Source organism: Hirsutella rhossiliensis, assembly GCF_020360975.1.
Source record: "Hirsutella rhossiliensis strain HR02 chromosome Unknown scaffold00010, whole genome shotgun sequence".
Lineage (NCBI taxonomy): Eukaryota > Fungi > Ascomycota > Sordariomycetes > Hypocreales > Ophiocordycipitaceae > Hirsutella > Hirsutella rhossiliensis.
The window spans coordinates 601866-652819 of record NW_025408676.1 but is presented as its reverse complement, the minus strand read 5'-3'; the positions used below and the strand labels follow the sequence as shown (position 1 = coordinate 652819).

General features: G+C 48.6%; 7 protein-coding genes across 7 annotated transcripts; 2 read left to right on the top strand and 5 right to left on the bottom strand.

Moving 5' to 3' along the window:
- Positions 1–9147: 9147 nt before the first annotated feature.
- On the top strand, positions 9148–9979 carry HRG_08357 (protein-L-isoaspartate(D-aspartate) o-methyltransferase (PCMT) domain-containing protein; the record flags this gene model as incomplete). Its single annotated transcript, XM_044866828.1, has 2 exons — positions 9148–9731; positions 9835–9979. The coding sequence occupies 2 exons, from the start codon at positions 9148–9150 to the stop codon at positions 9977–9979; spliced, it is 729 nt and encodes a 242-aa protein (XP_044717715.1).
- Positions 9980–10404: 425 nt separating this feature from the next.
- HRG_08356 (uncharacterized protein) lies at positions 10405–11049 on the bottom strand (the record flags this gene model as incomplete). Its single annotated transcript, XM_044866827.1, has 1 exon — positions 10405–11049. One exon carries the CDS (start codon positions 11047–11049, stop codon positions 10405–10407), a length of 645 nt encoding a protein of 214 aa, XP_044717714.1.
- A 3344-nt stretch (positions 11050–14393) lies between these two features.
- On the top strand, positions 14394–14753 carry HRG_08355 (uncharacterized protein; the record flags this gene model as incomplete). The annotated part of the gene is made up of 1 exon (XM_044866826.1): positions 14394–14753. The coding sequence occupies one exon, from the start codon at positions 14394–14396 to the stop codon at positions 14751–14753; it is 360 nt and encodes a 119-aa protein (XP_044717713.1).
- A 1234-nt stretch (positions 14754–15987) lies between these two features.
- HRG_08354 (condensation domain-containing protein) lies at positions 15988–22896 on the bottom strand (the record flags this gene model as incomplete). The annotated part of the gene is made up of 1 exon (XM_044866825.1): positions 15988–22896. One exon carries the CDS (start codon positions 22894–22896, stop codon positions 15988–15990), a length of 6909 nt encoding a protein of 2302 aa, XP_044717712.1.
- Positions 22897–25605: 2709 nt separating this feature from the next.
- HRG_08353 (cupin domain-containing protein) lies at positions 25606–26262 on the bottom strand (the record flags this gene model as incomplete). Its single annotated transcript, XM_044866824.1, has 2 exons — positions 25606–25972; positions 26222–26262. 2 exons carry the CDS (start codon positions 26260–26262, stop codon positions 25606–25608), a joined length of 408 nt encoding a protein of 135 aa, XP_044717711.1.
- A 1009-nt stretch (positions 26263–27271) lies between these two features.
- On the bottom strand, positions 27272–28986 carry HRG_08352 (C6 zinc finger domain-containing protein; the record flags this gene model as incomplete). Its single annotated transcript, XM_044866823.1, has 4 exons — positions 27272–27848; positions 27912–28195; positions 28249–28406; positions 28500–28986. 4 exons carry the CDS (start codon positions 28984–28986, stop codon positions 27272–27274), a joined length of 1506 nt encoding a protein of 501 aa, XP_044717710.1.
- A 1436-nt stretch (positions 28987–30422) lies between these two features.
- On the bottom strand, positions 30423–30977 carry HRG_08351 (uncharacterized protein; the record flags this gene model as incomplete). Its single annotated transcript, XM_044866822.1, has 1 exon — positions 30423–30977. One exon carries the CDS (start codon positions 30975–30977, stop codon positions 30423–30425), a length of 555 nt encoding a protein of 184 aa, XP_044717709.1.
- Between the last annotated feature and the right edge of the window lie 19977 nt (positions 30978–50954).

The window sequence follows — 50954 nt, the reverse complement described above, 5'->3', positions numbered from 1 at the left end:
AGAATGGCAACGTGCTTGGATCCTGATATCTGGCCGACTGGTCAACCGCCCCGATGCCACTTATTTACTTGGGCAGCACTAGTGCCGGCAATTGCTTGTCGATCCAGCCCTGACCTGAGGCTCATTCGCCGCCTTAGAGGGCCGGCTGCGTGCCTGATGCCCCTTCAGCCCGTTGGCGGTAAGATGTTACAGGCCAGTGGGTACAAGGGGGGAAAGACTATATCGCATCGAGAAGATCCGTTGGAGACGCGGAGGCAGGCTTTTATGGGCAGGGTGTGTCGGGAGGAGAACTTAGCTCAATCATCATCCTTTGGGACTGTGGCACCCAGTGTCTTGTGTGACTGAAGATCCAGCCTGTCGTTCATCGAAAGGAGGGACTAGTGATGACATTACCTAGTAGGGGAAGTTCATCTATTTAAGAGTTGGGATTAGGCCACATGTGCTTTACATAATTCATGGTAAAGCTTAACTAAATAAGAGGATAACCGGATATCCAATTTCTTGCGTAGCCACTTGCCGTGAGCAGACGACGTGTTTCGAAAGGGACCATGGTCTTTTTGGTGCGTCACCGGTCAGCTTCCTCCTCTAATTTAGACCATGATTTGAGGTTGACCAGAGAGGCGCCTGGCCTCAACAGATTACACCGTTACAGGACCCTCGCTGGCATCAGAAAGACCGGAATCCTCATTTGTGTCTCCATGATAACCTGCGATACCCATTACCACTAGGCGTGTCCAGAGACGATTGGCCCATGAACATGCAGTTAGTTCATGCGTTTGTCTACCTGCACTTGAAGCCATGGACTGTTATGGATGCGAGGCGGGAGCACAATGTAGCCCCTAGGACAGCTTTGATCCAATGGGATGTCTTCTTCGACAGGTGGTTCAATTGGTGGCCTCCGGCATTCAGGCTACCATGCAAGTGTGTCATGATTGCGTGACACTCCAGGTGTTCCCAACCAATCAGATAGGCAACGGCGACTACATCCTTCGGAGAAATGATAGCCATGGAATTGCTTCATCCAGTTATGGCTCAAGGGAACCCTTGATCGCTGCCATATGTGCCGCTGGCTGGGCAGCCATGCAGCCCAATCTTTGCGCCAGCCGAGTCCGCTTCGGTTATTTGTACGACCGTTGACAGATACTTAAGAACGGGCAAAGGTAGGCTGAAGGAGAACTTAAAGCTGTAACTTCCCAGCACGGGTCAGAAATGAAAAGAACCTGTATAAGCAAGCTCCGATCTCGAACCGAATGAATGGACAACTCAACGAATAACTGGGTGACCGAGTGCATTGCATCCCAATCCTTCGGCGATTACCTCACTCCTTCGGACACGGATACAGACAACTCCAGCCTCCCATCTCATCGTCGGTGGGCTTGGTACTGCAAGCAACCCGAGTGCCCCGGGTACTACTCCGCCTGGAGTCTCAAGACAAACTTCTTGCTTCATCTATACGAGACACCGATTCATCGCCAAGATGAAAGTACAAAGACGCGAGAGGGGCGACGTCGCTTGGCAAGGGCTTGGAGGGAAGAAACGGCATATGATTTGAGTGAGCCGAAGAAGAAACCGCCGCCTAATGCGAATAAGAATGGTACGCCACATACGTGATGTTTACAGGTTATGGGACGGGCGGTATACTGCATCATCTGTGGTTGCTATTTTCTTTTCCAGCCCCGCCTGTTTCATCGGCAAGTTCTTTTGTTGCCTGGTTCAATATTCTTTAGCAAATAGCTTCCTCCCGCTCTCAGACGTTTGCGCTACCTCGGCATGCGCCTTTGGAGATCCCTGACCATGCCTCGGGTCTTGTCGTTGGCATCGGCCGCCAAGAACTTGTTTGGCTCAACGGCCTTTGTGCTGTCGAACACCATCCTTTTGTCAGTAACAGAAGCGAGACGCCATGCACACGTGCCAGTGCTCTTCGTTTTACGTGATCGGGATCGTCAAGAGTTGGCAGGGACTTGATGTGCTGGGTTGATCAAAGCCCTTGTTTTCCCTTGCAAACCAACTTCCTCACACACACTACCATGTAAAGAAGCCGGATTACCTCGGTGCTGTGGATGTGTTTACACTGCCGCCGGCCAATACCGTCGAGCAATATTAGTCGCACACCAAAACGGCGATTTCAATCAACAAATGCCTCTATAAGCCGTCTCTGCAAGCCATGCCCATAATATTTGCAGTGGCCTTTGCGGCGCCTCCCCGTAGTGGCCTCGGCAGTAGACATTATGGTGGCCTCCTGCTATATTTGTAGTGGACTTTGCCGTTGTTATGTTCTAATGAAATCGTGATTTGGTCAACCCCCAGTTTGGGAATTGCGGACATTGGCTAATGTGCAACTGTAGTAGGGCGCGAGCTGACACGCGGTTCTGAAGCAGCCCCTCGAGCCCACCGCGAGCCGACCGGAGCCGTTGACAAAGCCTGGGGGGAGATGTATCGCGAAATCAAGGACAACGAAGGACATGGCAACATTGAAACCATGAAGGGCTTGGCGTGGCTCTCGCCTTCACTAGAGAGCACAATGCAAAGGAGATCACACGTGGTTGGACTGCGACGAGCATTTTGAGATACTCGCCAAATGGCTTGGCCACTCGCGACATTTTACGTGTATTACTCCATCTGGGTTGTTTGACCTTCCACGCCCAGACGCCGGGAGACTCGAAGCCAGTTGATGGCTGGTTGGGACTCATGCGGCGTAGAGTTTCTCTTTGCTCGACGGGATAAATCATCCCCTCCCCTAACCACCATTCTGCGGCCTGTCAAGTAGACAACAGGCGCCTTTGCTATATAAACCTCCCATTCTCTTACAAATAGCCAGCTTTATGACCCGATACCAGAGCTGGTCTTCAGCAATGGCCGTCTTTCGCCTTCCCACCAGCGACTGGGCACACAAGGCGATTAAACCGAGCATGCCAGTGCTCTCAGTCGCACCGATACTCCGCTACCTCGGCGTGCTATACTTCCTGCTCCCTTCGTTCCTCCAGCGAGGGTTCCGGCACGCTCAATCGCCTCCGCGTCACGTGTATTCGACGTCGTGGCTTGATGGTTTACGCGGTGTCGCTGCCTATAGCGTCTTTATCACTCACCATACCTCTAGAGGCCTATTTCGCCACCTTCAGATCGGCATACGGACCCGATGGAGCCGACCTCATCCAGCTGCCCTTCCTTCGCGCCATCTACTCCGGTACATCCATGGTACATGTCTTCTTCGTCATCTCGGGCCTCGTCCTCCCCTTAAAACCACTCAAGTGTATACGGAGCCAGGACTACGACGGCCTTCTTCGCACCCTGGCAAGCTCCATCTTCCGGCGCGGACTTCGACTTTTTCTTCCCGCAATGGGCCCGATGCTTGGCGTGGCGGTACTTGCTCAGGTCGGTTGGGCCGAAACAGCGGAACCCCATGCAACCATGTCGGAGGGGCTTCGCAGGGCTACAGCCCTGGCAAATCGATGCCCGTGGAGGTGCGCCGTATAACTACGTCTTGTGGACCCTTCCGGTCGAATATGCCTGCTCCATGCTACCCTTTGTCACCTTGGTTGGACTGATGAGTTGCTCAAAGGCGCATGTGCGCGTTACCTTGCTCTTAGCTCTTGTGGCATATTGTTACAGGGCCGGCCATTGGGGGATGGTTGAGGTCCTCGCCGGCATGGGCCTGGCCGAGATCCAACTTAACCGGACTCGGCCAATAATTCAACAGACTTGCCTCTGAGCAAGGAAAGCTCGGCCTCACCATCCGTCTACCAGTTCTTAGCAAGACGGATCGTTCAGGGACTTTCCCTCGGAACCCTCGTCTTGAGCCTTTTCATTGCCAGATGGCCCAACGGCTCCCACGAAAACGTGCCGGGGTATTCAATATTCTGCTTGCGAACCCCTGAGCCCTACTGGAGGTTGGGCGAGTTGCGAGCTGGCATACCCAGCCTCTATAAAGGTTTTGTTGCCCCTGGTCGTCGGGGCCTTGTCGATCCATTCGTGCGGTGAGACAGAACACATTGGTCCTCGATGCAACAAGTAAGGTCGAACGCTCTCTGAATCCACCGCCCGCCAAAACCAGTCGCCTATCCAAACGACGGTGATGGTCAAGACAGCGCTGGATAGAAGCCAGGCAACCAAGCGTGCTGGGCCGCCGGCGTCACACCCGCCAACCAAGTCCCGTATATACGGCATGCACATAGGGCTTAGTGTATGGATGACGGGTACGTGAACGAGATAAACTGAAAAGCTAACGTCGCCGAGATATCGCGCGAGCGGCGTGACAAGGAGCCCCTGAAGCGCTGCGAGTTGCTGCACCGAAGCCACGATCAGCGTCGCAGCAATGCTAAGCCATGCGGCAAAAATATATTCCTCACCATAGCTTTGCACACAGACGTTTTCGCCGCCAGTGATGTTGCTGCCGGGCCAATCTCTCATTGCATAGAATATAGATCAAAAGAGTTTATTAGAGCAGCTCGTAGCTCGTAGCTCGTAGCGCTGTGAGCGACCCATCTAACTGCCACGGGCAGCGACTCCCTTTCGTCTCCGCCTTCCCCGCCTTCATCCTGGCCTCCATCCTGTCCTGTTCTCGTCTTCTCACCCATACCGAGGCCCGTCACCGACGTCAACTGATGCGCCCCCGCCTTTCAAGCTCTCCCTATTTATGGGGATGGGTTGACCTAGTGTTACGCTTGGGCTTTGCCCGAATACCCCGTTTTTGGTTCGATTTAGTCTTGGTCTTGTCCTTGCCCACTGACTTGGAGCCTCGCGCTCGTATAGACTTGAGCGCTGCCTCCAGACTGTCGTCCCTCCTCGAAACGGGGCCGGAATTTTCATTGACGATACCGCCAGCTCCTAGGGCGGCGGCAGAATTGCCCCGAGGCTGATGCAATGCTCCTCCCTCAGTGGCACCTTGTGCAGCAGGCCGTTTGTTAGCTGATGCATCGATTGTAGGGCAATGGGCGGCGCGTCTTTACCTGAACCTAGCGAAGACGCGAGAGCAAGACTGATGAAAGCCGCGAAGACAAGGGAATACTTCATGGTGGCTAATATGGTGACGAGAAGAAGGAGATGGATATGTTGAACGTGCTGGACTCGGGTGTCCGACTTGTTGAACTCACGGGGCGGTAGCCGATGGGAAAAAGCAGACTCGGAGCGAATGTTGATGGATAAAAAGACTGACAAAGGCTCGTTACTTATGTCTGGCCGTAGACGATGCGAATATACTTCGCATAGCATGAATAGTTCTAGTTTCAGTTGCCCCCCCCCCTTCCATGAGAATTACACGCTTCATATGCGGGCGCATGAAAAGCTTAACTTACATGTAGGTATACGCCCCCGTTAACCGCCTGTAGCGCCCGCGGTTCCCTAAAGGAGAATGGCCAGCGACGAATTGAGTGAGGCGGACTTTGGGCACCAGGAGGATACAAACGGCACACAGGAGGATGAAAGGGGTCTGACAGAATGCTCAACACTGCCGAGGATCGAAGAATAAAGAGCTGGGAAATGCAACAGGCGCAAGGTGCAATCTTCGAGCTCGGCCAGTAGCAGCGGCTTTTGGCTGACTCGAGGGCAGATGAGAGAGCAGAGGGCTGTATCGCGCATGAGTCGGCCTGGAAGTGAGCGGAATCTCTGCGTCGAGCCTTCCCCCCCCCGTCACGTAACTTGGAGAGTTGGCGAGCTGGGAAAATACCGCCACAGCAGGCAAAATAGGGGCACCCCCGTGTGGGGTGTTATTGACCTGACAAGAGCATGCAATGACGTTGACTCGCTTTATAGTTTATAGCCGTGCGGCGGGTCTGCTTCTGGAAGTCGAGGGTCCACCCAGGAGGAGAAAGCAGAGAACCGGGGGGTTCGCCGCCGATGTGATGTGCGCCAAAGGACTGACTGAGGCTTGGACAGGACGTCCGGACCGTGTCATGCATGCGCCAACGAAGAAGTCGGGGCGTACAAGAAGGAGCACGCCTAATACTAATTACCCGTTGATCTTGGTGTGGGGCCACAGCAGCCCAACTAAGTGTCTTCGCCACTTAGTTGGCCCAAAAAATCCGGCACAGCCCAAAAAATCCGGCACAGCAGCCCACCTCCAAAACGTCAACCCTATGCATCTCAACCGCGTTTTCTCGCGCAACTTGACTTTATTTACGTATCTTTTTTGCCGGAATACATTATGACAGATAACATGGCTACCCTGGAGGCAGCAAAAGCCGTTCTGGCGTCTCGTCGCGACCCCAGAGCCGATGTTCGTCGCTCAACAACACCAAAAAGAACGCCTCTTTCCGTGCGAGATGCGGCCATCCGTTACAATGTGAAGAGCTCATCCGTACAGAGAGCCATTAATTTCATAAGAAACCCCTTTTCCCGTGCTCCAGGGCGTCCATTGGCGCTGACGGAGGACGAAGACGACGCCCTGGTTGCGTATGTACAGTGGATGGAACGCACCGGCATGCCCGCCACGAGAGAGCAACTTGAAGCTGTTGCAAATGCAATAAGAATGCGTCGAGATCCCAATGCCCGCCCGGTCTCGTCAAGTTGGCTTGACAATTGGCGTGGAAGTCATCCTGCGATCGCGAAGACGTATCTCAAAGCAGTTGAACGAGCCCGGAAGTCCTTTGAAGCCCACGGGGTAGAAGAAGTCGAATTTTTCTACTCAAAGCTTCGAGAAATCATCACCAGCTACCGTATTGGCAGTTCAGAGATCTGGAATGAAGACGAGGCCGGAATACGCATTGGGTGCCTGCGAGAACGCATCCAAGTTCTCATCACGCGCACCACTAGAGTCAAGAGCACCCGGCCCCGAGTTTTAGACCCAGCAAACCGAGAATCCTGCACGGTAATTGCCTCAGTTAACGCAGTGGGGGACTCTCTTCCACCCTGGCTTGTTTTCCAACATTACCCTACCACCAACTGGGCCGGCATCGACATCATGACAGGCGTACGGTTTGCCCAGTCGCCAACTGGCTTTTCCAACGCAGAGATACACCTTGAGTGGGCAAGGCATTTCAACTGCTGGTCTTGGGCATCGTCAGCGCAAGCAAAACAGTCAGGAAATTCGCTGGAAGAGTGGTTCGGCTGTGACGAGCATCTTCGGCGCCCCAACATGGGGATGAGTCGCGTGGAGGCGCCGCCAAACCAACGGCCTGACGACGAGAAGATCTACCGATTGCTTGTTGTGGATGGCTTTACAGGGCATACCACCCTTGACTTTGCTGAGTATTGTATCAAGTTTGATATCATCATTGCTATTTTCCTCCACATTCCACCCACCTCATGCAGCCGCTTGATGTTGGGGTATTCCAGCCACTAAAGTCAGCACATCAGAAAGCGCTTGGAAGTCGCTCGCAGAAGGCAACATATCATTTTCGCGGGTCAACTTCCTCACAGCTTTTCAGGACGTATATGAGGCTGGCTTCACGCGGCATAACATTATGGCGGCATTTGAAAAACAGGCCTCTTTCCTGTCGACCCAGCGCCGGTGATCACCAAGATCCTCCACGAGCAGCTACGACAACAGCAGCCGATCAATCCTGCATACGCCTCGCTCCTACCCTCGGAGACGCGTTTCCAAGTCGCCGCGGATGCCCTCAATGATATCCGGCAACGGTATGGGCCCCTCATGAGCTCGCCATCACGAGAAAACTTGCGGGTTCTTGCGAAAGTGAACACCGAGTCTATCGCGATGGCGTCACATTCCCAGGGCATAGTCAGCGATAAGAATAGCCGAACCCAGGCGTATGCGAATCGAATGAAGAGAGGCAAGATTGTCAGGCCGCGCGGAGAGTTTATCACGAGCTCCAGCATGGCCGACATCACCCGGGAGTATGAGGAGCTCCAGGCAAAGCAAACCCGGCTTCAAACGCGCCAGGAGATAAGGATGCATCTTAAACGAGTTCGTGGAGAGATGCAGAAGATCCGAGAAGACTATAAAGTCGGGAAGAAGCAGTTAGTCAATGGCAGAGTCAAGACATTGAACTTTAAGCCCTGGCTAGAGTTTACGGGACGAGACGTTGAGTTCTACACTCTGGAGCAAAGTTGCGATACCCTCATGCGGGAGCTCAAAGAGCCATCCAAGGAATCCTTTTCTATGATACCACGAAGAGAAATAACTCCGCCAGAGATGTCAGGCGCGCGCAGCGACCCGACCTCGCCCACTTACAGATATGTCGTCGTTGCCCGGCAGTGACGATACCGTCTATTTCACAGGCCTCGATCTTGACAAACATAGTGAGGATGGCGCCGACGATGAAGACGAGGACAATTTACTCGACACGCAAGAGAATATACCCTCATCGCCGCCGTTAGCAGCGGTTGAAGCGGTAGTCGATACACCATGCCCTCGACCGCGCACCCGATCGTCCAACAAGATACAGCAGACGCTCCAGGAACACAGGTATGGATAAAATAGCTCTCAGAGACGCACAACAGGCGAAATTACTACATAATACGTCTATTTGGACTCACAAACGCGGTCTTCCTATCTCTTCGACTGGAAGGCGGCAGCTCCTAAATAGGCCCAAAGACGTGATTTTTTCACTTTTCGTTGTTACTTGCGTCTTTAGGTGATCCGCAGCTATTGATCACATGTATATTTTAGCTATTTGAAGTCGCATTGACGGCACCATGAAGCGAAGCGTAGAATTTCCCTTGATTTTGCACCCCAAATTGAGGACCCTGCTGTGCCGGATTTTTTGGGCTGTGCCGGATTTTTTGGGCCAACTAAGTGGCGAAGACACTTAGTTGGGCTGCTGTGGCCCCACACCAAGATCAACGGGTACGCCCGAACAGTAATTACAGTGCCTGGACGACGACATGGTCTCCCCCTCCGCCCTTTCTGCCCCCCGGCCGTGACTCGTCACCGCCGTCGCCCTGACGTCTTGCTACCGTCGCGACAACAACCGTCACGACACCTTTGGGCCCGACCGACCTTGCTGCTGCTCCGCATGCCGTCCGTCGGCTTGAGGGCTGACCGACCACCTCGTAGCTGCCGGTTGGCTGGCGTCGACACCGTCTCCTCGCCCTCTGCTCTGCTGCTCGCCGAGCCCATCGGCTGCCCCGAAGGCTGCTGCCCTGGCGTCCCTCACCACACTTCCCGGGGCCGCGTTCGCTCGTCGTCTCTCCCGCCGCTGCTCGCCTCTCTGTCCGCCGCTCCCTCTCGTCGTGCGACGACCCGCCTCCAGCATGGCCTGGCGCTGCTCGGGCGCCTCCAACGCCGCCCTCGTCGACAACATGTGGCGCCACGGCCTCATCACTGACCCGTCGGTCAAGGAGGCCTTCTTGCGCGTCGACCGCGCCCACTACGCACCCGCCTGCCCCTACGAGGACTCGCCCCAGCCCATCGGCCACGCCGCCACCATCTCGGCCCCGCACATGCACGCCTCGGCCGTCGAGCACCTGCTGCCGCGCCTGCTGCCCGCCTCGCCCGCCTCGCCCGCCCCGCGCGTCCTCGATGTCGGCTCCGGCTCCGGCTACCTGACGCACCTGCTGGCCGAGCTGGTCGGCGAGCGCGGCCTCGTCGTCGGCCTCGAGCACATCCCCGAGCTGCGCGACCTCGGCGCCGCCAACATGCGCAAGAGCCCCGAGGGCGCCCGCCTGCTGGACAGCGGCAGGGTGCGCTTCAGGCTGGGCGACGGTCGCCTCGGCCTTTGCGAGGACGCGAGGCAGGGCGAGGAGGCCTACGGCACTGGCTGGGATGTGATACATGTGGGAGCGTCGGCCAGCGAGGTGCACCCGCAGTTGCTTGACCAGCTCAAGTCCCCGGGCTGGTATGTCAGCTCGCTCCCCCTGCCCCCCCTTTTCTCGCTCGACAAGAGACAGGGTCTCGAATCTGTTTCGGAGCATTGACGGACGCTATTGTCTGTGCCGCAGCATATTCATCCCCGTAGACGATGACCGGGACGGCTACTCGCAGCACATATGGCGCATTGCCAAGGACGATTCGGGCAACGTCTCCAAGGAGCGACTGTTCGGCGTGCGATACGTGCCCCTGACGGACGCCCCGAGCATAGCATGAGCGAAGAGACGGCAGACGAGATGAAGAGAGACGAAGATGCTGCTCTCAGTCGACTCAGGCAGGTATCGGACACTTGATCCTAAAACGAACGGAAATTGGGACGATGCGTTTGGACTCGTTGACAATAACACTACCAGACTGCTACTAATAAAGAAAGCTAACATTACGTGATTTGTTGCCGCCATGCCTTGCCAGAGGACTTCGTACAGGCTCATACTCATCAGACCGTTTCACTAATGCTGCTGCTCGGCCTCGCGGATTCGTTGACGCGAGCCGAGTCCACGTCATGTTGCTCCCTTCCTGCCATGCCTCCGCCCAGGCTTCTCATGTCGTTGACAATCTAATTACGTGGCACGAGTCCTTGATGCCGGATCTCGACCTTTTCTCGCACCCCAAGTCTCACCCATCCCCGGTGTGTGTTCCGCTCACGAAAGACCGATGGCAAGGGCCACGGCGCCGAGGCCGAGCAATACCGTAACGCGGCCGACGGGGCGGGCGAGCCCCTCGCTGATAAGGACTGGCGTGTCCGTGTTCCGGGCGCCAGTGCCTCCCGTGGGGGCCGCGACACCAGGAGGGTTGCCAGTTTGCCCGGAGAAGCCGTCCTCAGGGAAGCCGGTCTGATCAGCGCCAGAGCCATCGTCGGGAAAGCCCGTCTCGATGGGCGAGTTGTTGCCTGACAGGCCGGTCTTGGTAGGCGCGCTGTCATCGGCGAAGCTAGTCTGGCCGGCGTCGTCGTCATCCGCAAAAGACTGGCCATCACCGCCTCGGGCCAAGCCAGTCTGCGCGGACTGGGCCTGCCGGGCACCAGTCTGCTCGGCCTGCACCTGCCGACCACCAGTCTCATTGGGCCGGCCCTGGGGAATACCAGTCTCCTGGAAATCGGCGTCTTCCCCGTCTCCCTCGGAAGAGGTCGATTCCGATTCGGGTGCGTTAGTGGCGACGACTGCAGCGATTGCGGCCCCCCCGGCGGCCGTCCTGCGGACCATGTAAGAGCCGGCGGCAGGGTTGCCGAGCTGGAGGCCGGAGGCGACGGCGGCCACGAGAGCGGTGAGGACAATGGTTCGGACCATGTTGGCGGGCGTAGTGGGAGAGAAAGGGGATGTGGTGGGAGGCGGGTGCTGATGCGGTGCTGTTGCGAGAGCACACCCTCGTTCAAGTCGTCTCGTCTAGCGCAGCTAAAGTATCGGCCACTGAGCGCTGTTCGAGGAGAAAGAGATTGTCACAAGGACCGGCGCAGCGTCCAGGGATAAAGAGTTGTTGACGAGCGCGTTGTTTGGAGCAGCCTCGATGTCTTGTGTCGATGCTGGTGTGCGAGCTGAGTGTGATGGTCCCTCAATCCTTGGACGGCGATCAAGAGACAATTATATAGCTTCCGTGGCCAGCCCCATCACCCGGCCGCCGCCAAAAGCCACCGTGCCTGCCAGCCGCCGCTATCGAATAAGCCAAGCCAAGGCACGGAGACAGCGTCAGAGACCCAAGACGTTGCCGTGGAGCGTGGCAGGTCGCATCGCAAGACATGGGCAGTATAGCGCCTCGGCGTCCATGTCTTGGTCGGCGAGTTTCTTCAAGACGCCCCCTACCCTTCCCTTGTCCCTGCTCGTCGACGAGTTGCCAGATGTGGCGGGGCGGCGTCTCCGGTTGTCCGGGTGGTGAAGAAAGGGGGTCGAGGGGGGGGTGTGGGCGTTGAACGATGAGACGGCCGGCAAGAAGGGCGAAGGCGAAAAGGGCGCTGCGGTATGCGGCTGCGAACGCGATCCAGACGGAACAATGGGATGGCGGGCGAGTGACTTTTTGTCAATCGACGAGACACGAGGTTTTGTTCTGCGCATAACTCGCCAGACCCGCCAAGGGGGACTTAAAGGGAGGCCAGAGGACGACGACGAGGCGCAGTCGACGATGTTGTCTCAGACAATCAAGGTTGGACCTCGACGATCGCTGGCGCCAACAAGGATCGATTTTCCCTGGTTGCCGTCCCGGCTTGGATTTCTCGCCTGGAATGCGCCTACGAGCGTGACGGGCATGGCGGTTGCGCGTCCCCAGCCTCGGTGCATTCCGGACTGTCCGTCCGTCGTCCAGGCTTCCGAGCTTGCATGGCTGGCCGCGCGGACTGGTTGGTCGGCCACTTTTGAGAGAGGGCGATCGCTGTTTCGCACTGAAGATGCTGCCGATGGACGGCAACTCGGAGCGTCCAAAAATAGCCCAGAGCCAGGCCAAAGGCGGCACTGGCGATGAAGTCAAAAGCCGCAGGGTGCGAGGGGCGTTTTCCATTCTACGCTTTCTGAATCCAGCAAACCACCCTTCTGGTCCGCTCTTGGGATTGTTTCTAAGCGGCAGCAAGAGGTGTTGAGCTGTCTGGTGTCCGGGTAATAGCTCGAGAGGCTGAATCGGTCGGTCTCTGGGCGGCTTGTTGGCCGTTCGTTCTCCGCTGCTCCGGTACGCTCCTGTCTGCAGTGCATCCTGGGAATGGGAAAATCTGGAAGCTGGTTTACATCCAATCGTTTTGCTCCCTGTCCTGTGTTATCTGTGAAGAGCCTCAACTTCAGTTGTCCGGCTCCTGCGTGTAGGAAGCGGAAGGACGGCACGAATAGAGCCATGTGAGCTCAATTCCGGCTTCTCTTTATCCCTCCATGGTCTCGGTTGTACCTGTGAGGAAATTCAAATTGCACTGCTGCTCCTCTAGTTCACTCCTAATCTAAGCCTCGAGAGTTCACAGATAGTGTCGTCATAGAGAGCAACGCACATCGGACCATTAGCAAGCGCGCTCTTCGGCCGCGGTGTCTTCCCAGTTTCCCAGCTTCCCTAACCTCGGCAACACGAATAATCAGAGTCATAACACCCCAAAAGTCCTGCAGCCAGTGAAGAGAAAGCCAAGACAGCGGCGCTGGCAAAGTGTCTCCCCCCGCCACATATGCACGCGAGCTGGCCAGCTCACCGTTGGAGCTTGAGCTTATCTCCGATTTGTGGGCTGTATTAATAAGTAGTGCCAGAGACAAGAGGCGAGAGGAGTGAGCGATTATGGGGAGGAGTAGCGGAGAAACACAGATGCACAGATAAAAATAGCATCCTGATGGGGGGCCAGGCAAGACAGCCACTCCAATTGTGCTGTAGCGGAGGCAAGACAGGGGCACCAAGGCACCTTAAACTCCTTGTAGATGGGGCAGTATAGTTTTCATGCCGCCTGAAGGAGGGTGGGCGGTATTCAGCAGCGCCCCGTCTCGCCGGCGCAGGGGCGAGGCCGAGTGATCTGCAACGTGGGCGAGTCTCCTGTTTAGCTTCGGGAGCTTGGCTCTTTTTCGGGGCCTTGGAGGGGCTGTCTCTTTGCCACACTAACAAATAAAGGACCTGGGCTCTGCCGGCTGGGTGGAACCTCAGCATCTTGCCCTGTTAGCTGTGCTGGAAAGACACAGGAGAGTTTGGAAGTCGTTTTCAGATGCCCTGCCTTGCTATGCAGAGGCTGAGAACGAGGCTTGACAAGCAACTTGGCCAAGTGTCTTACGCCGAACTGTCCTCTTTTGCTACTATGCGTGGACGACATTGTCTGGGTGGGGGAAGCCATCGTGACGTTCGGAGCTCGAGCCTTGCACGACCCTTTGAGCGAGCTGTGCCTTTTCCTTTGCACAGCCATCTCGCCAGACTGCTCTTACATATTTCAATGTTGCATATCTCGGGATGGATCAGAAAGGCTTAAGCCTCTTAAAAATGAGGTCTGCACGGGTAGCACCCTTCAAAGCATCGCCAAAGGAGTGTCCACCGTTTGACCGCACGATGGGCGACCCATTCACCACGGATGAAACTTGTAATGAAGCTTGGGACACGCTGCGTGCGGCGCAAAACCGACATACCATTGTCAAAGAATGGTAAATCCCTGAATGCAAACCTACAGACCGGCGTGGTCTGTCGTCATGTAGGGAGTGGGGACAAAGAGACGAAGAATGGCCCTTGTCCGCCACGACCGGCCTGGCACAACGCCAAGTTGACGATGGCCAAAGGCTGAGACCCGGAGACCGTCACAGTTACTCTCATTGTAGAGTCACGCTTTGCTTTTCTTCCGCAGAATACATGCCCTTTGCTTGCCGTGTGCGAATACACTGATGTCCTCACGGGGGGTTAATTGGCATCTCTTCACGTCCGTTAGTTCGTCGAGACTATGCGCACAGGCTGAGCGCACTCTTCTCCGACCGTCAATCTGATGGTGCGGCTCTCTGGGGCTGAAGAAGAGCATCGAGCGTGTGGTTGGAACTGTAGCGACACCGTGTGTCGGGAGTTGCTGGTTGCAGCGTCAAAGCCCATGGCAGACTAAGAACGACGACTACAAAGACATAACCGCCAACGCCGACGCAGCATGTACAGAGGCGCGCCGAACAAAGCGGAAGAGGCAATCGACAGGAACAGAAATGCACTCAAAAAGCTCGCCATGGGCCCTGCTAGGGCTCTTGTCTCCTCCTCTTCATCCCCCACGGCCCTCTTCCCCTTTGCACTGCTCTACTTCCCTCGCATTCCAAGTATCCGCCACAGCGCGCAAGCCCCATTTCCGAACATGAGCTCTCAGAAAATTAAAGAGTACGTGATATGGGTCGGCGGTCCCACTCTGGTTCTATTCCTCTTCATCGTATGCTTGTGGCAGGCTGGGAACCTGCACGATTACCTGCGCAAAAAGCGCAAACTTCGATTGGCGCAAAAAAACAACGAAGACCCCGAGCAGCGGCCCCCCTGCTACCAGTCCCGCAGCTCAACCGCAGTCGGCGCCGAAGCCGGGGGACAAGGCGGCCGATAACCCGGCCCCGGCAGCACGGGCCCCGTCCGGCAACGACCGACGGCGCCGCCTCACTTATAAAGCTCGCCGTCCCCCAACTCAGGACAGCAGCAACAGCAATGGCAAGTCGTTCTTCGCTAACCACCCGGCCGCCGCTCTCTGGGCTGCCGTGGCTTGTCGACCCAGGGATAAGCACCGCTCCGACCTGGTCAGAGGCGGGCTGGCGGACCGGGCGACGATCTCGGCGTCATGTTGTATCGACGACGAAGGAGAGCGCGGCGAATGTTGAAATGGTGCGCAGGCGCGCCGAATCAGACTCGGGCTGACGCTTCTTGTCTTGTGCTCGATTATGTGTGCTCCAAAGATCATGTTTTCTTTTCCCCAAGAGCGAATAGCGAGCGGTTGTGGTTCCAGCAGCGTACTTTTCAGTAGCAATTCCAGCATATCATAGAAGTCCCGCACGGCCCTGGCTGGAGTGCCAGAAGTGGCTTGTCGAAAGAGAGGTGAGACATGGGCGTGGCGGTACGGAGACCGAAACTTTGCAACTGCGCACATCTATCCATACCCCTTTCATCCAATGTAATCCAGCACACCTCTGCCTAACTGAAGCCGAGCACATTCATGTACGTACTGTGCAGAATAACCCCCGGTCTCACGTACGGCACTCTGGCATGCCGCAGGCCATTTGCGGACTGCCGGAAAGAGATCTATCGTGAATAGTGATTTGCCACCCTTGCCCTGGCTTCGTGGAGGCAAATCCAGTCTGCCCCTTCGCGCAACTCGACATGCATGTAGAATGAATAGTCACACGGCGGTTGCCCAACTATCCGATCAATGGGTCGCTGCATCCCGTTAATGAATACATCCACCATCTGGCAGAGGTTTTTGAGAAAGTCTTGCGCCAGGGTTGACGGGATGGCTGGCTCCATATATGCAATTTGGAGTGAGACGAGCCATTGCTTGGAGCACGACTCGACGACGCGGGCATGTCGGCGCAACTTTGAAGTCTTTCGCGAAAGCCTGGCGTCTCGTGGGCAAGACTCTCCATCCGCTGCTGCTGGAAATGCCTCAGGAGGTCGAGGACGGTCCAGGACGGGAGCAGCGCCAGGAGCGTCGACCCTTTTATTGCCTTGCCTCGACAGGTCGTAAACGTAGGGGTGGAAGCTCCGATAATCCTGCACGGGTCGCCCGTCGTGGGCGGCCTTGAGGGTGTCGATATAACAGGAACGAGAAATGGCGTCGTATTCACCGAAGCCTAGCAGTCTTTTCTGCGATTGCAGTCGGCGGCAGCGGCAAGGTCGCCCAGCACGGGATGACGAAAGATGTCGGCCACGGTCAGCCACAGGCTGTTGCTTTCGTGTGCCTTGGAAACAAGCCGCATTGCTGCGATGGAGTCGCCTCCGGATTTGAAAAAGTCATCTCTGGGCCTGAACATTCGAGAGGAGTTCAGGACTTGGGCCCAGAGCTCCTGCAGCAGCCTCTCCGCGTGCGTCAGGGGCGCCGAGCTGGACGCCTCTTCGTCCGCACTCCCGTGGAGCTGAACTGTATCCTGCGGCGCAGACGTGACATTTGTTGCCGATAGGCTCAGCTGGGCCGTGTCGCAAGGGCCCATGATGTTGAGTTGGTTTATGCGGACGTTGCTGTTTGTGGCGATGGAAAAGAGTGCGTGTCGGAAGCTATCCTGGAGGCGTCCGGCCGACTCGTCGTCGAGCAACGAGGTTGAGTATTGAAGCGACAGCGTCATGGTGGACTCGCCGCACACGACATGAAGATTGGCCTCAAATTCGGTCGGGTCTTCGGCCGAAAGGGGGTGCGCCATGATGCCGTCGGGGGTTGGGGGATCCTCGAAGGGCCGTCGAGTGTAGGAAACGACGGTGTTGAACAGGCCCTGTCTAGACAGACGGAGAGCATGAAGGATCTCTCCGAGAGAAACTCGTTGGTTGTGGTAGGCATCCAGAAAGTCTTCCTGAACCTGTTGCGCGGCTTGGACAACCGTCGAGCGCCCGACGGAGAAGCGGATCCGCGAGACGGTCATGTTGATCAGGGGGCCGGCCATCTCGTTGACACCTGCGATGGGGACATCTCTCCCGCTCGCCACGTAGCCAAATGCCACATCGTCTGATGCGGTGTATCGCGATACTACGAGAGCCCAGGCCAGCTGGACCATGTTGGCCACCGTCACGCCGTGTTCGCCCCGGAACCTGTGAAGAGGCCGCATGTCGTCGACAACCGTCTTCAACGTCCGCAGGGACGCGTGACCCGTCGATTCAGTGACAAGGGGGGTCAGAAAGCAGGGTCGTGCATCGGCCAGCCTGGATGTCCAGTACTCCAACGATTCGGCAGCCGAAGACTTTTGCAATAGTGCGACGTAGGTCCCGTACGAGGGGGCCGGCGAGTCGACCAGGACGCCCTCATATGCCTGGGCAAGCTCGCGGAAGATGAGATGCAGGGACGAGGCGTCCATGAGTGCGTGGTGGCATGAGACGCGGGCAAAGAGCTGCCCGGCCGCGGTCGTGCATAGCATCAGCTGGTGCCATGGCTCGCCTGGGGCATACTCGGGCCGCCCCTCGCGGGCAAAGGCAGAGGCCACATCGTCGGACGATTCGCAGTGAATGCACACAACGCGGGGCTCCCAGCTCTTCAGGACGACTTGGTAGAACAGGTGCCCCTCGGAGACCGACTCGATGAGGACGGTGCGCAGGATCGAGTGCCGGCGAACGGCCGTCTGCCACGCGCGCGAGAACTTGACGGGATCGACAGCGCGAGCCCCGGCAGCTCGGAACTCGCATATCGACTGGACTTGATATCGGGACTGGTCCTTCCACTGGCCCATGATGATACCTTGCTGGATGGGGGAGCAGGGATAAATGTCTTCGACATCAGACGCGTTCGCAATGCCGTTCTGGGGCAAAAGCTCGTGCTGCAGGCGGGCGAGCTCGCTATACGTCAGCGTCAGTAAGGGGAAGTCGGCGAGGGTAAACGTCAGGGGCAGAGCCTCGAGTCTCGCGGCCAGCTCCTCGAGCGAGCAGCGGTAAGCCTGAACCCAGCGCCGCACCTCGGGCTGGCGTTGCATATGCTGGTGGAAGCCGAAGATGACCGACAGCTGGTTTCCCCAGGTGCCCGCGTCAATCTCAAGCAGGGCGAGACGCCGCACGCTGCTTCCAACGTTGGACAAGGACGCCTCGGTGGGACAAGGCACGACCTGCAACAGACCCTCGGCATCCTGCGCCTGCTGATGGCGGCCGCTAAAGTTGAACATGACCTCGATGCGCTCGTGTGACGAAAAGGCCTCTCGCCCGTCGAGGGTGAGGAAGCGCGCTGCAAAGTACGCCATGCCACGCTCGGGGATGCTTCGACGCGTGTCCTTGACTCTCCGCAGTATGTCTACGATATCGTTGGAGTCGTCGTCGACGGACACGTGAATGGGTGTCATGGTCGTGAACCATCCCACAGTGTCGGACAGGTCCATCGAGTTCCCCCAGGGCTCGCGGCCGTGGCCCTCGTTGAAGATGGTTGGAACCGGCCTGTCGGGGAAGACTCGGTGGAAGGAGTGGAACAAGGCGGCAAGCAGAACCTCGACGGGCTCGGTGCGCAGGGGGCTTTGGCCAAGAAGCAACGAGGCCACGTCCTCGACGACAAGCCCCTCGTTTACGCGCCTGCCGTAGACGTTGCTCTCGGGTGCCACTCCCCAGTAGCTGCTCCCGTCCGTGACCGGCGTCTCGATAGGCAGGGCTTGTGCCGGCGATCCAACCTCGAGCGTGTGGCCGGCCAGCATCCGGGTCCAACGTTGAAACGAGACGGGTTCCTTGAGAACGGCGACAGATGGGTGCAGGACGGCGTCGGCGAGTTCGCGCATCATGATCTGCCAGGAGACAATGTCGACGACCAAGTGGTGAGCCACGATGAAGAGGAGCTGCTTGCCGTCTTCCGCTACCCGGATCGAGTCGAGCGAGAATACGGGCCCCTTGTCGAGGTCCAACCGGCGCTGTGCCGACCAAATCACCCTTTCGGCGTCCTTCGACCTTTCCACGCCATGGAACCCGAGCCGGAAAGATCCGTCCACCTGGGACTCAATGTGCTGCTTCCAGCCGTGCTCGGTCTGGGAGAAGCGCGCACGAAGCATTGGGTGCCTCGAAACGAGAGCCTCGGCCGCGCGTCTGAGTTCCTGCGAGCCGATGGGGCGCCCGGCCTCGAGGCACACGCTCTGGTTGAACCTTTCCTGGCCGTCGTCATGCGACCCCTGAGCCGCCGCCATGGACTGCATGTACAGCTGCTGGATCGGCGAGAGGTCAAAGGGAGCGCTGGCCGTGTCCGTGAACGGCGTGGCCTCGCCACTGGCAGTGGCTCTGAGCGCAAGCTGAGCGATGGATGCGCTCTGCAAAACGTCCCGGAGAAGAAGTGACATGTCATGACGTGTGCGGCATCGCGAGACAAGTTGCATTCCCGTGATGGAGTCGCCGCCCATGCTGAGAAAGGAGCGGCCCAGCGAGACCTGATCGAGAGAGAGATGAAGTATCTCGGCCACCACCGCCTGAAGCTGTCGCTGCACCTCGTTTGCCGGCGCCCTGGGGCCTTCGTCACCTTCTCTGTCAAGCCCCGTCAAGCCGTCGAAGCGCTCTGCGTCCATGTCCTCGATCCACTGCACCAGCTTCTTGCGATCGACCTTGTGCGAGGCCGTCAGCGGCATGGACGCGAGCGAGATCCAGACAGTCGGCACCATGTACTCGGGCACCCTCGTCAGAAGCTGCTCGCGAACCAAGGAGGCCTTTTTGAGGGCGCTGGAAACTTGCGCTGGCGTAGTCGGCTGCACCTCTGCGTCACGCTCCCCCCTGCTCGTCATGAGGCCGCGCAGGGTCAGCAGCCCGAGGAGACGCCCCTGACAGGGGCCGCGACGGGGATAGAGGACAATGGCATCGGCAACTGTTGCATGCCGCAAAACATGGTGCTCAACTTCACCAATCTCGATCCGTTGGCCCCGTATTTTGACTTGGCTGTCTCCTCGGCCGATGTAGTTGAAGGAGCCGTCGTCGTTCTGAGTGACCAGGTCTCCGGTGCGATACATACGCCGTACTTCGCTTCTCGATTTGAGCAGACGATACCGATCCAACCAAGATGGATTATATAAAAAGGAAGCCGCCGTCTTGTCCGGGTCGTGGAGGTAGCCCCGGGCGAGCTGAGGTCCCTCGACGAGCAGCTCGCCTACGGCGCCCACCCCAACCAGCTTGTTGTGATCCGCCCGATTCACGACCCATGCACCGCCGGCGATTGCGTGGCCAAGATTGAGTGTCGGGCCGCCGCTGTACTCGGCGACTGTCGAGATGATGGAGCACTCTGTCAAGCCATAGGCACTGAAGACGCGGGCTTGCGCCAGCCAGGGCTTCACGTGCTCAGCGTGGACGGCTTCGCCGCCGGCGACAATGGTGCGCAGCCCGGGGCAGTCGGAGGGTTTCAGCGTGCCCAGGACGGTCGGGGTCACGAGGAGGTAGTTGGCGCCCAGTCTTCGAATGGCACCGGCCAAGTCGTTCATCTTGTCCTCCTCCGACGGCAGACACACGCATCCGCCAAACTGGAGCGGCACAAGAATGTCGTGAAGGGCCATGTCGAAAGTCAGGTTGGCAAACTGAAGCGAGCGGGTATCTCTGTTGATTCCCAGTTTCTCGCCTTGGACCTGAACGCTCGTCGCAATGGCGCCGTGCTCGAGAACAACCCCCTTGGGTGTCCCTGTTGAACCCGACGTGTGCATGACAAACGCCACATTGTCCGGCCTGACATTCTGCTGCGGCCGTTTCAGACCACTAGGAAGATCCGAGAAGAAGTCATCGTCGACTGGCAGAACGTGGTGTGCCAAGTCTTTCAACTGTGCGGCATAGCACGGGCTCGCCAGCACCACCTGGGCGCCAGTGTTGCTGAGAATGGCCCGGAGGCGTGAGATTGGATCGGCCCTGACCGGCACTACCGCACCGCCGGCCTTGAGGATGGCGAAGATGCAGACTACAACCCACTTGGACTTGTCGAGGCAAAGGGGAACCATGGCCTCGGGGCCGATGCCGAGGGCGACGAGGCGGTTGGCCAGCCGCTCCGAATGCCGGTCCAGCTCCCCGTGAGAGAGGCTGCCATCCCATGCGCTTACAGCAGGCGCGTCGTGTTTGGAGAGCGCGTGTCGTCGCACGAGCTCGTGCACAAGAGCTGGCTCTTTCTCGGGCATCTCTCGATCCCACTGGGCCATTTGCGTCACTTCCTGGGGACTGACCATCTCGACGTCGCCCACAACTTTCACAGACTCGTTCCCGGTGCCGCTGCTGAACAAGGCGAGTTGGGTGATGACGTTCTGAAATACACCGAGGAGGCGCCGCATCTGCCGACCGGAAACGACGTTCTCGTCGAACTGGCAGACCACCTGCACAGCGGTTAGGTCCTGTCCTATCTCGCACTCGACGGTAAGAGCGTAGTCGTAGAACTCATTAATTGGGAATCTGACCATCTCGAGCCCCAGTATGTCGCGGTATATGAGCTCATGGCTCTTCCCGATGGGCTGGACAGCAAAGATGTGTCGCATGTCAAAGCCGGCCCCCACGAGACGGCGGATATGCTGCAAGCCCGTATGTTCGAATGGCAGCATGTCGACTGCCTGTTGGTGAACGGCGACCAGGTAATCATAAACTGGCTGGGTGCGGTCTATGCGGATTCGAACAGGAACAGTGGCAATAGTCGGCGCGATCATGTCGGCCACACCTCGCACTGGAGCCGATCGTCCGGAGAGAGGCATGGCGAAGAGCACGTCGTCGCCGCTCCGGGACGAGACTGTCAACGCCCACGCGGCTCGAAGAAACGAGGCCAGCGTGATGGACCCAGTCAGATGCCCGACATGTATGCCGCAGCTCATGCTCTGCGACGGGGAGGGCTGGTAGGGGGGGGTTGGCGGTGCTGGAAACGGCACGCCGGCGTCGCCGTCCAGCTGAGACCGCCAGAAAGACTCGGCAGAGGTCGAGTCTCGACGCCGCTCCTCGATATAGCGGATGAAGTGCGAATACGGCGGCGCCCGGGGCCCTTCCTGCAGAGAGTATATCCTGGAAACGGCTTCGAACATCTTGAGCAAGCTCCACCCATCGTAGACACTGTGGTGGGCCGTGAAGACGAATATGCACCCCTTTTGCGGAGACTCGACAATGGCCAGTCGCATGAGTGGCGATCCATAACTCATTCCCTGGCCGGAATCATCTTCCAGGTATTGGTCAACGTTGGAGCCCGAGAGCCAGGTCAAGGGCTGCCGAACGACGACTTGTAGAGCGCCCGAGATTCGCCCAGGAACAATCCGCGTCCTGGCAATCGGGGCCACCCGGACCAGCTCGCCCCACGACTGTTTGAAACGGGCCAGGTCGACGGTGTCGAGAACGCGGTAAGCCCAACGTCCGACATAGGCGTGCGGCTGCTGGGCTGTGGCGGACATGAGGCCTTCTTGGAGGGGTGTACACGGGTAGACGTCCTCAATGTCTCCTACAGGGACGCGGCACAGGGCTGCGACATGGCTGAGCTCCCCGGCGAGGTTAATTTGTGTCTGGGCTCCGTCTGCCGAGCCCTTGACCTCCCTCCATAGCTCGAAACGCTGGACCTCATCAACGTCCTCGGACCTCTGGACAGGGTCATTCTTCCGCTCTTCAGCTGTACGTGCCGTGTCTGCTAGCCTCGTGTTTCGAAACACCTCAGACGTGCTGAGAGATATACCATTGCCGGAGTCATTCGCCATGGAGACCGGGGGTATGGCCAGGGACAAATCGCCGCGCCAGTCGGGAAAGTCATGGGTGCCGACCCGGTCCTGTTCCACTCCGAGGACTGCTGCCCACAGCGACTGCAGCCTCTTCTCTGTCTCGGTAACGAGAGGGCTTTTCTTCGAGTCGGCCAAGGCGAAGTTAGACACCTCGTTCTCTGCAAGGCTCTCCAGAGACTGGCGGAGCATATCCCAGTTCACCTCCCCCGAGATTTGTAGTGGAAACTTGGTGACAGGGAGGTAAAGCTCTGGCACCAGGTGGGATGGCAGGGCGTCGGAGAGAGAGGCCCTCAGTCGAAGCAGAGGCCCCCTCAGCTCGGCGGAGATGGGAAGCAGTGCTGTTCCTACTGCATTCACCCGCGAGTCAAGTTCGACAACATCGTCGTATTTTAGTTCCATGGCAACAGCGAGCAAAGGCTTGTGGGTAGTTTCCGTGGGTACCACCAAGCTTGCCACGACGCTCCTGACGTGGCCAAGGGTTTGTTTGACGGCGTCCTCTATCTCGCGAGGATCGACTGGCCGGCCGTCAATTGTTAAATGCCGGTCCTCTCGTCCAAGTCCGATGATCTCGCCCACGAACTGATTCGTTGCCAGGTCGCGTGAGATCTCCGTGCTCCATTTTTCGCTGGGCGGGAGATGGTCCCCAGCAACGACGTCGAGTTCTGCGACTGTGGAGTCCTCACTGCCGCTCCAGTCCAAGATATTCATGTTGAGTGGCTATATTACCCTAAAAGAATCGGTAGCGCAGTCAACCCAAGGAGATTGTCTTGCGTAGGTTCTTTGAGTGCTTTTGGCTTTCTGGCAAGGGGGAAAGAATTAGGCGATGATTCTGGCGGCGAAGATCTCCAAGAAAGGTTGGAATCAAAAGCGGGATGACCGCCGAGATAAGACTCGACGTGAGCTGCCCGCAACTGGCCAAGCTTGAGCCATGGTGATAACCTGTAAGTCAGTGACATGAGCCTTGGTTGGTGTGTCATTTGGCCGTGTTCGCGTCGAATGCAACGGACTGATCATTCAGCGGCACGCAGCCCGATGAGGAAGGCAGAAGACGCTGCATAGGCGCGAAAAGCCTCGCCAAATGGGCGAGAAGTCTGCCGATGGGTGCATGCGAATCGTAGAGAGTCGAGACGGATTAACGTCGTGCTCCGTACTGGATACGGGATGACGATCTGCGGCCTGCGTGCAGGCCACGGCGTGATTTATTCTTCAAGTATATATGTGTGCCACATGGAAGTCTACGGTTGGAGTGGCGTTGTCGACGCGACGTCTGATATCCAAGGCGGCTGCTCTCACTGGACGCTGCCTGCACGAAGAGACAAGTTCTTGCGAATCGCGTGCCCTAAACGCCGAACTTGCCTGCATGTCCGTGGAGGGTTGCGAGAGCAAGTGGGATGAGAGGGTCAGAGCCATGGCCAGTTGAACACGCATCCATACCCAACTTGATGCCTACAAGGTGGTGCTGGATGTCGTGGAACCATGGCATTTCAAGGAGGCCTTTGTTGGTGGCAGCAACTCTCTCCGTAAGCCGAACGTGGTCTGATGCTTACCTGAGTATATGATGACAGTGCCAGCAGACAGGTGATGAAGACAGATTCCGAGTCGATATCCGCATGCCCCAGCGCCGACGGTAACGGCACGCCTGCCAAACATCATCGTCCTCCCGAAATAAAAGCGCGCTCCCGACGTCGATATGATGATGAAGCTTGCCCACAATGGTGCTTACTCTGTCTATAGCTGTAGGACAGTGAAAATGGGGCCCGATTGCCATCTTTGTTTTTTATGTGGATGGCATGGACCGTCGAAGCGTTGTACGGTCAAGAACGTAGACCGCCGAGGAGACAGGAAGACTCAGTGTTTAGCCCGCAGGCCTCTTCGCGCTCAGCCTGGCCTATAGAGTGCTTCAAAAGGCCCAATAATGAATAAATACCCATGCTGCATGCATATGCAGGTTTTAGAAGGACGCAGCAGCTGCAGTTGCGGTAAGAGGTGGACAGGCTTGACGTCTTCGCTTGGATCCATGGTGGCCGTGCGAACGGAGCTGCTTACTCCTTCCTCATGGTGGTTCATAATCTGATACCCAATACGAACTGAATCAGCGTAGCCAGTGGGGAGGCCCGGATTACATATAGGCGAGACGTGTAATGCGACGTCAGGCCCATCTGTCTATCCACCGGGGAACCTCTTTGCCGCCAACGAAGTTGCCGGAATCTCCGACTCAGTAGGCGTATACCCCCCTGAGGAAGGAGGTGACTGGAGAACCAGGTAGGCCCGTAAATACAGTCTTGTGCTTAACTATTATACGTACATAGTCAGATTCGTTCATTATCCAAGAGGGTAAGCATTGTCTCGAGCGATAAATGTGAAACGATGGAAGCAGTACGGCCCATATCATACTAATTGCTTGGTCAAGGGCCTATTAAAGGGGCAAAGTTTTCCCACTTACGAGCTAATCGATTGCAACGCTTGAGCTCTTGAGGTGGCTCTGCTTGTTTATATTCGAGCTCAGTTCCAGCCGCTTGCCCACGGCTACCCTTTGACTAGTGCTCTTGGCCCGAAAGGTAAGATAGCTGCGTACTATGGCGTGGGTAAATTGAGCACTGGGCCAGCTTACGACATGGATCACGATAAGTCTCGAGTACATGGAGTGTTTCGAGCTTCTCCCGATGTTTCGGATCGCAGTGGAATCGTCCAGCCTGCTTTGGGCTTACGCCTCGTCGGTAAGTGACAGGAACTACCATTGAATAAAGACTCACGTGTGGTCCGTGGTGTTGGCATTTCACTGGACAACGAACGATTCTATGCGCGCACGCACACATATATACTACGGCCGGGCACGAGCAAGTAGTCAAAGCATAGCGTCGGTAAAACCGTGAGACCCTCTCCCATATTGAGCCGTGGCCCGAAACAGCGGATGCTGCTATCAAAGTCCACCCAGCATTGCATTTGACGGGGTCATTCTGCTCAGCAAAGAACTGCTTCTTCGTCTTCACTGGCAAGACTCTTCTGTGCCTTTGGGGAGCGAAGACGGTATATTCGTCATAAATAAAGAATGCAACTGGTAGGAGTGGCCAGCTGTCGTACTGCCTCTCTTTCCATCTCACTTTCCGACTACCAACCCTCATCGAGAACCGTCAATGCTTTATAGCCCCCTTTCTTCACAACGTCGGTGTCAACGACCATTATGGCCATGAACTTGCAACGCTCGTCCTTGCTGTTGTTGTCTCCGACGGTGTGGTGGCAACCGGGCAGCTCCATGAACGTCTGGCCTGGCTTGTACACCTTGGGAGGGTTGCCGTTCATGCCGCTCAGCATCTCGCCCTCCTGGATGACGGCCACGACCTGGGCGCCGCCGTGACGGTGCGGCGGGGTCCAGCCGTTGGGCGGGAGTACCAGCTGCAGGCCAATGATTGATTTGCCGGGCGCGTTCTGAAGTTCGTAGTCGAACAAGACCTCGCCAATCTCTCTTGGTCGGAGCCTGGGAGGTGTTAGTGCTGATACTTGCGTCAAGACGAGGGTGCTACTTGCGAGCCTTGGGCGGCCTGATTAACTGCCATGTTGGACAGTTGATAAGTAGAAAAGATAGGATAAAAGGAAGAGCAGATATTAGCAAGGTGAGCAGTGACTTGAATGTGTTGTGCCTCGAAGGAGGTCGTGTAAGCCCCCTTATATACCTTTGCTTTGGCCACCGAGCGGCGCCCCAAAGGAACCCAAGACACGGATGGACGTTGAGTCGCGCAGGCCGATACTTTCCACGACGAGGCGCATTGCATTGGACTGAAAGGCACAAATTCGGGTCAAGCAAGTCCAGAATCTCCGCTAATTGGAGCAGGAAGCCCGTTCGGGTCGCACGACAAGGCGGCGAGCAACCGGCTTCCCGAATGACCCGAACGCCAAGCCCGAATACGCGGGAGTACCTGTGTTTCGCCCATCAAGTGCTGGAAGCTCAAGTATCCTTCAGTACTTCGGGCCGCATGCGCTCGGGAAAGCCGCCTGGGTCGGATGCCCGGGACCGGCTTCCTGTCAGCATCACAATATACAGGAGAGAACGATGTGTACTCGGATGAGAACAGGACATCCAGACACCACAAGACCAGACTGGCATGTACGGTGCACTGTTTCCATTAATCAACCCCAAAGCACTGGGTATTCTCATCAAAGTCGACACCTCGAGCCGGGAGCCCACGGAGGACAACATGGCCGCATCGTTGAACCTCGGGGCATGGATGTGTAAAGTGGCCCAATGTCCGTTGTGGACGACGCCTGTGCCATTCTCAGCGCCGACGAAAATCATGGCCGCCAACTGAGTTACACCTGTTCCATCGCCGCGCCGCACACGGCCCATCCCGACTTTGAGTGCCTGGGAAGCAATCTTTGAGCCCGCCGATCTGCCAAATTGGAGACAACCTGTCGTTCCCGGTCATGTAAGCGAAGCTAGTATCGTGCTCGCTGAGCTCTCAAGCCAGCTCTTACGCGCCGAGTCGTTCGTCTAGCATCGCCCCGAACCATGCCGGCTTGCAGGAGCTCAGAAACCAGGCAGATTCTCACCTACTTGTCTCCTAGCCGAGACCGGTCGGTTCATAACACGGATGCCGTCGTCATGACTCCCAAGCCTCTGGCGGTGAAGATTGTATTTCGTCGACGAAGCCTCGAAGCCCGGTGACCCACCGACGGGCGGAGGGGACAGGCAGGAATAACAGAAATCATCTTCGCTCCTCGAGGGCTGAGTATTCTTCGACATCCTCCAGATGTACGCGTGTCTCAGAACTGTTCCCATCTAGATGTCTCCAATATTGTCAAAAGTCACGTCATCTAACATGGCATCTAGAGAGCTGCCGGAGGGTGTAACATCTAGGTACTCAACACGCGAACTGGGGAAAGTTTCGTCGCCCACTTGCGGAACCGCGCCGAGAGGGCCCAACATGAGGTTCCCATGTGCATCTCGAATCTCAAACACGGCCTTGGCCATAAGTTTGATCTCGCCGGACCACTTTGACGCCTGCAACCATATGCCCTCGAAAGCTTTGAGGATTCCGAGAAAGACGCGGACGCGGTCCTTGGCGCGAGCATGCTCGACGCCCCTCAGATGGTGCTCGCATGCCGACATGTGCGTCGCCATCGCCAGCGAGCCCATGCACATGACGAACGGGCTGTGGCTCGTCGGCGACGTGGGCACCGTGAGCAGGTCAACAAAGGTCATGGCCGCACGGATCGCCTTATGCGTGTGCCTGTCGTAGTGCTTCTCCTCGGGAGGGACGACCTCGGCAGGTAATGGCGGCGCATAGTTGGAGCACAGCAGCTCCATTGTGCTGTAGTGAAGCGTGGACCTCGGTCTGTGAAGGTGCGTGGCCACTCTGCAGCAGGTCAGTCGAGCTCATCAACGATGATTCGCAGCAATAGGGATTGAGGAGACGTACGTGTTGATCACCATGTGAGCCCGGAAGAGAACCTCGTCGACGGTGCCGTCGACACGGACCGGATCTCGCTTGCTTTGCGGGAGGTGCAGGTGCCAGCTCATGATGTTTGCTTCTGCATTCTTGACGAGCGACGACGGCGATCCACCGGCGATGTCTCCAGCAGCCAGCGACGTTCCGAGTATGCGAGTCGCGTCGATGAGATATGTAAAGGACGAAAAGTCCTTCTCGCAGTCTTCGAACCCACGGTTGTCGTATTCCGTCAGTGTCCGTGGAGGAAGAATGCTCTGTCCATGCAATTAGCTTCGACCCGGTTTTACGCACCCAAGACAACACTCACGGATTCCGTGTAGCACACCTCTTCGCCAGGGAGATCGACATCAGCATCCACAGTCCACATGGAAAAGGTTGGCCAGTGCCGAATGCCAGCAAAAAGAGCGTCGACAACGTAGAGCTCCCACCAGGTCCGTCGCCAGCTCTCCTCCAAGACGGCGTCTCCTTGGCCGTGATCGACCGCAAAAGCCTGGCGGTTGAGCGATATGGCCAGTGCCATGCATTTGGCGCGCTCCAGAACCGCATCCGCCCTCTCACTCTCGCCGCTCCATTCCGAAACAAGGGCGAAGAGCAAGAGAGCTTGAACACTGAAGCCGTTGGACGGCATTTGTTTCTGCAGGACCCGTTCTGCGTCCTGCCGGTACATGCCCGATCGGCCATCGTGGACGTACAACGAGCCAATCAAGTTCATGATGACGGCCAAACTTGCGACTGTTGCGGGGTCTCCGTCATATTGGCACATGAGATGGGGTCGAGGCAGCACAAACGGGTGTCCCTTGAAGAAGTAGGCGTAGAATCCATCAATGGCCGTGCTGGTGGCCAGGCTGTTGGTCCCGGAAGCCGTGATCCGCGGGGAGGATTCGACGGCCAGAGGAAAGGAGGATCCCAGAGTCTGTGCCTCGCGATGCCGACTGGTGGCGGGAGCCGGGAAGCCGGCGCCGTCTTCATCGCTCCGAGGCCCCGGTTTCCTCGCCCCTCCTCGGTTCAACTCCCTCCGGCGGCCCCGCCGCAGGTTGGTATACATGCACTTCTTGTTGAGCGAGTGACAGCGCGAGCATGTCGGCAGAGCAGCGTCGCAGCGTAGGTGCTGAGCGCGACAAATGGTGCACGCCATCGATACTCGGCTCTTTGTCTTCATGTTCACGGCTTGTTCAGCATCCTGTCCGCCGATACTTGCTTCCTCGTGAGAAGTCATTGAAAGAGCGAGGCGGTTCCAAAAAAGGGTCTGATATGCGAGAAAAAATGGCCTAAAGCACCCGTCGTTGCTGTTGAGCTCCTCATTTCAGGCTGGACGCCGGAAGTGGTGAAGTCCTAAGAAATCCATCCTCGCGTGGCGTCAGCTGATTAATGACGGGGATATCAGTAATAACGGCCATTGCCAGTCGGGGCCCCAATGGAAAAGTCGCTGGAGCAGTGGAGCTGGAACCTCAACAAAAGATTGCCCAGCGCTGGGAAATGCCCCTGGATAGGTAAAATGACACTCAAGGCACCAATAATGGCGGCTACCGGCCAGAAGGGGAAGGACACCGCCAAGGCAAACAAAGTCACGGCCGTTTCCCGGACAAGAAGTCAAGATCCATTAACAAATAGGTCGGAATTCACGTTATAAGCGCTGAAACGGACCCGCCTTGAGGGTAAAACGTCGTGATCGGAGAGCGGGCGAGCAGAGCCGCCCATCTCCCCACGTCACTAAAAGGAAAAAGCAGCCCGTTGATCGCTGCGTACATAATGGCACCAAGCAAGATGTAATTTGGGTTGCTGCACAGAGTTGGGCAGATTGCCACTTCGTAATGGCAAAGTCCTGGTGTCCTGGAATCCCAGGATTGCGTTATCACTGGAATCAGGGGCACGTCAACCACTCGAGGCAGGCTTCACTTAGTGAGAAGTATTCTCCCTACTTACGGAGTAGTGGAGTCGGGGAGGAAATCGCCTTTTTAAAAAGCCAATTGACTCAAGTAGACATCGAATTGAACGTGGCCCGCGGTGCATACCCGTTGGACATCGTCTTGGACATTTGCGGATACTCAACCGAGAATTGGTCCACTCCATGTAATGCTAGCAGATTTTCTATTATTATTATTATTATAGGAGCGAACGGGGGATAGTCGGACTGAAAGTCTTCATGAATCCTACCCAGCCCCGGCGGAAGAAGCAGCGACGATTTTGCTGTGGAAATCTCGGGAAGCCCCCCTTACAGGACGCTCAAAGTGGCGGGCCAAGCTTACGTAGATCGAAACCAACGCGCCAAATTCACGAGGCATGAAGATACTGCAGACTTTGCGCAACTATGTGGCTCTCGATTATGCTGTCATTTTTACAGACGCTCAGGTAGAACCCGATCCAATCATGTACGGACTAACATGTACAAACTAATACCCTTGAATCCTTGCCATGGCAAGGTGAGGCGGAGCCAAGCGGGTCGAGACAATGGCCGCCAGTGAGAGCAGTATGGGAACGATTCTACTGCTTCTTGTAGTAGTCGCCACCATAGCCGTGCTTGTTGTAGTCGCCGCCATAGCCGTAGTCGCCGCCGTAGCCATTATTGTAGTCGCCGCCATAGTTGTCACCGCCCCTCTTGTACTGACCGTGGCCGTAGTCGTTCTTGTAGTCGCCGCCATAACCGTACCTGTTGTAACCGCGGCCATAGCCATACTCGCCGCCGTAGCCGTTGTTGTAGTCGCCACCGTAGCCGTTGTTGTAGTCGCCGCCATAGTTGTCACCGCCCCTCTTGTAGTTACCGCCGCCATAGCCGACCTTGTAGTCGCCGCCATAGCCATAGTCGCCACCATAGCCGTTCCTGTAGTGATCATCATGGCCGTAGTCGTTGTAATCGCCCCTCTTGTAGTGGTCGTTGCCATAGCCGCCGACCTTGTAGTCGCCGCCGTAGCCATAGTCGCCGCCGTAGCTGTTCTTGTAGCCATCGTAATTGCCGAAGTCCTTGTACCCGTCCTTGCCAGCAATGGGCGCGGCCAGAGCCGAGGCAAGGAAAAGGGTGGCAGCAGCAATGAACTTCATCTTGAAGAGTGGAAGAGGAGTTGAAAAAGAGTAACTGGAAGAGGAGTGTTGAGTAGATGGTTGATGAGTGAATGAATGTGATGATGAGAAGTGGATGATGATTCTACTTTGATCGGGGGGGGAACCAGCGATATTTGTACTCGAGCCCGTCCCCCTGGAACTCGACCACGGTCCGAGGGCCTCACCACTGACATTCGAGCGTCTGGGCTGTGTGAATCCGAAATTTGCTTCCTCTCAATCCGAGAGTGCCTCGAAGAAGCCGCTGCGGCTATTACGGAGATTGAAGTGCACAGTCAAGCGCAGGGAACTGTGCTTAGCTGCAGTATACGTCTAAGCAAGGGAAAAATGCGAGTCACCGCTAAGACATCCAACCCTTCCCCAGGGGGTGACGTGTACGCCAAAGCCCTCGAAGAACAAAGCAAAAACGAAAGGTCATGCAGTGAGCTGCTACCCGCCCCCTGTCATTGAAGGGGGAAGGCGGGCGGATGATGTGGAAATAGCCGGAGAGAAACGGTGTGTCTGCGACAAAACGAACTGAACAGTAGATCTCTGCTTCTCAGCTCGACGCAACTGTAAGCCACCCGGAGGTTACCCATGGTAGATGTCTACTACAAACAAATGGAAAACTGCCTTTGGAAACACCGCCATAGCCCTAGCGGCTGACGCTCCACATGCAGTCAAGGCTGATGTAAGGACTCTCGAGCGAGATGATCCGCTTACTAGCCAGTGAGGATCTAAAAAAGAACGGATATTTTTACATTTATATCGCCAAGGCACGATGAATAGATGCAGCAATGCTGTTACGTGTACTTCGTAGACAAGACTTGCAAAGTAGCGGCGCGGAAGGCCACAGTCTTCGTGAATCAGATAAACCCCTTGATGGAGGCGTGAGAGGTACGAAATTGGCTTCGAACACAGCTGCTTTTTACTCTGCGAGGATGAGTCTTAGACGTGCGACTTGGGCGTTTCTTTTCACCCACTCAGATCAAATCCCCCCTCTCTCCTTATTCACGAACGGCCAGGACCGATCCAAGCGGACTGGGGGAGCGTGGGTGAATTGCAAAAGAAGCTGCCCGCGGCTGGCTCGAGCACCAAGACACAAAAAGCCGGAAGCGATCCGTCCCGACCAGCAGCCATCCAAAAGGAGGCATCGCGCTTAGACCGAGTCTTGACTGTAAGCAGAGGGGCTATGCCTAGATACCCCTGTCAAGCTACTGTGCGGAGTATGCAGCCTCCTTGGAATCAGATTTCCTAAATGAGGCAGGGCGAGCAAAGACACGTCAGGCTCAGGAGACCAGGGGCAATCTGCTCGAGGGGAACTAAGACATGGCTGGCCTCTGCCGCTAAGTCTCGGCACTGGTACCGGACCTGTTTGCCTCACTATGGACGAGCTGAACAAGCGAAACTTGGAACAACATTTTGCTAACGCGTGCGCGTGTCAAGTTTACCGATCCTTGCAAAAATCATTTTGACTACGCCTCATTATCAAAACATGACTCGTAATATCGTGAACGTGTTCCAACGGTCCCGGCCGTCTTCCGTGAAGCCCCCGAATACGTCCCGCATTTTGTCTCCGGCGTCCTTTAACTTGATTGTTTTCTTTTTCGTGTAGCAGCAGGCGGGGATGCTTGCGTTGGCTGTATGTGGTTCATGATTCAAGTGCAGATTCCGCTTATGTTTCCCATACGTGTAGTCGGCCTCTAGCAGGATCTCGATTTTCTCGACTAGTGCGGTGGTTTGGGCTTTGCTTACTGCTTTGTCTTTCTCGGTCACACGCGCATTGTTTGAAAAATATAGGCGTGGAAGTCGGGCTCTCTTAATTGCAATTCCGCTGCTCATAGGTGCCAGGAAAGGCAAAATATAACACTCATAAGAGGCATATAAAAGAGACCATCTGCCTATCCTAATACCGGAAGCCGACCTTAGCTAAGTCGCCACGCGGTAGGACTTCACCAACGCTAGCCTAGATAGAAAAAGACTAAAGGCACCGCTAGCCTTTAGTTAGGGGTTATCTAAATTCTCGAACATTACTTATATAGCTTCGGCTAAGACCTAAATTAACGCTTACGGCCCGACTTATATTAACCTAAAAAGGTTTTTAAAGACTAAGTAGATTAAGACACGGCTAAAGCTAACGGGTAGATATTTAAAAAGGCCTAAAAATAGAACTTCTTTAGAGGAATATATATATAGTATCTAAAAAAGTACTAGAAATATTAAGGTTTACGCTCTATAACCTTAAAGATATAATATAGTAAGGTAGTATATTTACTAGTAAATAAAAAAAGGATTATTAACTTTAAGACTTCTTTTATATACTAATATACTATTAATAAATTCTATTAAAATCCTACCTTATACTCCCTCTTCCCTTTTATTATATAGTATTATATAATTGCTTAATTCCCTAAATTCGTACTATTACTTATATACCGTAAAAGGTTATAAGCTTAGCTTACTTCCTTTAAGCTAGCTAGTAAACTAACTACTTCTACCTTTAAAATTTCTCTTTAAAATATCCGATTAAGATTCCTCTTAAACTTTCCCCTCATTTCTTTAAAGCTCTTACGCTCTAAAACTACTATTTAAACTTCTTAATCCCTATAAATAAAATAATACTAAATTTATATAAAAATATAAATAGAAAGAATATAAATTTACTAAACTTAAGGAAAATTTAAATTATAACTTATAAACTATAAGGATAAAAGCTATCCTTATAAAAGAAAAGCTTATTACTATTCTAAAGTAAGTAAATTATATATAGACTATAGAAGCTTTATTTATAGTATTCCTTTAACTTAAGGATAGTCCTTTAATATAAAGTCGGTGTAAAAAATACTAAAGAAGTATAAGATAAGCTTAAAAGGCTATATAATCTATTAAGTGTTTTATTAAGTTATTTACTTATTAAGTAGCTATTTAATCTTAGTCCCTTAAACTTTTATTTAAAGAATACTTTTATAAGATAAAGGAAAATATAGAAATTCTAAAAGTTATTCTTATAATATAGATTCTTAATTACCTTAATAAAGAATCTAGAAGCTATATTATAAATATTATATAGAGCTTAAAGTATAACTCTATAGTATTTACCTTAAGATCTATTATAGCTAGCCTTTTAAATAAAGCTAAAAGAATAAATAATATAGATAAATCTTTAAGAGAGCCTTTTTAATATAAAGAAAGCCTTAGAAATTATATAGAAATTCTATAAATACTCTTATAAAGAGAGATATAAGAAGTATATATAAGTTATATAAAGGTAAAATTAAAAGTAAGGGGTTAGATAGGTAGGGCAAAGTTATTTAATTCTTATAAGGGTAGTAATTATAGTAAGGGAGTAATTATTATAATGCTTTAATTATCCTTCTTTCCTCTATTTAACGCCCCTCTTTATATCCTTCTAGCGTCTTAATTAATAAAGAAGATCCTACTTAAAGAAGCTACTAATATCCTCTTAACTACCGAGCTTTTTACTAGGTTTCCCCTTCTATTCTAGCTATTACCGGTATATCTATCTTATCTCTTCTTAAGGTATATAAGTAATAGCGGAATTTTAGGAAATTAAGGAATTATATAAGACTATATAATAGTCTCGTAAAGAGAGATGCGAGAAGTGCATAAAAATGCACGAAGGTAAAATTAGAAGTAAGGGGTCGGACAGGCAAGGTAGAGGGATTTGATTCTTACGGGAGCAGCAATAAAGGTAGGGGAGTGATTGTTGTATTGCCTTAATTGTCCTTCTTTCCTCTATCCAACGCCTCTCTTTATACCCGTCTAGCATCTCAATTAACAAAGAAGATCCTGCTTAAAGAAGCTACTAATGTCCTTTTAACTACCGAGCTTTTTACCGGTTTTTCCCCTCTTTTCCAGCCGTTGCCGGCATATTCGTCTTATCTCTCGCTACCTCTATAGGAAGCTATCGCCACTTCTGCTTCCCCTTATGCCCCTACCCTCCTTTCTATATCTCTTTTTAGCTCCTTCTTTAAAACCTGTTTTTTAGCTTCCTAGTTCCCTCTTACTAAGGGATATCTCCGAGAACTATAAAATCAGGCCACGCTTCGCGATAAATAGAGGGGAAGAAAGGGTATAAGGTAGGAATTTTAACGGGATTTATTAGTAGTATATTAGTATATAGAAGTCTCGCGAAGAGAGATATAAGAAGTATATAAAAATGCACGACGGTGAAATTAAAAGTAAGGGGTCGGATAAGTAAGGTAGAGAGATTTAATTCTTATAGGAGCAGCAATAAAGGTAGGAGAGTAATTATTATATTTCCTTAATTATCCTTCTTTCCTCTATCTAACGCCCCTCTTTATACCTATCTAGTATCTTAATTAATAAAGAAGATCTTACTTAAAGAAGCTACTAATATTATTTTAACTACTAAACTTTTTACCGGTTTTTTCCTTCTTTTCTAGCTATTACCGGTATATCCGTCTTATCTTTCGCTACCTCTATAAGAAGCTATCGCTACTTCTACTTCCCCTCTTACCCCTACCCTCCTCTCTATACCTCCTTTTAGCTCCTTCCTTAAAACCTATTTTTTAGCTTCCTTAGTCCCTTATACTAAGGGATATCTCCGAGAACTACGAAATTAGGCCACGCTTCGCGATATACCCCCTTAGCTATAGCCTGCCCTTATAGAAAGGGTAAAGCTAAATACCTAGGCCGGTAAGCGTATAGAGGAGGTCTTAGTCTATACTTATCCCCTACTCGAGAAATCCGGGTTTTAGCCCTAGGCTCTTTTAGACCTACTTTAGGAAAAGGGGCCTTAAAGAGGAAATTAAGTCCTATAAGAAAGGGGGGCTTCTCTAAGGATAAGTCCCTAAAAAGGGGGCCTTTAAGAAGAATAAGTCCTAATTCCTCTTTTTAGCTATAGACGTCTCCTTCCTCCTACGTGCTATTAGCTCCTCTCGTAGACTCTTAAGGCGGGCTTCTAAGGATAGCTTCTCTTAAATGTCTTCTAGCCTAATTTACTATAAAAAGACAGCTAGCTTCTACTTCGGTAAGGGCTTCGTAAGACTATTAGCTTTTATCGATACCGTTAGAACCTAACGGACGGAAATAAGTCCCCTTTAGACCTCTTAGCATAACTAATACTAATAGATATTAATATACTATAGCCGGGTCGATAGCTTACTATTTTCCTCTATAAGAATTTATATAGTCTATATATTATTGCATTTTATAGCTAATAGGGTCGGAATTTATAGTCGTAGAGATATTAGTAGCTAGCTAAGGAAAATCGCTTCTTTTAATACTTCTAAAAGAGCTAGTAGCTCTACCTCCGTACTTAAAGTCGTAATAGTAGCTTGCTTCGAAGCTCTCTAAGTAATAGTTCCTTTAAAAAGGGATATAATATACCCCTATAAGCTCTTTCTATCTAATAAATTATCCGTAAAGGACGAATCGCTTAAATAAAGGAAGATTTCGGTAGCTAATTTCTTTCTTTCCTACCCTCCTAAGCGTAGACTATATAATCTCGTTAAATAGAGATAAAGGATAGCTCTATCTACTACTTCTTAATGCCTAGGGCTAGGATTCTAGTTATACTTAGCTAGCCGGGAGACCGTAAAAGAGATATCCGGTCTAGTAGAAATAGCTAAAAAAAGTAAGGAGCCTACCTTCTATTAATATTAGTGTTTCTCTTACTCCTTAGCTTAAAAGGACGGATTAAGTAAAAGCTCTTCGTTTAATATAGGCGTAGAGGGAAGCTTCTTATTAAGGGATTTAGGGAGGAATTTATAAGCGACCTTATCGATATAAGCGTCCTAGGTAAGCTAGATAGTCCGTTAGGACCTATTCTAAAGGATTCGTATCCCTAGGAACCACTTTAGCTCCCCTAGCCTAGTTATCTTATACTTTTATTATAGGCCTTATATAGCCTCCCTAGTAGCAGCCTCTTCCTCTTTTAGGTAGGCCTAAATAATATTATCGATATAAAAGAAGACCGTGGTTTTACCCTTCTATATTATATACGGTTCCTAAGGGACTTTCTTAAAGCCTAGGGCTTTATAGGAACCGGTTAAATGCTATTACTAAAGAAGGGGTAATCTTTATAGTCTATATAGAGCTTTCCTAAGCTATAGAACCTTTCCTAGCTATTAAAAGCCTAGTAAAAGGCGTATATAAATAACTTCTTCTTCCTTAAGTAAGTAGTTAATAAAGGCGTTAACTATATCTATTTAATCGAGCTCGAGGTCGAATTCTACTACTATAGCTATAAGGGTCTAAAAAGATATCCTTACTAAGGTAGTTACTATTATAGAGTAGGCAGAGGCGTAGGCTTAGGTACGGTCCGTTAAAAGAAGGTTAATAATCTACGAGGGGGAAAAGGAAGAGAAGTATAGGCCTAGCCTATATAGGCGCAGAGGCCGCTTATATATAGACTTAGCCTAGACCCTAGTCTAGGCCTATATAGGGCAAAAGCCCTTATATTATACCCCTACCCGGCTTTTAAAGAGGCGCGCCTCTAAATAATACCCGATACCGCGCTTAAGGGGACGGAACCCTCGCGCGGACTACGCACGCCTAGTCGCGGAAAAAACGTTAGTAAATAACGTATAACACCCTCCTAAGCGAGCTTCTTAGATAGACTATATTATTAATAGGGGCCGCGCCTTAAGAGTAGGGCTTTAGCACTTCTAGCTAAGGAGTAGAGGTATATAGAACGGCGCGTAGCTAGCTTCGGTAAGCTTATAGTATCCCGCCCCCCCTATATCGGCGCATAGTAGTAGCTCCTAGTACCGTAACGTAGGGGACGGTACTCCGGTATATAAGGCTCCGCTCCCTCCTATATAGGGCTATACGGGCACTCCCTTTTACTATAGTTATATTATATTAGCGGCCTTCCTATATCTTAGCCGCCTTTTTAGTCGCTATAGGTATACGTCCCGTCCGTATAGCAGCTGCTACTATATGCGAGGGGACGCCGACGAAGCCCGTAGAGGCGTTACTAAGATTACTCGTCGCTAGAGTCGCTATCGTCGAACCTAACCTCCTTTCTATCCTAGCGTATACGCCCCTCTACTACTTAGAGTATATTTACCCGCGCCTCCTAGCGCGGGCACTTTAAAAACTAATAGGATTTACTACCGTAGCCTATATAGCGACCCTCCTATCGCTACCTCTTTCTATCCTTAGTCCTTAAGGCGGAGATAGAGATACCTATAGTATTACTAGCGTTATCCTCTTCTTATACTATAGAAGAAGACGAAAAAAGAAACTTATTACTACTAAGCTCGCGAAGAAAGCGGACGAGATCGGTATATATATCTAATAATATAGACCTTTCGCTTAGATAGGTGCGCTAATCCGAATTTAAGCTCGTAACGAGGCAATTATACTTTACCGCGTCGGGCTAGCTATATACGTCTACTCGATAAAGCACCTCTTTAAACTATATAAGGTAGGCCGGAATAGCTTTACTCCGCTTCTAATAGAGCGTTATAAGCTCCTAGCCTACTAACTTAGCTATATTAGGTTCGCTATAATTAGTACGGAGCTTCGCAAGGAGGTTAGCTAGTCTATTTATACTAGTACGCGTAAATAGTAAGAGATGCCTTTATAGGCATAGGGATAAGCTCGCGTAAAGATAGTCGAATTAAGCGCGGATATCCCTTATTACGGCGCTATTAGTACGGAGCTTTACTTCTATATAAAGTAGCTATAGCTCGAGCTCTATAAAGGAGCCGTTAAACTTACTAAGGTACGGTAGTACCGCTCTTAGTTATGCGGAGCCCTACTATTATAAGAGGCTCTTAATTGCCTAAGCGAACTAAGTATTATATTCGCTTTAATTTTACGACTATAGGAGTACGGATATTTCGCGTATATATATACCGGCGTAGGCGGTTTAACTAGACTAAGTAATTAAACGTCGGCTTTAAAGGTAGCTAAAAATAGCTATTCTATATATAGGGATATAGAGAGGGTAAAATAAAGGGTAGATTATACTATTACGGAGTAAGTAGAAGTATAGGCTTAGGTGCGGTCCGTTAAAAGAAGGTTAATAATCTATAAGGGGGAAAAGGAAGAGAAGTATAGGCCTAGCCTATATAGGCGTAGAGGCCGCTTATATATAGACTTAGCCTAGACCCTAGTCTAGGCTTATATAAGGTAAAAGCTCTTATATCTACCTTAGTAAGAAGATCCCCCTTTTCTTACTAGTTCTTATAGATAACTAGCTAGGCTTTATACTTTTAAAGGAAGCTATATTTATTAGTCTTATAGATAAAGACCTACTTATAGCTAAGGACCTATTTTCCTCTTACTTTTTCCTTAAGGACCTCTTTAAAAGACCCTATCTCTTTATATAAAGCTAGGTAATCTTTCTAGGCCTAGAAAAACTAGTCTTTAAAGGGGTGTTTTTCTAGCTGCTTTTAGTTTACTAGTAGGTCTAGGAGGTCTCTTTTATATACCTTCCTTGCTAATAGCTATAGCTTAAAGAGCTAGCCTACTATAAATACTCTATAGGAACCGTCTTTTATAGGCGTTAGATAGAAGTCGGAAAAACGATTAAAATAAGGGAGAAATTAGTATTCTTTTATATTAGGCCCTATACCTTCCTTTGCTTCTCGAAGTAGGGATAAAAAGGCGGCTTAATAATCCCTTAAGAGAGGTGCCTTTCTTACCCCCTTAAGGGTCGAGATAGGAAGACTAATAAAGAAAGCTACTTTTAGATCTTCTTCTTATATAGGAGGAGGCGTAGGGAGGTAAGCGTATTCTAGCTCTACTACTTTCCTATAGTCTCCTTCTTCGTTTAGATTATCTAATCTAGTAGCTTCCTCTTCTTTTTCTTCCTTAAAGTTAGCGTTATCCTTAACTACTTTAACGTCGGTTTCTTCTTCCGTTTCCTTATCTAGGACCTCTTCTTAAGACTATTAGGAAGGAGGGATTTAGATCTTCTAAATTAGCTAACGTTATAAGAGTAAGAGGGGTTATTAATCCCTCTTTCTATTAAAGAAGCTAGATTCGTCGAAAATTATATCCCTAGTCGAAATAACCTTCTATAGAAGAGGAATCTAGATCTAGAAGATATTTATAGAATTATAACTAATAAGGTAACTAATAAAGGCTCTAGGATTAAGCTTTCTTTTCTTCTTCCTTTTTAGCTATATATCGGTAGTTATTGCGTATACCTTATAGCTATAGGTACGAAGGTAGGCTAGCGAGGCCCTCTTTTTCGTAAAGAGCTTAAGGGGGGATTTCTAGTCTATTCCTTAGGTAGTCCCTCTAAGGGTCCGGTTCTATAAGTAATAGGCGGTCTTAACGACTTCTATCTAAAGGTTATATAGAAGCCTTATAGTAAGTCTTATTATACGGGCCCTTTCTATTATAGCACCCCTTAATCTTTCTACCCCTCTATTCTAAGCCTAGGTATTTAATGCTAACGGGAGGGGTAAAATACCCCTTTTTCGTAGCTTTTTTAAGATATCCTTTATAAATAGCTCTCTATTAAACCGTATCTTCTTTACCTTATAGCCGAAGTAGGATTTTATCTAGTTAACGAAGTCTTAGAGGGCAGACTAGTTATACTTACTTAGGTAGGTCTATAAGAAATAGGGGAAAACTATAAGAAGGTATAAGCAATAAGCGTAGAATCGGGTAATCAATAATATAAGCGGAAGGTTCGGTCGAAGGAGTATAGGGTAGGATTTCGTCCGGAATTTATAACGAGTATATAAGGGGCTAAATAATATATTAAAAGAATAGCGTTATAAAGGATACTTCTAAACTTACTTCTTCTATCTACTACTCCTAGGGAAATCCTTTATCTTTTATAGACTATTGCTCGCCTACTAATAGACTAATTAGTTAGCTTTCTAGTATATTCTATAGTGCTTAAAAAAGCTTTATTTATAGTATGTCTTCCTAACTTAGTAGGTGGTCTAATTATAATATAATAGTTAACGTAAGACTATAGGTTCTAGTATAAGTAGTAGATTTAACTAGAATGTTCTATACCCTACCTATTCTCGTATCGCGGATATCTTTAGGACCGCTAGGCTAAAATAGGCAATAGGGTATCCGTTCTACTCGTAATTAACTTATATATAAAATGCATATTTTATTTTATTAGGATAAGCTTATCTTAACCCGCTTTTCCTAAAGGAAGGTATAGATATCTAGTAGAGGTCTTTATCTTTAAGGGTTATTCCCTTAGACTATATTATAGAGCTTCTTTTTACTAGCTTATTTTATAGAGCCTCCCTATACTTATTATTTCTTTATAATAGTAAAATAGGAATATAAGGGTATATTCTTATAATAACTAAGTAGACTAAGACTAATAGCTCCCTATAGTATAACTTACGTTAAATAGTAAACTATATACCTTTATTAAGATAGCCCCTTTCTTTATAACGTGTAGCTTTAAACTACCCTTACTAGTTCTATAAGGAACGGTGTTCCTACTATAAATAAAGCAGCTATAATATACTCTCCCGATTATATAAGCTAATAAGTAGTATATTAATTATAAATAAACTCCTATATTATAGAGCAAGAATCGCTCGTTATTTTGCACGTTATTATATATTAAAAGGGTTACCGGTTATTATATAATCGGGAATCGAAGGAATAGAGCTAGCTTAGAATGCTAGCTAAGACCTCTTAAGAATACCGGCACGACTAACATCCTTTAAACATAAATATTAGTAGAACTAAGACACTTCCTAATATACTCGAGGTATTACTAAATTCCTTAGTCTTAGGGCTATATAGTAGCTTAAATCTAGTCCCGAAAGGTTCTTCCGTTTAGCTATAATTATCTATATAAGATAGTATGTCCGCTAGTAGATAGAGAGATAATAATTAACTTAAATACCTCTTCTATATACTAATATATTACTAATAAATTCTATTAAAAATCCTACCTTATACTCCTTTTTCCCCTCTATTATATAGCTTTATATAATTCTTTAATTTCCTAAAATTCCGCTTTTACTTATATACCTTTATAAGTTCCCTTTACTATAAATATAGTAGTAAAGTAGTATAGTAATTTATTACTAAAGGGCCGCGCCTCTATATTTATACGAAAGCTATAAGAGACTATAGATTATTACTAATCTATAATAGCTACCGCGGCGTAAGATTAAGAGCGGCACGCTAATAAGACTAAGGCCCTAGTAGATAGGTTTATAGTAAGAGATAAGGTATAGCTAGACCTCTATAACTATAGGTCGGTATAGCTAAAGAAGAAGCTTAACTAGCTATACGCAAAGTTTATAGTATAGAAGGTTATTAGCCTATAGGTTATAGAGCTTAATAGTCTCTTAATAAGGGTCTATAATAAGATTAATATAGACCTCCTTTATAGAGCCTCCTTTAACCCGCTACTTAGATAAAAAGTAGCGGACGCTTAACCGCCTATAATTAAAGTAAAGGGAGAGGATAAGATTAAAGTTAAAGAGATATAAGCCGCGCGCTAGAAAAAGGTCGGTAAGGGGAAACGCTAGGAGGTCTTTATTAAGTAGCGCGGGTATCTCGACCTTATATAAGAACCTATATATAAGTTTATAGGAACTATAGCCCTCGATAAGTTTAAAGCCTTATTTAAAATAGTAGATAAGAATAATAAACTAGTAGACTATTAATAGTAGCCTAAGCTAAGACTATAAAGTAAGTAAAGTAAAGTAAGTAGTTATAATAACGCGAGCGTAATAATATAAGTAGAGATAAAAATAGCGTTTATTTTAAGGTAAAGCCCTTAGACTACCTAGACCTACTCTTTATCTTTATCGTTGTCCTTATCCTTATCCTTATTATCCTCCTTTACCTTATTAGTAGCAGCGGCGCTCTTTAGGGCGCTTAGGCGGCCTTTTAAGCCCGCGAGCTAGTAAGAAGTAGCGGCGGCTCTAGGGGATCTAAGGGTAGGGGGGGCCTAGCTAGTAGTAGCGGCGGGGGCGGCGGCGGGTATAGCTAAGGGGACCGCCGATAGGGCAATAAAGGTAGTATCCCTAGTACTAAGAGAGTTAATAGCGGAAGTAAAAGAGCTAAAGGAGAGGAACTTACTTAAGGACGAGGCCTTAGTACTCGAGGGCGTAGAGATTATAGTAAGCGGCGGCGGTAGCGGTAAGGCGCTTCTTAGTAGCCCCCTATACTTACTTATACGCGCCGGCCTTTTAAGCTAATACTATAGTAAGTAAGATAAGAGTATAAGGGAATATATATTATAGTACGATTAGTTAGGTAGTAGAGATAGCTAGAGGTACTATACTATATATATTATATTCTCCTTATCGTAAGACTAAAGCTTATTAAAAGAGGGAATTTTCCTCTTTAATTAAAGTAGTAAGAGGTCTATAATATATAAGTAAGGGAGGCACGATTCCCTATTAATACCCTACTAATATATTAGTACTATATACCTAAGTACTTTATTAGTTTATACCTCTTAGTAGCGCTCTTATAATTATCTCCCCTCTTATATAAACGTCTTAGCTATATCTTTAATATATATTACTTTTACTATACTATATATATTTAGTTAGGAAAAGAGGTAGTTTTAGTTATATATCGCGCGTATACGCCTATATAAGTATACGTTAGTCTACGCTCTATAACGTTAATAGTTATTATACTAGCGGTTGCTGCTAAGTAACTATTATAGTATCGCCTATATATCGGCCGCGTAACTATAATATAAAGAGTATACGTATATATCTCTTACTTCTTTTATTTTCTTTTCTTCTTTAACTCTTTTACTTATAATTACTATAGAGTTTTATACCTTTTTTTATTAATCCCTTATACCTTTTTATATTACTTTTTATTAACGATTTATTAATAATAATACTTTCTATACTAAAGAAGATAAAAAACTATAACGCTAATTTCCTACGCTATATATAGGAGTAAGTAGCGGTAGGTTCGCCTATAAAGTATAAGCGATTAGCCTAGAAGTCTTATAGCGACGCTAGTTCCCTTTTAGCGAAGAAAGCTAAGAAAGGTATAAGGGAATCTTAGTCTTAGGAGACTTTTAGTCTAGGACCTAACGTTAGCGAGGGTTATACCCTTATTACCCCGCTAAATACCTTAACTCTAACTACCGATAAGCTTACCTTTATAGGCTAAGAAACTTATAAGTCTATTACCCTTATTAGCGATATTAATACTAGCGAGGAGATCGTACCTAGGCGCTCTTAGGTAAGTACTAATAACCTAGCTACTCTATCTCGATAGGGCGGCTCTAGCTAATAGGAGATCGTTGCCTAGGCCGCTCCTTAAAATAAGTAGGCCGATATTAACGATAAGGCCTAGCTAAACGAGGGCTAAAACGATCTTAATACCTAGCCGAACGAGGGCTAAGATAATAATAATAGTAATAATAGAAACGGCCGCGATCTAACTCCTTTTACTAATAAACCTAAGAACGGCGGCGCTAGAAACGAGGGCACCTAAGCGGCGGTATAAAGCGGTCGCGCTCTTATAAAGAAGCGTACTTAATTTAAGGCTAAAGCCCGCTTAGTTAGGGCCTATAAGGTTATCCCTTATAAGCTCTAGTATATATATTATTTTAAGACGGTTATTAAGGAGTATAGTACGACTAAGCCTAAACCTATTAAGGTACTCTCGATTAGCTATATTTTCTTAGGGGTTTCCTTAATACGCTATAAGTAGTACTATAAATATACCGCGACTTATAATTAAGTAAGTTTCCCCTTAACTTTAAATATTACGATTAATAAGCTAATCTTTTTTAAGGCCGCTACTCTTATATTTAATAACTAAGCTAATATAGTTACTATTATTAAGTACCTATATAAGCTTAATAAGTTAAAGACTAATAATAAGGATATTAAGGATAATAGCTTAGACGTAGGCGGGCTTATTTTTAAGGAGGCTAATCGGCGCTATCTTACTATTATAGTATAGTATTTAGCTAAGGCTTTTAACGCCGCTAAGATAGCCTATCGTAAGTCCTTTAGGACTATAGGTATATAAAAGTCTATTATTATAAGTTTTATCTAACCCTTTTATTAGCGACCGCCTAATAATATACTAGGTTAAGCGTGCTAACTAATATATACTAATTAATAAGCGCTACGAGCTTATTATTTACCTTAACCCTACGCCCTTATTCGATATCGCCTATATAAGCCTAGAGTACTAGGCCTAGGAATCTTAGTTAAAACTATACTTTATTAATAGCGATATAGGCTATACTTTATAGTAATATACCTTACTATTTACTAAGGCTAAGGTAAGTACTATACTAATAGAGATAGGTCTTAATATAAAGGATAAGGAAGGAGCGGAGGATAGGGTAGTTCTAGTATTTCCGGAGGTATTTAGTATAGTAGAGGGGGCGCCTTAGTTAGTTCCCGCTACGCCGGTAAAGAAGAGGGGTAGTTAGAAGTAATAGATAGGTCTTATCTTTCTTTTATTTAGCTATAACTATCCTTCTCTCCTTTATTATTAGGGTCTTAGTAGAGTTATAGTTAAGTTTTATTTTCCTTAATAATATTTAATAGGTAGTATAGATAGTTTTCCCTTATTCTCTTATTTTACTATTTTATATATAGTTATAAGACGTTTAAGAATACCGATATATTAATAAGTTAGTAGTAATTTAGTAGGGATTTATTACCGATTTAGTAGCGTCTCCCTACGCTAATAGGTTTCCTTACCTTACTTAGTCTTATACCTCTTTTTCTTAGTTAAGCGAGTAATATATTCTTTAATAAGGTCTTAGCTATTCGCTATATCTTTAGCATCGACCTATTAGTTATACTTAGCTAGCTATCTTTTTTATTTAATAAGGAAAAAGGTATTGCCCTTAGATCTCTTTCGGTCTTTAATCTCTTAGACTTCCTATTTACCTTCGTCGTCCTCTAAGTCTAGTATTAGTAGGGTTTCGCTATCTTTATAGGTGCTTTTTCGCTCTTTTTATAGCTCTAAGAGACTAATATAGAAAACGTTATAGAAGCGTAAGTACTTCTTAGGGAGTATATAATAATATACTTACTTTTTAATAGCTTATAGGACCTAAAACGGTTTATTATACTTAGGTAAGAGTTTTCTTTTTTTATCTTTAAAGCGTAAATTCTTTATTAATAATACTATAAGGTCTCTTACTTTTAGTATAAGCGGTTAGTGCCTTAAATTATAGTATTTCGCTTACGATTTAATAGCCTTTCTTTAGTATTCCTTAAGCCTCTTTTATAGCTCTTATAGCCTAGTAACTCTTACTCTTACTTTAGGTACCCCCCTCTAAATAATATCGTCCTTAATATTAATATAGAGGTTTAGTTAATAACCTATTAACGCTTTATTAAGTAATAACCTAGTTATCGCGTTCTTTATATTATTATATATAAATTAAGTAATATATAAGAGTAACGCTTAGTTAGTTTATTTTAAGTTAGTAAAGTATCTTAAGTAGTACTATATAGCTTAGTTTATTTATTCCGTTTACCTATTAGTTTATAGGTAAAATACTATTAATAGCCTATATTTTACTTATAAGATAAAATAGAGATCTAACTAAAACTTACTTATAAATAAGGACCTTTTATCTAAGATAATACCTTTCGGAGGTCTATATACTAATTTAACTTAGTAATAGAATAATTCTACTAGCTCTAAAGCTATTATTATCTTAGAGATAAGAAAGAAGAGGTAATACTTAGTATATCGGTCTATAATTACTAAGATCGTATTAATATCTTATTTATTATACTATACTATAAGTAGACCTATAGTAAAGTATATTAATAATTCTTCCTATAGTTATATAAGATATAATAATAATTATATAGTACTATAGGGGCGATGCCTCTTAGATACTATACCTTAATATACTAGGTATAACTAAACGTATTTATTTATATATTTTATTATTTTATCTTAGTAGAAGTTCCTTATTAGTAGTTCGCTAGTATATTAAGAGCTAAAGTATCTTACTAACGGATCGTTATAAAAGAGCTATATTAGCTCTTACTATAAAGCTGCCTTTAAAGGTACTATAATACGACCCTTCTATAGTAGTAGTCTATCTAGGTATATTAACTAGAAACCCTTCCCTTTTAAGAAGTCTTTAGTTTCCTTTAGCTTACTAATTACTATATTAACTAACTAAGTATATTTTAGTAACTTTAATAACGGTTCTAAAACTTCTACTATATAAACCTTTATATAGTAGGCCGCTTCTTTAGCGGTCTTCCTTAAGAGTAACTATTTATAACTAGCTTTCTCTTTAGCTTAATCGGCTAATCGTTTAGGTCTCGCGCCTAAATTATTATAGTTTTACTATAGATAAGCTTATATATTTTCCTTATATAAAGGCACTTTACTACGCTTATATTAACTTAAGGTTAAGTATCTCTTTACCTATAAAAATACCTTATTATTTCTTTATATAGATATAGTATTAATAGTAGCTAGTTTCGCTTATAGCTCTAGTAATAGTTCTATAGATAGGGGCTTCTCGCCCTTATATCTAGGCATTCTTAATAGCGCGTTTACTAGGTTAGATTTACTTATATAATACGTAATTATAAAGTTAAATAGTACTAAATATATATACTATCTTACTTACCTTTTATTTAAGGAGGTCTAGGATATAAACGTCTAGAAGTTATAGTAGTCCGATAATACCTTTACTTTATACGCTGCCCCTTAGACGTAATATCGCTAGTATTTAAATAACTTAATAATAGCGAAGAGTTCTTAGTCTAAAATACTATAATTAAGTTCGGCTTTAGTAAACTTCCTTAACTAAAATACGATCGGATAGTAACGCCCTTTATTATTAGGTTAAGAGATAATCCCTACTATCGCGAATTACGATATATCTATTTCGATATAAATACGTCTTTTTAGATTATAATATCTAAGGAGTAGGGCTCCTTAAAAAGTATCTTTAAGAGCCTAAAACGCTACTTATTTAGCAAGGTTTAGCTCTATACTCCTTAGCTTCTTTTTATTCTTACTCCCTTTTAATAATATAGTTAAGGGCGCTATAACTCTTAAGTACCTATATATAAATCGTCGGTAAAAATTATAGAACCTAAGGAAAACCTAAATATTATAGTAGGCTATAGGTTTAAGCTATTAAGCTATTGCCTTTACCTATTAAGGGTCTATCGATACCCTATTAATAGATAATATAAACCTAAGGAACTTAACTAACTATTAATAGAAGATATACTTCGATAGTTTTATATAGAGCTCTATAGCCCTTAACCTTTCTATTACTTATCCTAAGTATTTAGTATATTCTTTTCTCGTCTTAAAGTATATAAGGATATCGTTAAGGTAGACTACGTAGATTATATCTATAAGCCCCTTAAGCGCTTAATAGATATAGCTTTAAAACGTAGCTAGTACGTTAGTAAGTTTAAAGGGTATTACTAAGTATTTAAAATATCTATAATACGTTTAGAAAGCGGTCTTTTATTTATCTCCTTCTTAAATTTAAATACGTTAATACGTATTCTATATATTAATCTTAGAAAAATACTTAGCTCCTTAATAGCGGTTAATAATCTCTAAAATAAAGGGTAAAGGGTATTAATTCTTTTATATAACCTAGTTAAGTCCTCGGTAGTCTATATATAGCCGTAAGGTGCTATCCTTTTTTAGAACGAAAAGGATAAGCGCCCTAGCTAGGCTCTTTAACTCCTAGATTATTTTTCTTTTTATCGCGTTTTAGATCTAGTCGCGTAATACTTAGAGTTCCCTTTATAATAGAGGGTAAATCGGTCTATAAGGAGGTTATATATTAAGGATTAAATTAATTAAGTAATCCGTTCCCTTTCTAGCTAGTAATAAATTAGATTTATTAGCTAAGAAAGTATCTTTAAAATAATAAAGAGTTAGTAGGATTTCGGCTTATTCTTCCTATAAAATCCCTTTATCCTTATCTTTATTTAGTAGCAAGATTAGCTTAGGATTAAGCGCTATTATATATACCCTTACCTTATTCTTATATTCTTAAAGGAATCTATAGGGATTTTATAAGGTTTCGCTACTTAGTTAATACTTAAACTACTACTATTATTTTTATAGGATAATATAAATACGTTTATCCTCTAAGGTAGTATTTAATAAAAGGATTAATACCTAATTATTTAGCGTTAACTTATTAGTATTAATATAAAAATAAGTAATTATCTTTTTAGTGCCTCTTATATTTATTATTTAAAGTAGTACTAACTATACTCTATACTCCCTTACCTTATAATTACTAAGCCTTAATAACTTAAGGTATAATAGCGCTACTTATAGTAATCCCTATTATTAAGTAAAGTATATATCTATAAGGTTAATAGTACTATAAGTATCTAAGTATATAGGGACTTTAATAGGGTTTCGCCCTAATATTATTATAGGAGTTTTAAGTAACTATCCTATAAGTATTAAGTTTACTAAGGGAGAGGCGTTTACCTTAATATCTTACCTTTTCCTTATTTTATAGTATTAAGTTTAAGAGTCTTTACTAGGGTTTCTACCTTTAAAGAATTAATATATTCTATAGATAGGTATCCTAGCTTATTATATTAAAAATATATAATTCCCGATTAAGTAAAAGATCCTCTTCCTTAATAACGTCCCTTAGTTTAGCCCTTAGTAAGTATATCGCTAGCTTACTAGTTATTAGTTAAATTAGTAGTATTTCCTTAATAATTCGGCCTAGCTTATTAGCCTCTTTAATTCCTTCCCTTATATATACCGCCTTAAGGTATAGCACTACTTTTATTCCTAGTTCCTTAAGGGGTAGAAGTAGTATTAATACGTTGCTTCTTATTAGTAATAGTATCTTAATATCGTTAGGCGACTTATATAAGCTCTTCCTATTAATAGGTATAAATTATAAGAGTCTTTAACTATTATAGGTTATAGGCTTAAGCTATAGCCTAAGCCGTATAGTTATATATAGAGGGCCGGATCCTATACGTATATATACGGGCTAGCCGCGTATAAGAGAGCTCTATATAGCTTATTAATATTATCCTATAAACGGTACCTACGCCTATGCCTCTACCTACTCTATAATAGTATAAGCTATTAACTAATAGATCTAATAGATATCTCTTTAGAGAGGGCGCCTCCCCCTTAAGGAAGCACTCCGCCCCTCCTTAGACGGATAGGAAGTATTATAGCTATCCTAGAAGCGATTAAAAGCGCGACGGCTAGCGAGAAGGACGAGGTTCTCGCTATACTAAGGGAGCCGTCTATAAGACTAGCTCTAACCCCTATGGCCTCTATAACGCCGGTTACGGCGGCGATACTACTAACGTAGAAGCCGCTCCCTTAGCCGACTTAAGATAGTAAGCCGGAGTCCTTTTACTTCTTCCTTAGCTAGCTATAGATAAAGTTTATAACCGATAAGAAATAGGGCCTAAATAGCTATCGCGATATAGCGTAGTATTCGCTCCTTTATACGCTACCGGAGCCCTAGATATAGCGGATCTCTAGATTCTAGGATAAGGGCAGCTCTAAGGGTAAACGCGACCTATAAGACTTCTTTTAATACCTTATATATATATATTCGGTAATATATAGGAGCGGGAGAAGGCATAAGATAGGCTATAGACCCTTAAGTAGAGAGATAGATAAACCTTTAGCGAATTCCTTCTTAATTTCGAAGAGACGCTCTTATAGGCAGCGGGGACTATAGTATAGGAAGATAGCGCGAAGCTTATATAGCTATAGAATTTAATTACGCTAGCCCTACGGGAGCTACTTATCCTTATAATTATACTTACTAACTATAGTAAGTATATAAGCCGGTTAATAAAGGTAGCTTAGGGCTATAAATAGACGCCGCGTTTTTAAAAGCTCTATAAGCGTACGCTATATAGCAGCGACGGGATTACCGCCCCTTTATAAGATAAATAACTAGCTATTAATATAGATAGGGATACCTTAATATTAGCTACCGGTATAGACTAGGCTAAACGTGGTAAGAAGATACCGTCGACTACCCCTTATACCGCCCTATACTTTAAGTAGCGGGCG